Here is a 72,089-nt window from a genome sequence, read left to right as displayed (position 1 = left end):
CTTTCTCTGCTTCTCCTCACTGCTGGCGACATATCTCCCAACCCTGGACCCCCACAGCTCATACCTCCCATTACTACCCCCTCCTACCGCTCCCTATCTAATATGAACTACCGCAATCTTTCAAACTTAAAACCCGTGCCCCTGATGCCCACCCCCCTGCTCCCTCTCTCCGGAGCACTCTGGAATGCCCGCTCAATCTGCAATAAGCTTCATGTCATTCATTACCTTTTTCTCTCTCTCAATCTTGCCCCTCGGCCTCACAGGTACTCCGCAGCCACCCACACAGATGGACATACATTAGACCTGGTCTTCACCCGTCACTGCTCTCAGTCTGACTTCACCACCTCCCCTCTATCAAACCACCATCTGCTCACCTTCTCATCTCTGCCCTCCTCACCGGTCACCCATGTCCAGCAACATGCGCACCCCCGCAGAAACCTTGCACACCTAGACACCCACACACTCTCTGACTCTATCCTACCACTGGCATCCATATCCTTACTCCAAGACACAGACAGTGCCACTGCTTTCTACAATGCCACTCTTGCATCAGTTATTGACACGGTTGCCCCTCTCGTTCATGACAGAGTGTGACGTATCAATAGACAACTCTGGCACAATAACACCACTAAAAAGCTCCAGCAAGTGTCCAGGGCTGCAGAGCGGCGTTGGAAGAAAACACATTAATTAGCAAGACGACTTCACTGCATTCAAACAGGCAACACTCGCTTTTAAATCTGCTCTCACCTCTGCTAAACAGGCCTACTTCACAACCTTCGTATCTTCCTTATCCTACAACCCCAAACAGTTATTCAAAATTGTTAACTCCCTCCCCTTACCCCCCACTGCCCCCTCCAACCTCCCTCATCTCTGCTGAGGACTTTGCCACACACTTTAAAAATAAGATCGATCAAACAAGGCAAGTCTTTATTGTTCAACCACCACAACCCCTTTGTATACCAGACCAATACCCAAACCCCATAACCTTCCTATCCAACATCACTGAAGGGGGGCTTAATTGTCCCCACTCCAAATCGCACCTCACCACCTGTGCGCTCGACCCCATCCCATCCCACCTCTTTCCCAACCTCACCACCACTCATATCCCATCCCTAACCTACCTCTTCAACCTATCCCCTAACTTCTGGTACCTTCCCTTCTTCTTTCAAACATGCCACATTCACGCCTATCCTTAAAAAGCCAACCCTCGATCCAGCTGCTATGTCCAGCTATCGCCCAATATCGCTGCTCCCATTCGCTTCCAAACTCCTGGAGCAGCACATCCACGCTGAACTCTCCTCCCACCTCTCATCTAACTCGCTCTTTGACAATCTACAATCTGGTTTCAGCCCCCATCACTCAAATGAGACTGCCCTGACCAAAATTACTAATGATCTACTTAGAGCCAAAGCTAATGGACAATACTCTGTACTCCTCCTTCTAGGCCTGTCCTCTACTTTCGACACAGTTGACCACTGCCTCCTACTACTCAAAGTCTCATGGATTCCAGTACCATCTATATGCTGATGACACTCAGATCTACCTTTCTGGCCCGGACGTCACCTCTCTGCTGTCCAGAATCCCGGAGTGTCTATCAGCCATATCCTCCTCCTTCTCCTCTCGATTCCTCAAACTCAATGTGGACAAATCTAAACTCATTATCTTTCCTCCATCTCATAGATCTTCCTTACCTGACCTATCTATCGCAATTAACAACATCACGCTTTCCCCGTACCGGAAGTCCGCTGCCTCGGAGTAACCCTTGACATTACCCTGTCCTTAAAACCGCACATCCAAGCTCTTTTCACCTCCTGTCACCTCCAGCTCAAAAATATCTCCAGAATCCGTCCTTTCCTCAACCGTCAATCTACTGAAATGCTTGTGCATGCCCTCATTATCTCCCGCCTTGACTACTGCAACATCCTTTTCTGCGGCCTCCCTGCTTACACCCTTGCACCTCTCCAGTCCATCCTTAACTCTGCTGCCCCACTAATTCATATCTCTCTCCTCGCTACTCCTCTGCTTCCCCCCTCTGCAAATTTCTTCACTGGCTCCCATTCCCTCAGCGTATCCAGTTCAAATCACTAATACTGACCTACAAAGCCATCCACAACCTGTCTCCTCCATATATCTCTGAACTAACCTCCTGATATCTTGCCTCACGTAATCTCTGGTCCTCCGAAGACCTCCTTCTCTCCTCCACACTTATTCGCTCATCACCCAACCGCCTCCAAGACTTTTCCAGAATATCCCCTATCCTCTGGAATTCATTGCCCCAACACGTACGACTATCAACCACATTCGGATCCTTCAGACGGAACCTGAAAACCCATCTCTTCAGGAAAGCCTACAACCTGCACTGACCCCGCTGCCTCCTCACCACTACCGAAGCTACCGCCTCACCAACACCGGAGCTCCTGCAACCCTCAACCTACTGTCTTCATCCCCACCATCCTGTAGAATGTAAGCCCGCAAGGGCAGGGTCCTCTCCCCTCTGTATCAGTCTGTAATTGTTAGTTTACTGTAAGTGATATCTGTAATTTGTATGTAACCCCTTATCATGTACAGCACCATGGAATCAATGGTGCTATAGAAATAAATAATAATAATAATAATAATAATAATAAACCTGATAAGTGCTTCTTCTCAGCGCCGGAGTAAGAGCAACCAGACGCTGTGGTCTTCTGGCTCTGCTCCATTGTGATAACCCCGTGACAGGGTGCTCCAGAGACTATACATCCAGACTGCTATTATTGGGGCTGCAGAATACACATCCAGACTGCTGTTATAGGGGGCTACAGACTACACATCCAGCCTGCTGTTATAGGGGAGCTCCAGTCTCCACATCCAGACTGCTACTATTGGAGGCTGCAGACTACACATCCAGACTGTTTTTATAGGGGGGCTCCAGACTACACATCCAGACTGCTGTTATAGGGGGCTCCAGACTTCATATCCAGACTGCTTTTATAGGGGGCTCCAGACTACACATCCAGACTGCTGTTATAGGGGGCTCCAGAGACTATACATCCAGACTGCTATTATTGGGGCTGCAGAATACACATCCAGACTGCTGTTATAGGGGGCTACAGACTACACATCCAGCCTGCTGTTATAGGGGAGCTCCAGTCTCCACATCCAGACTGCTACTATTGGAGGCTGCAGACTACACATCCAGACTGTTTTTATAGGGGGGCTCCAGACTACACATCCAGACTGCTGTTATAGGGGGCTCCAGACTTCATATCCAGACTGCTTTTATAGGGGGCTCCAGACTACACATCCAGACTGCTGTTATAGGGGGCTCCGGACTACACATCCAGACTGCTGATATAGGGGGCTCCAGACTACACATCCAGACTGCTGTTATAGGGGGGCTCCAGACTGCACATCCAGACTGCTGTTATAGGGGGCTCCAGTCTCCACATCCAGACTGCTGTTATAGGGGGCTCCAGACTTCACATCCTGACTGCTGTTATAGGGGGCTCCAGACTACACATCCTGACTGCTGTTATAGGGGGCTCCAGTCTCCACATCCTGACTGCTGTTATAGGGGGCTCCGGACTACACATCCTGACTGCTGTTATAGGGGGCTCCAGACTACACATCCTGACTGCTGTTATAGGGGGCTCCGGACTACACATCCAGACTGCTGTTATAGGGAGCTCCAGAATACACATCCAGACTGCTGTTATAGGGGGCTCCAGTCTCCACATCCAGACTGCTGTTATAGGGGGCTCCAGTCTCCACATCCAGACTGCTGTTATAGGGGGCTCCAGACTACACATCCAGCCTGCTGTTATAGGGGGCTCCAGACTACACATCCAGACTGCTGTTATAGGGGGCTCCAGACTTCACATCCTGACTGCTGTTATAGGGGGCTCCAGACTACACATCCTGACTGCTGTTATAGGGGGCTCCAGACTACACATCCTGACTGCTGTTATAGGGGGCTCCAGTCTCCACATCCTGACTGCTGTTATAGGGGGCTCCGGACTACACATCCTGACTGCTGTTATAGGGGGCTCCAGACTACACATCCTGACTGCTGTTATAGGGGGCTCCGGACTACACATCCAGACTGCTGTTATAGGGGGTTCCAGACTACACATCCAGACTGCTATTATAGGGGGTTCCAGACTTCATATCCAGACTGCTGTTATAGGGGGCTCCAGACTACACATCCAGACTGCTGTTATAGGGGGTTCCAGACTACACATCCAGACTGCTGTTATAGGGGGTTCCAGACTTCATATCCAGACTGCTGTTATAGGGGGCTCCAGACAACACATCCAGACTGCTGTTATAGGGGACTCCAGACTACACATCCAGACTGCTGTTATAGGGGGCTCCAGACTACACATCCAGACTGCTGTTATAGGGGGCTCCAGACTACACATCCAGACTGCTCTTATAGGGGGCTCCAGACTTCACATCCTGACTGCTGTTATAGGGGGCTCCAGTCTCCACATCCAGACTGCTGTTATAGGGGGCTCCGGACTACACATCCTGACTGCTGTTATAGGGGGCTCCAGACTACACATCCAGACTGCTGTTATAGGGGAGCTCCAGACTACACAGCCAGACTGCTGTTATAGGGGGCTCCAGACTACACATCCTGACTGCTGTTATAGGGGGCTCCAGACTACACATCCAGACTGCTGTTATAGGGGGCTCCAGACTACACATCCAGACTGCTGTTATAGGGGGCTCCAGACTACACATCCAGACTGCTGTTATAGGGGGCTCCAGTCTCCACATCCAGACTGCTGTTATAGGGGGCTCCAGACTACACATCCAGACTGCTGTTATAGGGGGCTCCGGACTACACATCCAGACTGCTGTTATAGGGGGGTTCCAGACTACACATCCTGACTGCTGTTATAGGGGGCTCCAGTCTCCACATCCTGACTGCTGTTAGAGGGGGCTCCGGACTACACATCCTGACTGCTGTTATAGGGGGCTCCAGACAACACATCCAGACTGCTGTTATAGGGGGGCTCCAGACTACACATCCAGACTGCTGTTATAGGGGGCTTCAGTCTCCACATCCAGACTGCTGTTATAGGGGGGCTCCAGACTTCACATCCAGACTGCTGTTATAGGGGGTTCCAGACTTCACATCCAGACTGCTGTTATAGGGGGCTCCGGACTACACATCCAGACTGCTGTTATAGGGGGCTCCAGACTACACACCAGACTGCTGTTATAGGGGGGCTCCGGACTACACATCCAGACTGCTGTTATAGGGGGCTCCAGACTACACATCCTGACTGCTGTTATAGGGGGTTCCAGACTTCACATCCAGACTGCTGTTATAGGGGGCTCCGGACTACACATCCAGACTGCTGTTATAGGGGGCTCTGGACTACACATACAGACTGCTGTTATAGGGGGGCTCCAGACTACACATCCAGACTGCTGTTATAGGGGGCTCCAGACTACACATCCAGATTGCTGTTATAGGGGGGCTCCAGACTACACATCCAGACTGCTGTTATATGGGGCTCCAGACTACAAATCCTGACTGCTGTTATAGGGGGTTCCAGACTTCACATCCAGACTGCTGTTATAGGGGGGCTCCAGACTACACATCCAGACTGCTGTTATAGGGGGGCTCCAGACTACACATGCAGACTGCTGTTATAGGGGGCTCCGGATTACACATCCAGACTGATGTTATAAGGGGACTCCAGACTACACACCCAGACTGCGGTTATAGGGGGCTCCGGACTACACATCCAGACTGCTGTTATAGGGGGCTCCAGTCTCCACATCCAGACTGCTGTTATAAGGGGGCTCTAGACTACACATCCAGACTGCTGTTATAGGGGGGCTCCAGACTACACATCCAGACTGCTGTTATAGGGGGCTCCAGTCTCCACATCCAGACTGCTGTTATAGGGGGCTCCAGACTACACATCCAGACTGCTGTTATAGGGGGGCTCCAGACTACACATCCCGACTGCTGTTATACGGGGCTCCAGTCTCCACATCCAGACTGCTGTTATAGGGGGCTCCAGTCTCCACATCCAGACTGCTGTTATAGGGGGGTTCCAGACTCCACATCCAGACTGCTGTTATAGGGGGCTCCAGACTACACATCCAGACTGCTGTTATAGGGGGCTCCAGACTTCACATCCTGACTGCTGTTATAGGGGGCTCCTGACTACACTGTTATGAAGGCAATCCAGTAACACAGTGTGCCAGTAATCAGAGCACATACAGTGATTTGACAAAAACCCAAAAACAATAGAACGAGCTCTGAGACGTGGAATCTCTGTAGACCGCAATACCTGAACCTATCCTACACACAACTAAAGGCAGCTGTGGATTGCGCCTGACACTACCTATGCAACTCGGCACAGCCTGAGGAACTGACTAGCCTGAAGATAGATATACAAGCCTGACTTGCCTCAGAGAAATACCCCAAAGGAAAAGGCAGCCCCCCACATATAATGACTGTTAGCAAGATGAAAAGACAAAACGTAGGGATGAAATAGATTCAGCAAAGTGAGGCCCGATATTCTAGATAGAGCGAGGATAGCAAAGAGAACTTTGCAGTCTACAAAAAACCCTAAAGCAAAAAACCACGCAAAGGGGGCAAAAAGACCCACCGTGCCGAACTAACGGCACGGCGGTACACCCTTTGCGTCTCAGAGCTTCCAGCAAAAACGAATAGACAAGCTGGACAGAAAAAACAGCAACAAAAGCAAAGAAGCACTTATCTAAGCAGAGCAGCAGGCCACAGGAAAGATCCAGAAGCTCAGATCCAACACTGGAACATTGACAAGGAGCAAGGAAGACAGAATCAGGTGGAGTTAAATAACAAGGCAGCCAACGAGCTCACCAGAACACCTGAGGGAGGAAGCCCAGAAGCTGCAGTACCACTTGTGACCACAGGAGTGAATTCAGCCACAGAATTCACAACAGTAACCCCTACCCTTGAGGAGGGGTCACCGAACCCTCACCAGAGCCCCCAGGCCGACCAGGATGAGCCACATGAAAGGCACGAACAAGATCTGGAGCATGGACATCAGAGGCAAAAACCCAGGAATTATCTTCCTGAGCATAACCCTTCCATTTAACCAGATACTGGAGTTTCCGTCTAGAGACACGAGAATCCAAAATTTTCTCCACAATATACTCCAATTCCCCCCCCACCAAAACAGGGGCAGGAGGCTCAACAGATGGAACCATAGGTGCCACGTATCTCCGCAACAACGACCTATGGAATACATTATGTATGGAAAAGGAGTCCGGGAGGGTCAGACGAAAGGACACAGGATTGAGAATCTCAGAAATCCTATACGGACCAATAAAACGAGGTTTAAATTTAGGAGAGGAAACCTTCATAGGAATATGACGAGAAGATAACCAAACCAGATCCCCAACACGAAGTCGGGGACCCACACGGCATCTGCGATTAGCGAAAAGTTGAGCCTTCTCCTGGGACAAGGTCAAATTGTCCACTACCTGAGTCCAGATCTGCTGCAACCTGTCCACCACAGAATCCACACCAGGACAGTCCGAAGACTCAACCTGTCCTGAAGAGAAACGAGGATGGAACCCAGAATTGCAGAAAAATGGAGAGACCAAGGTAGCCGAGCTGGCCCGATTATTAAGGGCGAACTCAGCCAACGGCAAAGAGGACACCCAATCATCCTGGTCTGCAGAAACAAAACATCTCAGATATGTTTCCAAGGTCTGATTGGTTCGTTCGATCTGGCCATTAGTCTGAGGATGGAAAGCCGAGGAAAAAGACAGGTCAATGCCCATCCTACCACAAAAAGCTCGCCAGAACCTTGAAACAAACTGGGAACCTCTGTCAGAAACAATATTCTCAGGAATGCCATGCAAACGAACCACATGCTGGAAGAACAAAGGCACCAAATCAGAGGAGGAAGGCAATTTAACCAAGGGCACCAGATGGACCATTTTAGAAAAGCGATCACAGACCACCCAAATGACTGACATCTTTTGAGAAACGGGAAGGTCAGAAATGAAATCCATCGAAATATGTGTCCAAGGCCTCTTCGGGACCGGCAAGGGCAAAAGCAATCCACTGGCACGTGAACAGCAGGGCTTAGCCCTAGCACAAATCCCACAGGACTGCACAAAAGTACGTACATCCCGTGACAGAGATGGCCACCAGAAGGATCTAGCCACTAACTCTCTGGTACCAAAGATTCCTGGATGACCAGCCAACACCGAACAATGAAGTTCAGAGATAACTTTACTAGTCCACCTATCAGGGACGAACAGTTTCTCGGCCGGACAACGATCAGGTTTATTAGCCTGAAATTTTTGCAACACTCGCCGCAAATCAGGGGAGATGGCAAACACAATGACTCCTTCCTTGAGGATACTCGCCGGCTCAGTTAAACCCGGAGAGTCGGGCACAAAACTCCTAGACAGAGCATCCGCCTTCACATTTTTAGAGCCCGGAAGGTACGAAATTACAAAGTCAAAACGGGCAAAAAATAACGACCAACGGGCCTGTCTAGGATTCAAGCGCTTGGCAGACTCGAGATAAGTAAGGTTCTTATGATCAGTCAATACCACCACGCGATGCTTAGCTCCTTCAAGCCAATGACGCCACTCCTCGAATGCCCACTTCATGGCCAGCAACTCTCGGTTGCCCACATCATAATTACGCTCAGCAGCAGAAAACTTCCTGGAAAAGAACGCACATGGTTTCAACACTGAGCAACCAGAACCTCTCTGTGACAAAACCGCCCCTGCTCCAATCTCAGAAGCATCAACCTCGACCTGGAACGGAAGAGAAACATCTGGTTGACACAACACAGGGGCAGAACAAAAACGACGCTTCAATTCCTGAAAAGCTTCCACAGCAGCAGAAGACCAATTAACCAAATCAGCACCCTTCTTGGTCAAATCGGTCAATGGTTTGGCAATGCTAGAAAAATTACAGATGAAGCGACGATAAAAATTAGCAAAGCCCAGGAACTTTTGCAGACTTTTCAGAGATGTCGGGTGAGTCCAATCCTGGATGGCTTGGACCTTAACCGGATCCATCTCGATAGTAGAAGGGGAAAAGATGAACCCCAAAAATGAATCTTTCTGCACACCGAAGAGACACTTAGATCCCTTCACGAACAAAGAATTAGCACGCAGGACCTGGAAAACCATTCTGACCTGCTTCACATGAGACTCCCAATCATCTGAGAAGATCAAAATGTCATCCAAGTAAACAATCAGGAATTTATCCAGATACTCACGGAAGATGTCATGCATAAAAGACTGAAAAACAGATGGAGCATTGGCAAGTCCGAACGGCATCACTAGATACTCAAAATGACCCTCGGGCGTATTAAATGCCGTTTTCCATTCATCTCCTTGCCTGATTCTCACCAGATTATACGCACCACGAAGATCTATCTTAGTGAACCAACTAGCCCCCTTAATCCGAGCAAACAAGTCAGATAACAATGGCAAGGGATACTGAAACTTAACAGTGATCTTATTAAGAAGGCGGTAATCAATACACGGTCTCAGCGAACCATCCTTCTTGGCTACAAAAAAGAACCCTGCTCCCAGTGGTGATGACGATGGGCGAATATGTCCCTTCTCCAGGGATTCCTTCACATAACTGCGCATAGCGGTGTGTTCAGGCACGGATAAATTAAATAAACGACCTTTAGGGAATTTACTACCAGGAATCAAATTGATAGCACAATCACAATCCCTATGCGGAGGTAGGGCATCGGACTTGGGCTCTTCAAATACATCCTGATAATCAGACAAGAACTCTGGGACCTCAGAAGGAGTGGATGACGAAATAGACAAAAATGGAACATCACCATGTACCCCCTGACAACCCCAGCTGGATACCGACATAGAGTTCCAATCCAATACTGGATTATGGGTTTGTAGCCATGGCAACCCCAACACGACCACATCATGCAGATTATGTAGCACCAGAATGCGAATAACTTCCTGATGTGCAGGAGCCATGCACATGGTCAGCTGGGCCCAGTACTGAGGTTTATTCTTGGCCAAAGGTGTAGCATCAATTCCTCTCAACGGAATAGGACACCGCAAAGGCTCCAAGAAAAACCCACAACGTTTAGCATAATCCAAATCCATCAGATTCAGGGCAGCGCCTGAATCCACAAACGCCATGACAGAATACGATGACAAAGAGCATATCAAGGTAATGGACAGAAGGAATTTGGATTGTACAGTACCAATGACGGCAGACCTATCGAACCGCTTAGTGCGCTTAGGACAATCAGAAATAGCATGAGTAGAATCACCACAGTAGAAACACAGACCATTCAGACGTCTGTGTTCTTGCCGTTCAACTCTGGTCATAGTCCTATCACACTGCATAGGCTCAGGTTTAATCTCAGACAATACCGCCAGATGGTGCACAGATTTACGCTCGCGCAAGTGACGACCGATCTGAATGGCCAAAGACATAGACTCATTCAAACCAGCAGTCATAGGAAAACCCACCATGACATCCTTAAGAGCCTCAGAGAGACCCTTTCTGAACAAAGCTGCCAGCGCAGATTCATTCCACAGAGTGAGTACTGACCACTTCCTAAATTTCTGACAATATACTTCTATATCATCCTGACCCTGGCACAAAGCCAGCAAATTTTTCTCAGCCTGATCCACTGAATTAGGCTCATCGTACAGCAATCCGAGCGCCAGGAAAAACGCATCGACACCACTCAATGCAGGGTCTCCTGGCGCAAGAGAAAATGCCCAGTCCTGAGGGTCGCCGCGCAAAAAAGAAATAATAATCAAAACCTGTTGAACTGAATTACCAGAAGAATGAGGTTTCAAGGCCAGAAATAGCTTACAATTATTTTTGAAGCTCAGAAACTTAGTTCTATCACCAAAAAACAAATCAGGACTAGGAATTCTTGGTTCTAGCATAGATTTCTGATCAATTGTATCTTGAATCTTTTGTACATTTATAACGAGATTATCCATTGAAGAGCACAGAGCCTGAATATCCATGTCCACAGCTGTGTCCTGAAGCACTCTAATGTCTAGGGGAAAAAAAAGACTGAACACAGAGCTGAGAAAAAAAAATGATGTCAGAACTGCTTTTTTCCCTCTATTGAGAATCATTAGTTTTGGCTCCTTGTACTGTTATGAAGGCAATCCAGTAACACAGTGTGCCAGTAATCAGAGCACATACAGTGATTTGACAAAACCCCAAAAACAATAGAACGAGCTCTGAGACCTGGAATCTCTGTAGACCGCAATACCTGAACCTATCCTACACACAACTAAAGGCAGCTGTGGATTGCGCCTGACACTACCTATGCAACTCGGCACAGCCTGAGGAACTGACTAGCCTGAAGATAGATATACAAGCCTGACTTGCCTCAGAGAAATACCCCAAAGGAAAAGGCAGCCCCCCACATATAATGACTGTTAGCAAGATGAAAAGACAAAACGTAGGGATGAAATAGATTCAGCAAAGTGAGGCCCGATATTCTAGATAGAGCGAGGATAGCAAAGAGAACTTTGCAGTCTACAAAAAACCCTAAAGCAAAAAACCACGCAAAGGGGGCAAAAAGACCCACCGTGCCGAACTAACTGCACGGCGGTGCACCCTTTGCGTCTCAGAGCTTCCAGCAAAAACGAATAGACAAGCTGGACAGAAAAAACAGCAACAAAAGCAAAGAAGCACTTATCTAAGCAGAGCAGCAGGCCACAGGAAAGATCCAGAAGCTCAGATCCAACACTGGAACATTGACAAGGAGCAAGGAAGACAGAATCAGGTGGAGTTAAATAACAAGGCAGCCAACGAGCTCACCAGAACACCTGAGGGAGGAAGCCCAGAAGCTGCAGTACAACTTGTGACCACAGGAGTGAATTCAGCCACAGAATTCACAACACTACACATCCAGACTGCTGTTATAGGGGGGTTCCAGACTCCACATCCAGACTGCTGTTATAGGGGGCTCCAGACTTCACATCCTGACTGCTGTTATAGGGGGCTCCAGACTACACATCCAGCCTGCTGTTATAGGGGGGCTCCAGACTACACATCCAGACTGCAGTTATAGGGGCTCCAGTCTCCACATCCTGACTGCTGTTATAGGGGGCTCCGGACTACACATCCTGACTGCTGTTATAGGGGGTTCCAGACTTCACATCCAGACTGCTGTTATAGGGGGCTCCGGACTACACATCCAGACTGCTGTTATAGGGGGCTCCAGACTGCACATTCAGACTGCTGTTATAGGGGGCTCCAGTCTCCACATCCAGACTGCTGTTATAGGGGGCTTTGGACTACACATACAGACTGCTGTTATAGGGGGGCTCCAGACTACACATCCAACCTGCTGTTATAGGGGGCTCCAGACTACACATCCAGATTGTTGTTATAGGGGGCTCTGGACTACACATCCAGACTGCTGTTATAGGGGGCTCCAGACTTCACATCCTGACTGCTGTTATAGGGGGCTCCAGACTACACATCCAGCCTGCTGTTATAGGGGGGCTCCAGACTACACATCCAGACTGCAGTTATAGGGGCTCCAGTCTCCACATCCTGACTGCTGTTATAGGGGGCTCCGGACTACACATCCTGACTGCTGTTATAGGGGGTTCCAGACTTCACATCCAGACTGCTGTTATAGGGGGCTCCGGACTACACATCCAGACTGCTGTTATAGGGGGCTCCAGACTGCACATTCAGACTGCTGTTATAGGGGGCTCCAGTCTCCACATCCAGACTGCTGTTATAGGGGGCTTTGGACTACACATACAGACTGCTGTTATAGGGGGGCTCCAGACTACACATCCAACCTGCTGTTATAGGGGGCTCCAGACTACACATCCAGATTGTTGTTATAGGGGGCTCTGGACTACACATACAGACTGCTGTTATAGGGGGCTCCAGACTACACATCCAGACTGCTGTTATAGGGGGCTCCAGACTACACATCCAACCTGCTGTTATAGGGGGCTCCAGACTACACATCCAGATTGTTGTTATAGGGGGCTCTGGACTACACATCCAGACTGCTGTTATAGGGGGGCTCCAGACTACACATCCAGACTGCTGTTATATGGGGCTCCAGACTACAAATCCTGACTGCTGTTATAGGGGGTTCCAGACTTCACATCCAGACTGCTGTTATAGGGGGGCTCCAGACTACACATCCAGACTGCTGTTATAGGGGGCTCCAGACTACACATCCACACTGCTGTTATAGGGGGCTCCAGACCACACATCCAGACTGCTGTTATAGGGGGCTCCAGACTACAAATCCTGACTGCTGTTATAGGGGGCTCCAGACTACACATCCAGACTGCTGTTATAGGGGAGCTCCAGACTACACATCCAGACTGCTGTTATAGGGGGGCTCCAGACTACACATGCAGACTGCTGTTATAGGGGGCTCCGGACTACACATCCAGACTGATGTTATAAGGGGACTCCAGACTACACACCCAGACTGCGGTTATAGGGGGCTCCGGACTACACATCCAGACTGCTGTTATAGGGGGCTCCAGTCTCCACATCCAGACTGCTGTTATAAGGGGGCTCCAGACTACACATCCAGACTGCTGTTATAGGGGGGCTCCAGACTACACATCCAGACTGCTGTTATAGGGGGCTCCAGTCTCCACATCCAGACTGCTGTTATAGGGGGGCTCCAGACTACACATCCCGACTGCTGTTATACGGGGCTCCAGTCTCCACATCCAGACTGCTGTTTTAGGGGGCTCCAGTCTCCACATCCAGACTGCTGTTATAGGGGGCTCCAGTCTCCACGTCCAGACTGCTGTTATAGGGGGGTTCCAGACTCCACATCCAGACTGCTGTTATAGGGGGCTCCAGACTACACATCCAGACTGCTGTTATAGGGGGCTCCAGACTTCACATCCTGACTGCTGTTATAGGGGGCTCCAGACTTCACATCCTGACTGCTGTTATAGGGGGCTCCGGACTACACATCCTGACTGCTGTTATAGGGGGCTCCAGACTACACATCCAGACTGCTGTTATAGGGGCTCCAGACTTCACATCCTGACTGCTGTTATAGGGGGCTCCGGACTACACATCCTGACTGCTGTTATAGGGGGCTCCAGACTACACATCCAGACTGCTGTTATAGGGGGGCTCCAGACTACACATCCAGACTGCTGTTATAGGGGGCTTCAGTCTCCACATCCAGACTGCTGTTATAGGGGGGCTCCAGACTTCACATCCAGACTGCTGTTATAGGGGGTTCCAGACTACACATCCTGACTGCTGTTATAGGGGGCTCCGGACTACACATCCAGACTGCTGTTATAGGGGTTCCGGACTACACATCCAGACTGCTGTTATAGGGGGCTCCAGTCTCCACATCCTGACTGCTGTTATAGGGGGCTCCAGTCTCCACATCCTGACTGCTGTTAGAGGGGGCTCCGGACTACACATCCTGACTGCTGTTATAGGGGTTCCGGACTACACATCCAGACTGCTGTTATAGGGGTTCCGGACTACACATCCAGACTGCTGTTATAGGGGGCTCCAGTCTCCACATCCTGACTGCTGTTATAGGGGGCTCCAGTCTCCACATCCTGACTGCTGTTAGAGGGGGCTCCGGACTACACATCCAGACTGCTGTTATAGGGGGCTCCAGACTACACATCCTGACTGCTGTTATAGGGGGCTCCAGTCTCCACATCCTGACTGCTGTTAGAGGGGGCTCCGGACTACACATCCTGACTGCTGTTATAGGGGGCTCCAGACAACACATCCAGACTGCTGTTATAGGGGGGCTCCAGACTACACATCCAGACTGCTGTTATAGGGGGCTTCAGTCTCCACATCCAGACTGCTGTTATAGGGGGTTCCAGACTTCACATCCAGACTGCTGTTATAGGGGGCTCCGGACTACACATCCAGACTGCTGTTATAGGGGGGCTCCAGACTACACACCAGACTGCTGTTATAGGGGGGCTCCGGACTACACATCCAGACTGCTGTTATAGGGGGTTCCAGACTTCACATCCAGACTGCTGTTATAGGGGGCTCCAGTCTACACATCCTGACTGCTGTTATAGGGGGTTCCAGACTTCACATCCAGACTGCTGTTATAGGGGGCTCCAGACTGCACATCCTGACTGCTGTTATAGGGGGTTCCAGACTACACATCCTGACTGCTGTTATAGGGGGTTCCAGACTTCACATCCAGACTGCTGTTATAGGGGGCTCTGGACTACACATCCAGACTGCTGTTATAGGGGGCTCCAGACTACACATCCAGACTGCTGTTATAGGGGGGCCCAGACTACACATCCAGACTGCTGTTATATGGGGGCTCCGGACTACACATCCAGACTGCTGTTATAGCGGGGCTCCAGACTGCACATTCAGACTGCTGTTATAGGGGGCTCCAGTCTCCACATCCAGACTGCTGTTTTAGGGGGCTCTGGACTACACATACAGACTGCTGTTATAGGGGGGCTCCAGACTACACATCCAGACTGCTGTTATAGGGGGCTCCAGACTACACATCCAGATTGCTGTTATAGGGGGGCTCCAGACTACACATCCAGACTGCTGTTATATGGGGCTCCAGACTACACATCCAGACTGCTGTTATGGGGGGCTCCAGACTACACATCCAGACTGCTGTTATGGGGGGCTCCAGACTTCACATCCAGACTGCTGTTATAGGGGGGCTCCAGACTACACATCCAGACTGCTGTTATAGGGGGGCTCCAGACTACACATCCAGACTGCTGTTATAGGGGGGCTCCAGACTACACATGCAGACTGCTGTTATAGGGGGCTCCGGACTACACATGCAGACTGCTGTTATAGGGGGCTCCAGTCTCCACATCCAGACTGCTGTTATAGGGGAGCTCCAGACTACACATCCAGACTGCTGTTATAGGGGGCTCCAGTCTCCACATCCAGACTGCTGTTATAGGGGGCTTCAGTCTCCACATCCAGACTGCAGTTATAAGGGGGCTCCAGACTACACATCCAGACTGCTGTTATAGGGGGCTCCAGTCTCCACATCCAGACTGCTGTTATAGGGGGCTCTAGTCTCCACATCCAGACTGCTGTTATAGGGGGCTCCAGTCTCCACATCCAGACTGCTGTTATAGGGGGGCTCCAGACTACACATCCAGACTGCTGCTATAGGGGGGCTCCAGACAACACATGCAGACTGTTATAGGGGGCTCCAGACTACACATCTAGACTGCTGTTATAGGGGGGCTCCAGACTACACATCCAGACTGCTGTTATAGGGGGCTTCAGACTACACATCCAGACTGCTGTTATAGGGGGGCTCCAGTCTCCACATCCAGACTGCTGTTATAGGGGGCTCCAGACTACACATCCAGACTGCTGCTATAAGGGGGCTCCAGACAACACATGCAGACTGTTATAGGGGGCTCCAGACTACACATCCAGACTGCTGTTATAGGGGGCTCCAGACTACACATCCAGACTGCTGTTATAGGGGGCTCCAGACTACACATCCAGACTGCTGTTATAGGGGGCTCCAGTCTCCACATCCAGACTGCTGTTATAGGGGGCTCCAGTCTCCACATCCAGACTGCTGTTATAGGGGGGCTCCAGAATACACATTCATATTGCTGTTATAGGGGGGCTCCAGAATACGCATTCATATTGCTGTTACACGGGGCTCCAGACTGCGACAGGAAAATCATGTCCCTGTCCCAATGTGCTGCCAGCTGTGGGGTCCATCACACGCACATACAGGCCATAGACCTCCGCTTTCTCCAGGCCTCCAACTTCAGAAGCCATTGCGCATATCTCAGGGGACACGCAGTTCGTTTCAACAAGCAAAACTTTACTGGACTGTTCAAGTTCATCAGATTGTAACACGCTGTATCCGTCACAGCACTTCTCTCTTCTCGTTCCCTTAGTACAGTACATCTTCAGCATCACTCTACATTCCTCCCGGACTATCCCTATATTACTGTTCTTGTCAGCCCCAGGGATTTCCCATCCAATCCTGCTGTGCACCCTGGATCCGATACCTTCCTTTCACGTGGTTTCTACATCCATCGTCTCCCGTGTTCCAGGATTAGGCACTCTTCCTAGTACCTGTACCAGGCCTCCAGCTCTGGACTTTGCAGTGCCCTGAACAATAAATGCTTGCCCACTGCAACTTGAACTTGATCTTGGCTACTGTGCTTCCCTAGTTAACTGCTTCCCTTTTACTGGGGCTTGCCCCTTCTACTATGGGCTAGTCCCGAACCTTATCTATGTTTGTCTCAATGTCTATAACTGAAAGATATACCTTTACAAACATTATGCCCTGCATTTGCATACATTAAATATATTACATATGTATCGGTGGAGGTCCCAAAGGTGAGTCCCACATTGAACTACCAATTACTGGATAATTGATTATTTGTACAGACAGCAGAGTACCCCTTTCAACAATTATATTTTGCTAGGAAAAGCCCTCACTATATTATTGGAGAAAGTCCAACTCCTGGGACCATCACTCATTGTAACGCTAATTGCCAGCGTCCCTGCATGGTTCAGCTTCTCCGTCCATGCAGAGACGTCGGCATACTCATTGCCCCAGCCACATGGCGTGGTCTCTGGCTTGATCCCTGATTCCTGGTAATGTGCATGCTGCCTTACCTGGCAGCACTCATGCTCCCTGCTCGTAAAGGGGCAAAGTGTGCACTTAGTAAAATACCCACAGCCAATAGCTGGGAAGCATTTAGTAACAGAGCTCACCTTCAAAACAACAGCTGGGAGCATCTTGTTTAAAAGTCACCCTCCCCAATAGAGAGGAGTCAAGTAACACAGTAATCACTAGTGAGGTCTCCTAGTGAGTTGTGAGGTCCCCTGGTCCTCCTGTGTGAAAACCAACTTCCTAGTCCTGGGGCGCACAGTGCTGAAAGCCAACTTCCTAGTCCTGGGGCGGACAGTCCTGAAAGCCAACTTCCTGGTCCTGGGGCGGACAGTCCTGAAAGCCAACTTCCTGGTCCTGGGGCGGACAGTCTTGAAAGCCAACTTCCTGGTCCTAGGGCGGAGAGTCCTGAAAGCCAACTTCCTGGTCCTGGGGCGGACAGTCCTGAAAGCCAACTTCCTGGTCCTGGGGCGGACAGTCCTGAAAACCAACTCCCTGGTCCTGTTGTGGCCAGTCCTGAAAGCCAACTTCCTGGTCCTGGGGCGGACAGTCCTGAAAACCAACTTCCTAGTCCTGGGGTGTACAGTGCTGAAAACCAACTTCCTGGTCCTAGGGCGGAGAGTCCTGAAAACCAACTTCCTAGTCCTGGGGTGTACAGTGCTGAAAACCAACTTCCTGGTCCTAGGGCGGAGAGTCCTGAAAACCAACTTCCTAGTCCTGGGGTGTACAGTGCTGAAAGCCAACTTCCTGGTCCTGGGGCGGACAGTCCTGAAAACCAACTTCCTAGTCCTGGGGTGTACAGTGCTGAAAACCAACTTCCTGGTCCTAGGGCGGAGAGTCCTGAAAGCCAACTTCCTGGTCCTGGGGCGGACAGTCCTGAAAGCCAACTTCCTGGTCCTGGGGCAGACAGTCCTGAAAGCCAACTTCCTGGTCCTGGGGCGGACAGTCCTGAAAGCCAACTTCCTGGTCCTGGGGCGGACAGTCCTGAAAACCAACTCCCTGGTCCTGTTGTGGCCAGTCCTGAACCTCGTGATTCCTTATCCTAGGGTGGCCAGTGCCTGAACTTTGTCCCCTGGTCCATGTGTGGCCAGTCCCTGAATTAGTATCTGAGACCTGTATGTCTGAAGATGTGCCTATCCGATAACCCCATATATCTGGACTGCTACAGCCTACAACCAATCTCCGAATCAGTCCTGTCTGAGACTCTGTGTCAGGAACCTGAACCTAGTAGTCTGAACAGAGCCCGAGTCCGTCTTCATGTCAGTAACCATTATACAGAGGATCCAGAACTTAGTAGTCTGAAAGGAGCACTGGTCCTATCCGTGTCTGCGTTCCTGACCTTTGGGGTCATCAGCTGCAGTACCGGTGACTGCTTAGCTATGCCCTTTCTGGATAATCCCGTCCCCATGGCACAATGGAACTGCAAAAACACATTTACCACCTGCATCTGTAACACTGATCCAGAGAATGAAGCGGCTAAATTCCTGGTGAAACACATTATCTCTTTTTTCCAACACAAGGGTATTTTGTCCACCTTCTTTTAGGTACGTGCAACATGGTCTCATTGAGGAGGACTGCAATCCCCTGTACTTCAAGGAGGATACCGTACTAAAACAATACTATGGCCTCTATGTTCTGAGGACTGGTAGGGTCCGAGAGCTCAGAGCCCCCACATGGATCATAGGATAATTGCATATTATAGCAATAAACCATTACTTAAAGTGGACCTCTGACAAGAATAAAATTGTCCAGTTCATAGTCCTATTTTAATCCCTCTTCTCCCCTGGGTAGTCGTTTTTTTGTTTAATTAAAATCTCCCATTCAGTTTTAGAAAGGTGGGCCATCATATTTAGTGCTCATTTTTATGGTCCTTACCTAGGGGGTGTGGCTCACAGGCTCCTCGGGGGCATGTCTTTAGGCTCCACTGGATATTTACCACTTGCCCTTTTGGGAAAGGACAAAAAATTAGAAGTAAATAAAAAGGTTTATATCTCTGGAAATATATGGCAGATTTTAAAAAGGCAAAAAACAAAACGGAATGATCATCAGAACAGCGGAAATAAAGTAAGAGGAGAAAAGTCCTCTTCCAAGGGTTTGTACCAAGTTAAAGAGGTTGCTGGGGACTTTAATATTGATGGCCTTTCTTTACAATAGGTCATCAATGACTGATCGGTGCGGGTGCAAGGGCATCAAAATTAAAGAGCCGAACAACCCCTTGAATAAGTTATCCTCTATTAATAGGAAAAGCGATAACACTGATCACTTAGGGTCCCGCCACTCTGCCCCTCTGCATCTCGGGGATGAGGCTCTAGATCGGACATCGAACTCTTATCCAGAACCCCTTCCTCAGGATTTGGGTCAGCAACTTACCACCTATCAAACCTATAGGGGATAACTATGTACAAACTTTTTAATACGTTGTAGAACCAGAAATACATGGGCTACTTGCACATTGAACAAGTTTGTAGGAACCTGTTCACACCACCAAAAAACTTGAAGACACAAATGAGCACAGTGATGTCAAAAATACTCTGTTGTAAAAAAAAATCACAGTAATAAGCAAGTGCTTGTCAAAAGATGGAAAAAAACAGGGTATTTAGTTGATACGTTTTTTTGCAAAAAAATGTATACTAAGCTGCTCCACCAATCGTCAAGGTATACCCTTATAGAGCAATCCTATCTAATATATATAATCCCTATCTGATGTATTTAAAACCTGATCATCTGTATAGTACCTGTATAAGCAGGGTTCAGAGAAGGAATATCCATGTGGACATACAGGTACTATACAGATGATCAGGTTTTAAATACATCAGATAGGGATTATATACATTAGATAGGACTGCTCTATAAGGGTATACCTTGACGATTGGTGGAGCAGCTTAGTATACATTTTTTTGCAAAAAAACGTATCAACTAAATACCCTGATTTTTTCCATCTTTTGACAAGCACTTGCTTATTACTGTGATTTTTTTAAAACAGAGTATTTTTGACCTCACTGTGCTCTTTTGTGTTTTTAATACGCTGGTTGTACCCCTTTAATACAGAAATTCAAAAGTGGAATAAACATTTTGATATTTAGATTATTAATATAAATATATTTACCAATAATTCTGATATATGACTTGTATTTATATCTTATAAATGACCGTTTGCCTAATTCTCAGCTGGTAAACCATAGTAATAATGATGTCTAGACAAGTCATAGAGCGCAGGACCGATCACACATCATCCAGGATCTGCGGGAGGACGAGGACAGTAAATATAGAATTTGTGACATATAATTAGCGCCCTATATGAGGTTAACTGCCGCCTGCATATTGTGATGTTTAATCAAGCAGAAGTCTACAATTAATAATGAATCTCCCAGCTGTTCAGATGCAAATATGCAAATAGCTGATAAAAGCTCCTTGGTGTATGTGCCGAAGGAAGGATAATCCGAGCCGCGGCAGAGAAAAAGGATCAGATTTAATATCCTTCCAGAGGGTCTACCCGCTCTACTGATGTTCCTCGGTTTGTCAATTCTTTCATTCTACAGGATGAAGCTTTAAGTAAAAATTGTGGCATTCCTCTGTTAGTCCTAAGGGCAATGACAATGAGTTGTGAACTGGATGCCCCCATTCCCTTTAGAAAAAGGGCAGATCAAATTCTGGCAGAAGAAGATCTGTTTATAAAGGCATTCATACAGTACATTTCCAGGAGGAATAACAGAGGCACAGCCAAAGAGATGTGTTTTTAAAGCACTCTTAAAAATGTGGGAGCTAGGTATTAATCAGATTGACGTGAGTAGTGCATTGCAGAAAACTGGAGCAGCACGAGAGAAGTCTTGGAGACGGAAGTGCGAGGTTCGGATTATGGTGGATGTTAGTCTTAGATAAGTTGCCGAATGGATAGCACAGATAGGGTGATAGAGATGATAGAGGATATGTAGAATGGTGCCGAAGATCTGTAGAGAGCTTTGTGAGTGAAAAAGTAAGTTTATATTGTATTCTGTAATGAATGGGTAACCAGTGCAACGACTGGCACAAGGAGGAGGTATCAGTATAGAGGCTGGAACGAAATACAACTTTGGCTGCTGAATTGAGGACATATTGGAAAGGAGAAAGTTTGGTAAGCAGCAGACTGATCCGTAGAGAATTGAAGTAGCCCAGACGAGAATGAAAAAGAATAAATATGAAGTTTTGGTGACCACGTGACAACTCAGGTAGCTATTGAAAATAACTGCTGATGGTTTATGAAAAAAAGAAGAGGTCAGGACCATACATTTATAGCATGTAGTGAGTATTATAGGTATGGCAAAGTATACTGGGAATAAGGTATGCAAATTAGCTTTCATCCATTAGGAGTTATGCCTGTTCTCTAGCGCCATCTATGGGAAGTAGCTATCTTTTACGTCAAAGTGCAACCCCCACTGATGAGCCTTATAGCAAGGAACTCAGGATATTATTTAGCCATGGTGTATGGCGAGATAAAAAGTTGAGAACTGCCAAGGAGAATCAGGCCCTCAATTGCCTTATATCCCACCATCCAATACCCTAATGTGCACTGATGAGCAGGAGTTTATTCCTTTTCGAGAAGACTCAGTGTTTGGTTATTCGCCTTGTTAAAGGGTAGAACATTGACCCTTAGGGTACCTAGCTTCAATGCGTGAGATTAGTTTTCTTCCTTCTGGAGAAGACCTAATTTGCATGTCTATTATATAGGCATTTATAGTATATCCATACTGTGTAAGTTTGTGTGGGATCGGATCTTCTCTGACTTCATCAGAGGCTGTTTTTGGGAATAAGATGGCACATGGTGGTACTGTATCTTGGCTCAAGGGTTTGGCATTGCAGCTCACAGAACGTCTGTATGGAGTTTGTATGTTCTCCATGTGTTTAGTGCATTTCCTCCAGATCCTCCACTACAAAAACATTCTGTAGGAGAGCGGACATTCCTGGAAAACACAAAACAAGACTGGACTCATTGTAATTGTGCCCATAAATCAATGATAACTAGGGTCATCTCCTCTACCTTTGCCTGTAGGCTTCATATTTGGATTGGAATCTGCTGACATTCAAAAGTCTGGAGCTGTAATCAGAAATGACCACCCATGGAGGCATCTGGATGTAGGAGGACACAATTGTGGTCACCACTTCCAACCAGGAGAGACAGCAAACTGGGAAGATAAGAAGCATTTGCCTGTACAGCTTTACAGTGATAAGGTTGACATGTGCATGGCCTCCTATCTCAGTATTTAGGAGAAATACTTGTTAGCCTTCATCATGTCCACTCTTATCTAAGGAGGGTTGATGTTATTTGAAGGGGCAATGATGAGTAATCTTTGGCTTTCCAGCTGTCTTGGAAAATCCTGGATAGCTCATGTCTAGTAAAACATGAGACCTGTCCAATTGTTATGAAATGACTCTTCGGGGCTTGTCCCGAAAAGTAGAGAATAGCAACACGTGACCTTTCAGCTGTGGAGCTATGTGGTTTTGACCATATTACGGCATGCTAATGAATATCAAAGTGAGAGTCATCGAGAATTAGATTGATAGCTGTATGGAATTAATAGGAGTGGCCTTTAATTTGAGATCATTGATGGTGAGATAACAGGACCTCGTAAAAAAAGAGACCCCAGTGGTTACTGAAACAGTGTAATGTTTATCAATGAGGCTGTATCGAGTGCTGTGGGGTCAATGGCAATATCAGGCGTGGACATTTGGGTCATATAAGCAGAAGTTGTACAAAAAGGGAAGTGGACATTAACTGTTGGGTCAACCTGGAAAAATAATTGGGAACAATTGTGATATTTATAATGGGACCCCCTTAATTCTACGTATTCTCATTCACCGGTTTGACCACCCCCTAATACACGTGACCAAGCATGTGTGTATAGTAATAAACTGGGGGCAACTTATCTGAAATGAAAAAAAAAAGAGGATTGGACATGTAAAAACTCAACATGTCCTATCCACTGCAGTCAGGAATTTCTGGGACACTCCCCACAAGCTTATTATATATATATATATATATATATATATATATACATATATATTCTAGCTGAAGAGCCTGGCATTGTCTGGGCATAGTAAATATCTGTGGTTAGTTATAGCACCTCACTTCTGTTATTTTCCCATCACGCCTTTCATTTCCCCCCTCACATCTCTCAATTTCTCCCTCACACCTCTCATTTTCCCCATCACTCCTCTTATTTTCCCCCTCACTCCTCTCATTCCCCCCTAACACTTGTCATTTCGACCTCACATCTGTCATTTTCCAATCACTCCACTATTTTCCCTCACTCCTCTCATTTTGCACTCACACTTTTTCATTTTCACCTCACACCTCTCATTTTCCCCTCAGTATATAAATGTTTGTCATCTCCCTTATATATCGTATACACCTGTATGTCATCTCCTGTATATAGTATATACCTGTATGTCATCTCCCCTATATATAGTATATACCTGTATGTCATCTCCCCTGTAAATAGTATATACTTGCTGTATGTCATCTTCTCCTGTATATTGTATATACATATGTGTCATCTCCTACTGTATATAGTATATACCTGCATGTCATCTCTTCTGTATATAGTATATACCTGTATGTCATCTCCTGTATATAGTATATACCTGTATGTCATCTCCCCTTTATATAGTATATACCTGCTGGATGTCATCTCCTCCTCTATATACCTATGTGTCATCTCCTCTTTATATAGTATATACCTGAATGTCATCTCCTCTTGTATATAGTATATACATGTATCGTCTCCTCCTGTATATAGTATATACCTGTATGTTATCTCCTCCTATATATAGTTTATACCTGTATGTCATCTCCTCCTGTTTATAGTATATACATGTGTCATCTCTTCCTGTATATTGTATATAACTGTATGTCATCTCTTCCTGTATATAGTATATACCTGTATGTCATCTCCTCCTATATATAGTATATACCTGTGTGTCATCTCCTCCTGTATATAGTATATACCTGTGTGTCATCTGCTCCTGTATATAGTATATACCTGTATGTCATCTCCCCTGTATATAGTATATACCTGTATGTCATCTCCTCCTGTATAGAGTATGTACCTGTGTGTCATCTCCCCTGTATATAGTATATACCTGTATGTCATCCTCTCCTGTATATAGTATATACCTGTGTGTCATCTCCTCCTGTATATAGTATATACCTGTATGTCATCTCCCCTGTATATAGTATGTATCTGTATGTCATCTCCTCCTGTACAGTATATAGTATATATCTGTGTGTTATCTCCTCCTGTACATAGTACATATCTGTGTGTCATCTCCTCCTGTATATGGTATATATCTATGTGTCATCTCCTCCTGTATTAGACCGTGTTAACACGTTATTTAGTCAGTATTTTTACCTCATCATTTGTAAGATAAATTGGCAGCCTGATAAATCCCCAGCCAACAGGAAGCCCTCCCCCCTGGCAGTATATATTAGCTCACACATACACATAATAGACAGGTCATGTGACTGACAGCTGCCGTATTTCCTATATTGTACATTTGTTGCTCTTGTAGTTTGCCTGCTTATTAATCAGATATTTTTTGAAGGATAATACCAGACTTGTGTGTGTTTTAGGGCGAGTTTCATGTGTCAAGTTGTGTGTGTTGACCTGCGTGTGGCGACATACATGTAGCGACTTTTGTGAGATGAGTTTTGTGTGGCGACATGCGTGTAGCAACTTTTTGTGTGTTGAGTTGCATGTGATAGGTTAGTGTAGCAAGTTGTGTGCAGCAAGTTTTGCGCATGGCGAGTTTTATGTGTGGTGCCTTTTGAGTATGTGCAAGTTTTGTGTGAGGCAACTTTTGCATGTGTTGCAACTTTTGTGCATGTGGCAATTTTTCCGAGTGTGCAAGTTTTTGCGTGTGGCGAGTTTTCCATGAGGTGAGTTTTGCAAGTGTGGCGAGTTTTGCGTGCGCCTAGTTTTGCATGTGGCGAATTTTGCACGTGGCGAGTTTTGAGTGACGACTTTTGTATTTCGACTTTTATGTGGCGAGGTTGGTGTATGTGTGGTGAAATGTGTGTTGAGGGTGGTATATGTGTTCAAGCATGTGGTAGTGTGTGGCGCGTTTGGTGTGTGTGTTCATATCCCCGTGTGTGGTGAGTATCCCATGTCGGGGCCCCACCTTAGCAACTGTACGGTATATACTCTTTGGCGCCATCGCTCTCACTCTTTAAGTCCCCCTTGTTCACATCTGGCAGCTGTCAATTTGCCTCCAACACTTTTCCTTTCACTTTTTCCCCATTATGTAGATAGGGGCAAAATTGCTTGGTGAATTGGAAAGCGCGGGGTTAAATTTCACCTCACAACATAGCCTGTGATGCTTTTGGGGTCCAGACTGTGCAAAATTTTGTGGCTGTAGCTGCGATGGCGCAGATGCCAATCCCGGACATACACACACACACACACACATTCAGCGTTATATATTATATATATATATATATATATATATATATATATATATGTATATATATATATATATATATACATATATATATGTATATATATATATATATACATATATATATATATATATATATATATATATATATATATATATATAAAATACACTGCTCCAAAAAAAAGGGAAGACTCAAATCCCACATCCTAGATATCACTGGACGAAATATTCCAGTTGCAAATCTTTCTTCATTACATAGTGGAATTTGTTGAGAACAATAAAACATAAAAATGATCAATATGAATCAAATGAATATCCCATGGAGGTCTGGATTTGGAATTATTCTCAAAATCAAAGTGGAAAATCAAATTACTGGCTTATCCAACTTCAGTGGAAATGCCTCGAGACAAGGATATGATGCTCAGTAGTGTGTGTGGCCTCCACGTGCCTGTATGACCTCCATATTATACAACGCCTGGGCATGCTCCTGATGAGGTGGCGAATGGTCTCTTGAGGGATCTCCTCCCAGACCTGGACTAAAGCATCAGTCAACTCCTGAACAGTCTGGGGTGCTGTGGCATTGATGAATGGAACAAGACATGATGTCCCAGATGTGCTCATTTGGATTCAGGTCTGGGGAATGGACGGGCCAGTCCATAGCTTCAATGCCTTCAACTTGCAGGAACTGCTGACACACTCCAGCCACATGAGGTCTGGCATTGACCTGCATTAGGAGGAACTCAGGGCCAACCGCACCAGCATATGGTCTCATAATGGGTCTGAGTATCTCATCTCGGTACCTAATGGCAGTCAGGCTACCTCTGGCGAGCACATGGAGGGCTGTGCAGCCCTCCAAAGAAATGCCATCCCACACCATTACTGACCCACTGCCAAACCGGTCATGCTGAAGGATGTTGCAGGCAGCAGATCGTTCTCCACGGCGTCTCCCGACTCTCTCACCTCTGTCACATCTGCTCAGTGGGAACCTGCTCTCATCCGTGAAGAGCACAAGGCGCCAGTGGCGAATTTGCTAATCCTGGTGTTGTGTGGCAAATGCCAAACGCCTGCACAGTGTTGGGCTGTAAGCACCACACCCACTTGTGGATGTCGGGCCCTCGTACCACCCTCATGGAGTCTGTTTCTGACAGTTTGAGCAGACACATTCACATTTGTGGCCTGCTGGAGGTCATTTTGCAGGGCTCTGGCAGTGATCCTCATGTTCCTCCTTGCACATAGGAGGAGGTTGCAGTCGTGCTGTTGGGTTGTTGCCCTCTTATGGCCCTTTCCACATTACTTGCCTGTCTCCTGGTATCTGCTCAATGCTCTGGACACTGTGTTGATATACACAGCTACCCTTCTTGCCACAGCTCACATTGATGTGCTATCCTGGATGAGCTTTGGGTTGTAGACACCGCCTCATGCTACCGTACAGTGCCTCTAGGGGTAAGAGCAATCTAAAAATGCAAAAATGACCAAAACAACAGCCAAAAAGGATGAGTACAGAGAAATGGTCGGTGGTCACCCCCTGCAGAACCAGTGATTTATAGGGGTTGTCTTGCTAATTGCCTATCACAGTACATATTTTATCCCTGAACTGAGAATGAATGATCAGTCCAGAAGGAGAAAGAAGCGGTTTCCTCTGATAAAATACATTACATAGTTTCTTATTTTCATGTGTACTAGTGATTTATGAAATAAATATTCAAACTGAACATACGCTTTAAGCAACACACTTTTCTTTTCTAAAATCCCCCCAAATATTTCCCCTGTAAAACAAATTCATAGGGGAGTCATAACTGAAAAATGAAGACTATTGGCAAGTGTGACTTAGTAGGAATTCTTCGAACAGTCCCTTTTCTCCTATGGAAAATCTTTCAGATATTAGATTGTGTCACTATATGGCGGTATGACATAATGGTAAAAAAGGTGATTGTAATTATAGGGGTGCAAATTTTGCAGCTTCCTCAAAGCCATACGTGGAGAGCAGTACCATAAGTCATGACATAGTTGTGGGGACCTACTTGAGGTTTTGTGTTGTGTCCTGAGAACTTCATGTGTCCTACACTCGGTGCAGAGAATATAAACTAATTGCTTCATTGCCAATTGTCCGCAAAATTCTTAAAGTTTAAAAATGTATCTTAAAAGGGTTTCCAACCTATGTCTCTCCGGCTGTTGGAACACTACAACTCCCAGAATGCCTTTATAGCCTGGAAGTTGTAGTTTTGCCACAGGCTGGCGAGGACTTCCCTAGACATGGCCGTGTTCATCAGCGTTGCACAGATCCCTTGATCTTTCATGGTAACCTGCAGCTGCCCCCTCCCCCCACTGCTTCTCACACTGTACAGCAGGATGTGTGCGCAGCTACTGGAACAAATCTGTAAATGCAAATAAGCACGGTGTCACTCTCCGGTTCCCATCCTTCCCTTGATCTTCTGTCGACTTGTTCAACCTGTTTCCTTTTTTTTTTTTTTAACAATAATTTATGAAATTGTAAAAAAAAAATAGCGGTGAGTTATCAATGGCGGCCGTCATGGCGGAGTTTGTTTTCCTTCTAAAACAGGTTTTATCGCTGTGCAAATAGGTTAAAGAGGTTGTCCCACCCTGGTTTATAAGACCTATAAATTTTGGTCTCCTGCCTTTTTATATGACCTTGGGAATAAACTGGATCTCAAGCTGCATTTTTTTAAAGGTTTTCTAGACTCACCCTCCCATGGTCCAACACTATGTCTCAGTTGCTGCCATGGTGTATGTTGTTGTCTGAAGACCTGACCTCACATCAAGCGCTAAGGCCTCTGAGATCACTGATTGTCACATGGAGCAGCAGTGAAGAATCGGCACTGGACCAGGGGAGGGTGACTGAAGCTCATAAAAAAAGCTGCAGCTTGGATGACCCATTTGGCTTAAATGCATGAGGTGCAATGTACGTTTCCCCTGTAGGGGGTGCTATATGCTTCTAGGACAGTTGGGTGGATAGTCCTGTGGTGACATTAAGACTCCTCAGGGATGATACCCAGGTTCCAGGAGCGGACATATCATTAGTGCAACCTGTGCATACGCAGCTGACACATAGACAACAAAAACAAAGTTTGGTGGGGTCATGTCACGTAGGCGCAGCCACAGAAGGGACATGTTTTAAAGATTGCACACAGAAAGTGCCCCTGCTGAAGCACCCACTAGGATACCACTTCCATAGCTCCCATAGAGTATCATGCCTTGCAAAAATGCCCCCCTACACAGTATGATACCTCACAGTGAATCCCACCCCCACAGTTGGCTCCCACAGTACCTCTTAAGCACAGTATGATGACCCCACAAAAAGCCTCACACAGTACGACGATCCCACAGGTCCCCATTCAATATGGTGGCCCCCACACCATTTATGATTGCCCCACAACAACCCATAGAGAAAGATTGCCCCCACAGCACACTCACACTCATGATGACCCCTACAGCATCCTATACAATACCCCACGGCTCCCTCACACAGTGTGATGGCCCTCTACAGCTCCCTCACAGAGTATAATAGCCCCCTAAGCACCCTATACAGTATGATGGACCGCTATGGCTCCCTCACCCAATATTATAACCCCCATAGTACCCATATACAGTGTGATGACCCCACAGCTCCTTCACACAGTATGATGGATCCCTACAGCTCCCTCACAGAGTATAATAGCCCCCTCAGCATCCTATACAGTATGATGGACCCCACAGCTCCCTATAAAGTATCATGGACTGCTATAGCTCCCTCACACAGCATTATGTCCCCCATAGTTCCCATACACAGTGTAATTGGAGCACCTCCAAGGGCAGTGGGGTACTCGGTACCTGGTCCTTCAGTTCGCGGGGGATGTCATGGTGGCTGACCCGGTCCGTGGCCCTGGGACGTCCATGTAAAAGGGAAAGGTCTTTAAAGGGGAAATGTTCGTGACACCACCTGTGGTATTCGGTCAGGGTGACCGACGCTGCTTTAAGGGGTCCGCTGGGGTGATGTTATGGCAGCTAGATGATATACCTTCCCACAGGTGAAGTAGGTCCCCAGGGCTTCCCAGTGTGTAGATGGTGGATGGTGAGAGGCGCAGTGAAGAACGAAGACACAAGGTTGCAGTCTCTTTACCTTTACTGAAGGCTTCAGCATCCACAGTCCAGAGCACCAGATCACAGGGCAGGCAGAGTCCGGCCGGTTTGGAAGCAAGTCCAGAGTCCCCTTGTCCAAGTAGAAATCAGTAGCCTTCCTCTATTACCGTGGTGTTGTAGTCCCTTACTACTAAGCTTCTCATAAGGTCCTCACAGATGTTGTAGATGTTATGTCTCTCTCTCTGTCCCCCAGATGGATAGGACAAACCCGTATGGCTGGTGGCTTGAGGCGTTTTACAGGGACTCTATCATGCCCCAGCCTCTAAGGGGTGCCACCTTGCCTCCTGGGTGTAGGGGCGGACAGGTAACGTGAAATTAGCTGTCCTGCCGGTCTCTGGAGCAAAGCATAAAGGATCATTGCTCCCTCGGTGTTCTGGCTACCGGGATCCTGCACCTCAGAAGGAGGCAGCCTGTGTAGGCTTGTTTCCCTCCTGGTATCCACTACTTTGCTACAACTTCTTCACCCTCTCTACAATACATCTCTCCTTTAGTGTCTCTTTGTAGGAGCTGCAGCTCTCAGGGTATGCACAGCTCCTTGTCCTTCTTCCTCGATCTCTGACAGGGACCCACCTCTATCAGGGACCAACTAACTGAACGAAGCTCAGCCAGCAACTCACTAACTTCCTCCCCAGGTAACCAGTTTTTCCTAAATGTGAGTAGTGCCCTAATAAATAGGAGCAGGGCTCCCCTGGTGGCCTGGAGTGTGAAATATGTTGCATGTTTGTGATACCTGGATGCAGTTGTCCTTCTTTGCCTCCAAACGTAATATCACTCTCCCCTAGAGGAAAATGACATTATTGCAATGATCAGGACCCTGGGGCGCTGCGTAATGACCCCATAGGTCCCTCACGCAGTATGATTGACCCCCACAGCTCCCTCACAGCTCCCTCACACAGTATGATTGATCCAAGCAGCTCCCTCAAAAAGTATTATGGCCCCCACTGCTCCTTCACACAGTATGATGGACCCCCACTGCTCCCTCACATATTATAATGGCCCCCACAGTTCTCTCACACGGTTTTATTGACCCCCACAGCTCCCTTGCCCAGTATAGTGGATCCACATAGCTCCCTCACACAGTATGATAGCCCCCACAGCTCCCCACACAATTTGATGTCCCACATTATTGTACTTTAGAAACATTTTTAAGAGGAAATTTTGGGTTCTAAAATATACAAAAAGGTAAAAGACAAATAAAGCATTTTTGATTTTCAGCAAAATTCATAAACCTCTGTGAGTCATAGCACAACAAATAACACAAGACAAAAAAAAAAGTGACTTAGAAGAAATCCCCACGAATGACAAATTGGTGCCCAAAGCTTTAGAACTTTTCATGGCGCAATGAACTGAGGATCTCTTGTGGTCAGATCCATCATCTTTGTCGCTGTGTATCAGTCACGTGATATATATATATTCTGTGATTTTGTTGCGCCCTCTGTGGTCCGCGGTAGTTGGGGCCAGTCTGCGGCTCACTGGGCAGTAGTATTACATAACATCCCGATCTGCTGACTGTCTCCATCTTGCAGATAAAGGAAAGCTGGGACTCGCTGATACACACCTGCTGCTTTTGAAGAACTTGTTATCTGTCCTCAGACCCGGCCGGGCCCCGGGGCCTATTACTCAATAACAGTCTTCCTCCTGCTTCTGCCAGTGTTTTATGATCTACCGGTAATAGTCCTTTGTGCAGGGCGTAGATTAGGACCGTGGGCCTCAAGTGCTATCATTTGTGCAACTCTTACGCAAGGTCCCATGGACAAACGAAAAAGCAACCACTCAGCAATAACCGTGACCTGTTTCCACAAGAAACTGCGGACTAAAAAACTGCAAAAAGGGAAAGCTTTATAATATTAGCTCATTTTTTGCAGAGACTATAAACCAGTTCAGACCTAATACTTCTCACAGCTGAGGGTTTGCTACAATTGTATCCAGCCTAGAACTTGGTTTCAGAACTGCATCGAGTTTCCCCCAAAGACACCGATCTAGAGCGAACAATTTGTGTCAATTCCTCACAGGGCCTCATTCAGACGTCCATTTTTCACGTTCGAGTTCTCTCCGGATAGAACGAGTATCCGTTATAATCAATGACGCTGTTCACACCTTCGTGTTTTTTTTAGGGTCGCCTGCAAAAAAAATCATTTAAAAAAAATGTAGATTTTTTTTTTTGAAACGGATGAGACCCCCAATGCTAAAAATGTCCAAATGTACCAAAAAAATGGCTAAAAATCCAATCCAGCGCAATGTGCAAAAATACATTTAAAACAAAAAATTGAATGAGACTTAATCTTTTCATCCGATCCTACCAAGTAAGTGTTGAGAAAATGTGACCTGATTTTATTTTTGAGCACAGGGAAAGTTCAGCAGCCTTATAGTATAAAGTACCGTGAGCCCCATTTATTATTTGCATTTTTTTTTGTTTGGGGGGGGGGTTCTCGGTTTAAAGTTACTTTGCTTTCTTGCCTTTATGCATGCATGTTTATCCATTTTGCAAAAAAATCAAAAATGCTCATTATTTTTTTTTTTTTTTTACTTTTTTTTTTGCACTTTTCTTAAGAGTAAAAAGTTGCATGATCCGTTAAAATATTGCACTAAATTCTGCAAAAAATTTTGCCTTACAAAAAAAAAAAATACTACAACTTTTTTAAAAGTTTCCGAAATTGAATAGTCTGCAAACATCAGGATTGCGATAATGAATCGGGTCCTTTGTGCTTTAGATTCACTCTCGCTCAGGTCCGTGGGTTGACAATGCCAAGCAGAGATCTTGAAATTGAGTCGAATCATAAGGTCCGATACATTATTGCACTTGTGCCTTTTTTTTTTCCTCTATTTTTTTTGCGTTTTTTTTCCTGTTTTTCATTTGCTCCTTTTTCTTCTTTTAATTTGTGTCTTTTTCACGGTCTATTTTAATGAATAAGGACTAGTCATAGTATGAGACTCGTGAGGCTTATGGTAATTATGTTCATTTTAATATTTAATATTATCTCATCCCCTCTTTTAATCTTACCCTTTTTTTATGGAATTTTTTTGAATAAAATTGGATTTTTAATTTTCCCATGGCGCTGGATTACAATCTCTCCCCTATTTTTCTATGTTCATTGTTTTCCAGATGTCTATGGCAGATTCATTAATTTGCACAACTTTTCCTGTCCCCCAGAGTCATTTTAACTTTAACCTTTTTTCACAAAGTTTGTTAATGGGAACATGTAACTTTTTGCAGTAAAGATTAAAAAAAGTTCAAGATAAAAATAAAGAGCATTTTTTATTTTATGCAACATTCATGTGCCATTTTTTTGATAATATTTCCAGCATGTTATAATGAAAATTGATAAATATAAACCCCCCACCAGCTACTGTGCCAAGCACCTGGCGGCCATTATTATCAGTCCCTATATCGCGGCCCACCCCACTGACAGGTGAAGGCTTACAGCTAATTGTTTACTATGGGTTATCACTTATTTGCGCTTCGTTAGTTAGTAACCTGCATTAAAGACATAATATCCCAAAACAGTTAAAGGTAATGTGTCACAGAAGCTGTAATGTCCTCCCTGAGCAACTGCTGCAAATATCATCCTGGAGGAGAATTTACTGCAGCTACTTGAGCCATAGAGAGGTCGAGAGGGCAAGGCCGGGGATTCTTCAGATAACCTGTCTGACCAGGAGATATGACCTCTGGGTAAACATGAAACGTTCAGAGGTTTCACTAACAGCAGGTCTAGGAGCCGGAGATTTATGCACCCGGCCATTAGAAACAGCTGTTTTCCTCTTTATCTGAAATATGGGCCTGTCAAACGCTAAATTGGGTCACAACAAGAAAATTCATGTCCATAAAGGTGAGGGTATACAGACACGGAGGCTCCAGGATACAGGTATCTTTCTTTTTTTGGGCCTCTATGGGACCGTAATGGCCACGGTACTTTTCCTTGTTAGAGCACTAGCTGCTTATTGATTCCCTAACCTTTATGTCTCCACCTCTAAAATGGAAGTGACCCCACATATGTCTGCTAAGGGATACTGCTTTCGCAGTGCACACCGCCAGCGGGCTTAAGAGGATATACAGGGCATGCAATGCTCCCTGGGAATAAAGACATGTAAATCAGCTCTCATATAGAAGGAAGAAAATCTCTCTCTAGTGCCACCCACCAGTAGATTTTAGAAATGAGTGAATCAATTGGAAGCTCCAGAATCTCAATTTTTTGGCATTTCGTTCTCAAAAATCAAGAGGGTTGGGAAGGGCCTTCACTCATATCTCCCACCATGGTCCAGTTTTCTTCTTTGGTCATACGGTCTTCAGTAAGTCATCTTCTGCATCTTTCAGTGTCCAAAATCTTTGGGGTCTACTGCACTAAATAGTCCATGATGTCTTGACATTCATTGCTCAACACACCCAGTACAAAGACAAGACATCAAAGGAGTTGGAAGATGCTCAAAATGTCCCAATACAGATTGCATCGGTGACCAGACAGAAGAAGATGATGGAACATGAATAAGGCTGACCTGCGGGACAGGTGAGGGCCTGGTGCTCCGGGGTCATAATAATGTCCATTCATTTTGCATCTACTCAAGTTTCCTGGCCAAATTTGAGTTAATCTGCCAAATAAGAATCTCGCTAGATTCTCTCTTCATTAGCAGCTACCCAGTAAATCAATGTCAGACCTTGCAACAAGACCAAAGAAACAAAGGAAGAGACATCCATCTGCTCCCTATGGCAGCTGACTAAAGCATTACCCCTTGCACCCACTTGAAAGACCTCTCACCCAACCATTCAGTAAGGACCCTCCTCTCCAATTCTGAGGGCCAGTAATTCTAAAACAGTTTGTTACAGGGTTCGAGAAATGGTCAGCCTTGACTTAGAGGGTAGCTGCTTCCTAATTTGCATGCTACTGTAGAATCATGCCCGTACATGCATGTAATAATAATAATATAATCATAATTTTTATTTATATAGCGCCAACATATTCCGCAGCGCTTTACAAATTATAGAGGGGACTTGTACAGACAATAGACATTACAGCATAACAGAAATACAGTTCAAAACAGATACCAGGAGGAATGAGGGCCCTGCTGCTCGCAAACTTACAAACTATGAGGAAAAGGGGAGACACGAGAGGTGGATGGTAACAATTGCTATAGTTATTCGGACCGGCCATAGTGTAAGGCTCGAGTGTTCATGTAAAGCTGCATGAACCAGTTAACTGCCTAAGTATGTAGCAGTACAGACACAGAGGGCTATTAACTGCATAAAGTGAATGAGAACATGATGCGAGGAACCTGGTTTTTTTATATATATAAATAGGCCACACAGGGATCGTTAGGTTAATGCATTGAGGCGGTAGGCCAGTCTGAACAAGTGAGTTTTTAGGGTACGCTTAAAACTGTGGGGATTGGGGATTAATCGTATTAACCTAGGTAGTGCATTCCAAAGGATCGGCGCAGCACGTGTAAAGTCTACCATGTACCATGATTATCTGTGCCATGTAATTTTGGCTTTAGCACTATAGCCATTGGTCACGTTCACTGCGTAGGAGAACCTCCTAGGTTTTTCACCCCTGTTTTGGATAGTAACATCACAGTATAAAGCAGCCACCATGATGATGGCATCACTTTGGTTGAGATCCACTTTCTCTACGACCCAATATTGATAGTATGGCATGATGCGTGGTTTGGTAGGCACATCCTTTTTATCATCACATATGTACAGATACAGCACTGGGTGTATACCGTGAAAATGCCCAGTCTTCCCATGCAGAACTTTAGTTATGGTTGACCACCATTACCCTACTATCAAGTCCGACTCGCTCATGACATACTTATTATTTATACTATATTTCAAAATGACTTTTTTAGCCATTTGTGTGAATGTGCCAGCTTACTGCAATCCTACTATGACAAAGCCAAGTGGCAGCAGATGTACGCCATCACTCATTAACAGGAACCAGCACCTCTGTAAAGGTCACAGACCACACTGATGAGCGGCTTAATGGAGGAGCATTTCCCAGAACTGTCATCACTGGGTCTGTAGGGTAATTAGAGCAAAACTGATCTGAGAGTAAACTGTGGACCGAGCCACCAAACATGCAAGCAAGACTTGAGCTAGATAGCACTGCTGATCTTTAGCTGGTGACCTTCTACCACTGTGGGTCCATTGTGAGTTCCCTTTGTGAGTCCGGTCACGGTTGTACACTTTGTGACTGCGATTATTACACTAATGGGTCCGACCATCACTCTATCATAATTGAACTCAGAAGATATATCTCCAGAAAACCTCAATCCTGGAAATTGAATCCTTATGCCAATGACTCTTCTCACTTCAGTCTTGTATGCACTGATGAGGTACAAAAGATGGAACCAGGCCTGTGTGTACATGGCAATCTAAACTAACTAAATAAAGGAGCAAATAGATTCTCAGGACTTGGGTCTAGTGGTTAAGTCAGTAATCCATTTCTTCTGCGAACATCGTACTACCTGACTTTCTGATTATAAAAATCATCAAGTATTGTTAGGCCTACTAATCAGAAGAGGTTCCAGGGTTGTTGCAAGTAGCCGGAGGTTCACATTGCTACTAACATAGCTAATGGACCAGGGTCCGCAAATTTTTGTGTTCAACTAGACATTTTAGATTCCCATCTACAGACCGGCCCGTTTCCACCTTTTGGTCCTCATCAACACTCACGAGACTGAAGTGAGTAGAGTGATATGCCTAGAAATTGCAATTTGAACGATTGAGGCTATCTGGGGATTTATCCATTAAGTTAATTTATGACATGTTAGTGGCCGGACCCAGCAGTGTAAAAACTGCAGTCGGGTGGGTGTAAACATAAAGAGGCTTGGAGGAGGCCCATCGTGGTCAAGGTCTACCACTGAAAAGTAGAATCATTGTCTCATGGTTGGGGGCTTGGTCCAAAATTTACTGTCGGATGAGTTGGGCATTATTTTCACCAATGGGCAGACCTAGAGATGAGCGGCTTAATTTCAGGGCCTCCGGTCCAGTGTCCAGGTCAGTGGTACATGGCAGCTAGTCTGAAGGCAACAAATTTCTTACGTTCCAGCGTCTCGGAAGGGGCTAGTGCGATATCATCTGTCAATGCACTGCCAGGTACTACTGATCTGGCTGCTGATCAGGAGTTCCTCAAACTGACCAGCCCATCTCTAGTCAGATTCTCAATGAGTCAAGATCAAAGTGGCGACAGAGCATTTACTTTAGTATAGCGCCACTCCTGACTCGGCTAGGAATTGAATCACAATCCCATTTACTTGACTTCCCAGAATTCTTGGCCTTAAAACCCAACCAATCAGACAATTATGGCATTCATGTCTTTATCTACAAAGTTGGATCTGGCCCCTTCACCATCCAGTAGGCCATGTGAGGGTACATAGGACTTCTCTCTCCTTTGACACCTCAATGCTGGCATGTCCCTCCTACTCTACTGAAAGGATGAGGAAGAAGGCAAAGAAGTCCCAAGTTTGGAGATATGGAGGGAAAAACCAGCCCCAATAAGTGCCCTGATATTTTTTATACACTCCTAGATGAACATCTCATTCCCTACCCTCGGGACACGTAAGAAAACCCAACCCAACTAGCAAAACCTGATGCAATATTGCAAAATAAGCAATAGCCCAAGGGAAGCATGTTTCCTCGAGGATGTGAAGATGGCAAATGTCCAACATTCTTTGATTATGATCAGTAATTTGTGTGATTGGAGATGACAAAAAGACAGATAGAACCTGGAAGAGCCGGTCACATTCATTTCATTGTCAGATTTTCTGTATTTACAAGCGGTCAGTCTGGTAATTACCTAACAACTATCTACAATGATTCTGATGGAACAGATGTTCTACAAAAAAATGGAGTCAATAGAAAAAAAAAATAGTCCAGGGCTGTGTTTTTTAAGCTCAATCTTGGAAATGGCAGGAAAAACATCCAAAAGTGTGAATGAGAACTTATCACAACCTCTTTACTAGCATGGCAACTTGGCAATGTCATCTTTAAGGGGTTCTTCTCAGTGATGGTCCAACGTTGGGGTAAATTTTCAATTTTTCATCAGTGAACGCCCAACCTTGGAGACACATAGCTCAATGATGGGGCCCAGTGGCTCATATTTATGGGTGACTGTTCCCGGTACTGCAGCAGATTCTTCATTGTGCTGATTGGCAAAGGTTTGATGATGAATTACGGTATTTGGTGGAGGGGTCATGCAGATTGGACCCTCATCGATCAAGAATTATTAACTTATACTGCTCAAATACTGCGTAAGTCTTGTGGCATAGGTAAATGCCACTCACGTATCTTCCATTACTTTACTTTGGCCTGGAAACTCGTGGTTTGATGTCAAAGTTACGATTCAATATGGTGGTGTAGCTTGGGTAGATGATTGGCATCCTTTTTGGCCTCTTCTTCTGATTAGTACTGCTATCACAGGTAGGTCAGGTTGTAGATATGCCTTAAGTGTTGCATAAAACTTGTACCTTCTTACAAAAATCTATAGAAAAAGATGATTTTGTTGCCCTCACTCCCCGCGACAACATAAAACTACTCTTAAATCCAGAGACTGTCCCAACTCTTATGCTCTACTTGTCTTGAGTAGGCAGTTAATTTTCTTTAACATTCTGCCATCACAATAGGTGCTGGATCTTTCTTTCCTAAGAGGTTTCTGCCAGCACTATATGTGCTGTAACTTCCTTTCCAAGCAGCATTCTACCAATACTATTGGTTACTGATACTTTCTTTCCTCAGCAGCATTTTGCCAGAACTTTAAGTATTGTAACGTATGGTGGCATAGTTCAAAACTAGAAGCATCATTTAAATTAATTATTGACTCCTCACAAAGGAACATAGGATACAGGGCGGCTTCGGTCTCCCGCCACGATCTCACACGCATCTGTTTAAAGTTTTCACCCCAAGTTGCAGGAAAGTCGGCAGCACTTGTGTATTTTATTTTCTGTCGTGTTTGACTTAGATTATGAAAAGCCTTTTCACATTTCGTAACGAGGCCGTAATCACTTTCGTCCCTGGAAACAGCTGAATATAGCTCAGTAAATAATCATTTTGGAACTAATTATTGTTGCTCCACCGTTCTTCTGCGTGGACACAAATTAACCTTTTGAAGAACAGGCCCATCTTTATTTTTATTTATTTTTATTGTTATTTTTTTTTTTTTATTAATTTTTTTTTTTGCCTTTTTTATTTTGAGTATTATGACTTTTTTTTTTTTAACAAAATTTGTTTTTATTAGTACTTTAGATGTTATACTACCAGCACACAGGTATTGGTTAGGGCATTCCCAAAAGAAGGCAATATGACCAGTCAGCCCAGGGCTTCGTCAACGGTTCACCCACCAACCATAGAGGAATTTATCATTTGCCAATTATAGGGTATTTCATAAGTATCATAGATCTGGATAACCATTTTTTTGTGCCAGAATCAGGTACAACTTGGCATATTTAATGCCCCTCCTTCTTCCACTTTAAGCCCCACCCCCTTTTTGAAAATCTGCATCTGGTTTCCAGCACCACTGTGTTATAATTTTAAAAAAACTAGATAGAAAAGAAGGATATGGGATAATACATTTGTAAATTTGCCCCATCTGTCGCTTGCTTACTATCTGTAAGTTACTAAAAGGGGGACATACGGAACAATGTGTGACTGCAAAATCAGACTACACAGGATTCTTTTGTAGTCTGTTACTATAGAAACGCATCTACATAGAAGCTATGTACATGATTTTAGCATGCCCAATCCTCTAGTTTTCATTCTTCTTCTTATAGAGAACACATGCATGCTTGGTTCTGTGTATATAGGGGGTTATAGAGAATAGCTGTCAACCGAAAGGCCATTTGGGAAAGATAGGGAATTTTTCCTTAAAGGGATTTTCCATTTTTTAGGGAAAAAAATGGACGAGGATGAGAAGGGAATGATAAAAAAATAGATGAAATATGCAGTAGTAGCTAAACCACCCACCAGTACTTGCTGTATATCAGTGATAATGTGACGTTTACACACAACCAATGACTGGTTTTATATCGCACACCGCTGAGGCCAGTGATTGACTGCAGCGCTCACTTGTGAAGATACGCATCATTACTGCAGCCAAGTGAACACAGAACAGCAGTAAACATTGAGTTTGTAATGCTATTTTATACCATTTCTCCCCTTATCCAATGCCCCTTTTTTGCCATTGGGACGCCCCTTTAAGGCGATTTGCGAATGTGCTTTCTCTTTTATCTTTGAGGCATTGATTGCAAAAGTATACATACCCTTTAAATAAGCTCAACCCAGCGCATATGACATCAATGTGTCCATTTATTGCATTACTTTCTGCTTTAGGTGAAGGATAAAAAGAAAAAAATTGTCTGCGTAAAAAACGCAAAAGTCATAAAGCTCAGAGCCTGTCCGTCGGGAGAATTCTGCATTTGGCCCTTGCAACCTTCCAGTTTTATCACAAGTCAGAAGGGTATTCAGTTTCCTTTGATGTGGTCTACAAACTGCAGGGAGATGTCAGAGGGTTAGGAAAAAGTGCAGACTGGGTGGAAGAGCAGAGAGTCTGCGGTTCCCGAAGGCTACGAGGCCTTTTCGTAGTCACCTGTGTAAGTTGCTGTCAGTTCGCAGCTGAAGGCGATTTCTACACTTGATCTGACTTTAGTTAACGCACCGCCCGGTAGCACAATGAGACGCATTCCTTCATGGGTCGCTGTTTGCGTAAAGCAGCCTTTCTCATGAGCCACCCATTATACACTGGAGAATGACACCCTGCGTAGACATCTCATCTGCCCCAGGACCAGGGTCAAGTTCCCTGTAGAGCAAAGAGGAGCAAAGCAATTGTCAATTGTAGAAAAACGTGCAACATCCACCATGTTCCAGACAGTCCTCTGAGAAGACACTTACCTCTTGCGTACTACCTGGCACCCGACCTAATGCCACTACCGCTATGGTAGGCTGTGAGGAGCTATTTCTGAGGGCCCTGTCTTAAGACACTTTGAGAGGAGCACTCTACTTGGCAATACAGAACAGACCAAAAGTTTGGAGACACCTTCTCATTTAAAGATTTTTCTGTATTTTCATGACTATGAAAATTGTACATTCACACTGAAGGCATCAAAACTATGAATTAACACATGTGCAATTATATACTTAACAAAAAAGTGTGAAACAACTGAAATTGTGTCTTATATTCTAGGTTCTTCAAAGTAGCCACCTTTTGCTTTGATGACTGCTTTGCACACTCTTGGCATTCTCTTGATGAGCTTCAAGAGGTAGTCACCGGGAATGGTTTTTTAACAATCTTGAAGGAGTTCCCAGAGATGCTTAGCACTTGTTGGCCCTTTTGCCTTCACTCTGCGGTCCAGCTCACCCCAAACCATCTCGATTGGGTTCAGGTCTGGTGACTGTGGAGGCCAGGTCATCTGGCGTCGCACCCCATCACTCTCCTTCTTGGTCAAATAGCCCTTACACAGCCTGGAGGTGTGTTTGGGGTCATTGTCCTGTTGAAAAATAAATGATGGTCCAGCTAAACGCAAACCGGATGGAATAGCATGCCGCTGCAAGATGCTGTGGTAGCCATGCTGGTTCAGTATGCCTTCAATTTTGAATAAATCCCCAACAGTGTCACCAGCAAAGCCCCCCACACCATCACACCTCCTCCTCCATGCTTCACGGTGGGAACCAGGCATGTAGAGTCCATCCGTTCACCTTCTCTGTGTCGCACAAAGACACGGTGGTTGGAACCAAAGATCTCAAATTTGGTCTCATCAGAACAAAGCACAGATTTCCACTGGTCTAATGTCCATTCCTTGTGTTCTTTAGCCCAAACAAGTCTCTTCTGCTTGTTTCCTGTCCTTAGCAGTGGTTTCCTAGCAGCTATTTTACCATGAAGGCCTGCTGCAGAAAGTCTCCTCTTAACAGTTGTTGTAGAGATGTGTGCTGCTAGAACTCTGTGTGGCATTCACCTGGTCTCTAATCTGAGCTGCTCTTAACCTGCGATTTCTGAGGCTGGTGACTTGGATAAACTTATCCTCAGAAGCAGAGGTGACTCTTGGTCTTCCTTTCCTGGGGCGGTCCTCATGTGAGCCAGTTTCTTTGTAGCACTTGATGGTTTTTGCCACTGCACTTGGGGACACTTTCAAAGTTTTCCCAATTTTTCGGACTGACTGACCTTCATTTCTTAAAGTAATGATGGCCACTCGTTTTTCTTTACTTCACTGCTTTTTTCTTGCCATAATACAAATTCTAACAGTTTATTCAGTAGGACTATCAGCTGTGTATCCACCAGACTTCTGCACAACACAACTGATGGTCCCAACCCCATTTATAAGGCAAGAAATCCCACTTATTAAACCTGACAGGGCACACGTGTGAAGTGAAAACCATTCCCGGTGACTACCTCTTGAAGCTCATCAAGAGAATGCCAAGAGTGTCGAAAGCAGTCATCAAAGCAAAAGGTGGCTACTTTGAAGAACCTAGAATGTAAGACATAATTTCAGTTGTTTCACACTTTTTTTTTGTTAATTATACAATTCCACATGTGTTAATTCATAGTTTTGATGCCTTCAGTGTGAATGTACAGTTTTCATAGTCATGAAAATACAGATAAATCTTTAAATGAGAAGGTGTGTCCAAACTTTTGGTCTGTACTATATTAAAATATACTTTCCATATGGCCCTATTTGACGGTGTTATCTATTTTTAGGGGCACTATGTGGCAGATTTCTCAGGGTCATGTGGTGGAACCATTTTTAATCTCACTATTTTTAGTGGAACGGTTTCTGTGCCATTTTTAATGTCCCAATCTGTGCGATCTTACTTCTTGTGGTCCACCTGGCACCAGTCACGGTGCCACTATTTGCATGACACCTTCAGGGGTGTACTGTGTGGCACTCTTTAAGTGGGCACTGTATAATGTTACTACTATTCATGCGATTCTTTATAAATGGCTCGTCTTGGAGATTTTGGAATCCTATAATTTCAATTTTGGATATTACAGAATAAAAATGACTTATTCCTGACGGAACATGTATCTTGTCTTTACACTCTCTAACCTCTCCATACAGAATTCATCCCCATATACATCGACCCTGACAATTCCTCTCGCCCAGTTTAGTCTACAGTAATGGGGTCCCTTCCTCCCCCTTCATTCACTTTGCAGAAGACTTGCAGCCTTTGATAGTGTAGCATCTTCCTCGCAGGAGCGCTGCTCTGCAGGACAAAACTGTGCTGCAGCTGTAGCTCTCCGCTGGCGCTACAAGTCTTCCATGATGAGATCTGCCTTTTTGGAATCAACGCTTATCACATTATTATGACATTTGCCATCACTTCAACTACTGGGAATAACAATGAGATGGCGCCTCCTGTCGTCAATGTTCCATGTAATAAGGAATATCCTGCAATTCATACCCAAGCTTTAATCATCAGATCGGCCTCATATTCTGATTTTACGACACACACGCTTTGCTTTCATGTTGCACAATCCCAGACCTGATGGACAATAATAGGTCTAGCACCGGAGTCCCAGACATAATGAATTTCTTCCCGTCTGCCACTTCTGAAGTCTGACTTCAACTTTACTAGTTTGTGCATGGGATTAGATTACGGTTTGATTAATCCGAGGTTTTATTGCTTTATACAACTCTCCATTTTTCGGCCTTGTTTTATATGCACGGTATAAAGGCTTTGAAAAAAATCCTTCCGCTAAGCATGCAGCGACATGTTCGGGGCTTTATGAGGCTGCGACGTCGTATCAGACATCAAATAAAAGGTTCAAGGTTCTGAGGATGTGACATAATGTATCAGGAAGCCGACTTCTCAGCAGGGACCGGGGCGGTGAGCGCGACTTTATGGCTTCATTACCCTTTTTTAATGTATCGGAGCTTACAAATGAGACCACCTGGGTCTGCCCCAATACCTGGATTACAATGCCAAGCATGCTATTGTAATCATGATTGATATTAGAGGATTCAAATTATTTTTAAGAGGGTGTAGAATGGTTTAAAAAAAAGTACAGAAGTGATACATAGCTTCACCGATCCCCCGCTGCTCCTGTTCGAATGCTTAACTGGTCTCCGCTGGGCTCTTCTTCCTAGTTCTAACTTGACACAAAGGATCATCCAATCATTAACCACAGGGGTAACTTGTCTCAGCAAGAGATTGGTCACAGAGATGACTTGTTTCAGCCAATCATTAACCACAGGGTTGAGTTGTCTCAGCCAGTGATTGGTCACAGAGATGTCTTGTTTCAGCCAATCATTAACCACAGGGGTAACTTGTCTCAGCCAGTGATTAGTTACAGAGATGTCTTGTTTCAGCCAATCATTAACCACAGGGGTAACTTGTCTCAGCCAGTGATTGGTCACAGAGATGTCTCGTTTCAGCCAATCATTAACCACAGGGGTAACTTGTCTCAGCCAGTGATTGGTCACAGAGATGTCTTGTTTCAGCCAATCATTAGCCACAGAGGTGATTTGTCTCAGCTATTGATTGGTCACAGAGGTGATTTGTCTCAGCTATTGATTGGTCACAGAGGTGACTTGTCTCAGCCAGCGATTGGTCACAGAGATGTCTTGTTTCAGCCAATCATTAGCCACAGAGGTGATTTGTCTCAGCCAGTGATTGGTCATAGAGGTGATTTGTCTCAGCCAGTGATTGGTCACAGAGGTGATTTATCTCAGCCAGTGATTGGTCACAGAGGTGATTTGTCTCAGCCAGTGATTGGTCATAGAGGTGACTTGTCTCAGCCAGTGATTGGTCACAGAGGTGATATGTCTCAGCCAGTGATTGGTCACAGAGGTGATTTGTCTCAGCCAGTGATTGGTCACAGAGGTGATTTGTCTCAGCCAGTGATTGGTCATAGAGGTGACTTGTCTCAGCCAGCGATTGGTCATAGAGGTGACTTGTCTCAGTCAGTGATTGGTCATAGAGGTGACTTGTCTAAGCCAGTGATTGGCCATAGAGGTGACTTGTCTAAGCCAGTGATTGGCCATAGAGGTGACTTGTCTCAGCCAGTGATTGGTCATAGAGGTGACTTGTCTCAGCAAGTGATTGATCATAGAGGTGACTTGTCTCTGCCAGTGATTGGTCATAGAGGTGACTTGTCTCTGCCAGTGATTGGTCATAGAGGTGACTTGTCTCAGCAAGGGATTGGTCATAGAGGTGACTTGTCTCAGCCAGCGATTGGTCATAGAGGTGACTTGTCTCTGCCAGTGATTGGTCATAGAGGTGACTTGTCTCAGCCAGTGATTGGTCATAGAGGTGACGTGTCTCAGCCAGTGATTGTTCATAGAGGTGACTTGTCTCAGCCAGTGATTGGTCATAGAGGTGACTTGTCTCTGCCAGTGATTGGTCATAGAGGTGACTTGTCTCAGCCAGTGATTGATCATAGAGGTGACTTGTCTCAGCCAGTGATTGGTCATAGAGGTGACTTGTCTCAGCCAGTGATTGATCATAGAGGTGACTTGTCTCAGCACCAGTGATTGGAAATAGAGGTGACTTGTCTCAGCCAGTGATTGGTCATAGAGGTGAAATGTCCCAGTCAGTGATTGGTCATCGAGGTGACTTGTCTCAGCACAAGTGATTGGAAATAGAGGTGACTTGTCTCATCCCGCAATTGGTCACAAAGTTGATTTGTCTTTGCCAATCATTAGACACAGAGGTGACTTGTTTCAGTCAATGATTGGCCATAGAGGTGACGTATCTCAGCCAGGGGTTGGCCATAGAGGAGACTTGTCTCAGCCAGTGATTGGTCACAGAGGTGACTTGTCTCAGCCTGCAATTGGTCACAAAGGTTATTTGTCTCTGCCAATCATTAGCCACAGAGGTGACTTGTCTCAGGGTCATAGAGTTGACATGTCTTAACACCAATGATTGGCCATAGAAGTGACGTTCCTCAGCACCAGTGCTTGGCAATCAAGGTGACTTGTCTCAGCCAGTGACTGGTCGCAGAGGTGACTTCCCTCAGTCAATCATTAGCCACAGAGCTGATTTGTCTCAGCCCATGATTGACCATGGAAGTGAATTGTCTCAGCCAGTGAATGGTCGCAGAGGTGACTTGCCTCATCCAATCATTAGCCACAGAGGTGACTTGTCTCAGCCAGTGAGAGGTGAATTGTCTCAGCACCAGTGATTGGCCATACAGGTGACTTGTCATAGCCCTGTGATTGGCTGAGTAGACATTTCCAGTGTGTCAAGATGGAACTGGGAATTAGAGTCCAGCACGGACTGCCTAAGCATTAAAATGGGAGCTTATAGGTAACTAATGGATGGGAGTCCAGCTGCTGCCAGACACCACGACCTTGGAACCCGTGAACCAGGCTGTCAATAAAGCTGAAGTGTGCCTACTTTAGCTCCTCCTCCTCTCTAATAAATGCCTAAGGGACTGCTGTCTGCTATAACATGTATAGTGTTCTACTATTTCCGAGAGACTCATAGACAAGGAATGTAATAGAGGTTGACCAAGCGCACCTCCACTCTATTCACAAGTGCTCTGCAGAGCTCTTCTCTTAGGATTGCATGGGGTTCCCGTGGTCTGACCCCCAGCGTTCAGCAAGTTATGCCATATCATATGGATAGAGGATAACTTGTTATGTTGGGAATAACCCTTTTAATATCCAATTTTGATCTTCAGGTCATCTCAATTTCTTAATAGGTTTCAAAACTTGTTTCATAGAGTTAAGTGATAAAAGTCTGTGGTGCCTGTATTTACCACTAGAAGGAGCTTTGTGGTTACTGAACACTGTGTACTTTACTCCTCCTAGTGGTAGCTGTAGGTAGCGTCTATAAATGGATTTGAGACCCTGTTTTAGTAAAGTGACCTCCAAAATCCAAATGTATATTGAGATATTTATCAGTGCATGGGTTGAAACATTTCTGAATTCAGAAAAACTAATGGAGAAAAGTGGTTGCTTGACCTATGAGGCGCCATTTATCTTAGGGGAACAAAAGGTAAGTAGATTACTTCAAATTCAGTCATAGACCTTATCAAAGAATTTAATTGTCATTGACAAAATTATCAAAATATTCTTAAATTACTGACGAAGATCTGAGGTTGTGGGTTGTAATAATCCCCTAGGCAGGTTAGCGATGCAACTATTTTATATTCCTTCCATCCATGGTTTTACAGCAACTCTGGGTGGATGGCCAAAATACAATATCCCCAGTCCACAAGATCCCCTCCCCGGAGCCGCTAGTCCCACTGCCTCGTACCAGGGGATACTCACTGTCTACCAACGTTTGGCTGGCCCACAGATTTTGTATCTCCTGCAAGTATAGTCTGTAGTCACAGTCCAGGCTCCTCTAGACGACAGGTAAGGCTACTTTCACACTGGCGTTTTTTGCAATACGTTGCAATGCGTCGTTTAGGGGAAAAAACGCATCCTGCAAAGTTGTTTGCAGGATGCGTTTTTGCCCCATAGATTAACATTAGCGATGCATTGCGACGCAGCATTGACACACGTCGCAACCGTCATGAGACGGTTGCGCCGTGTTGTGGCGGACCACCGGGAGCAAAAAACGTTACATGTAACGTTTTTTGCTGCCGATGGACCGCTTTTTCTGACCGCGCATGCGGATGCAGCGGATGCAGCGGGGCAGCGGATGCGCAGGAAAAATGCATCCGCTGCCTCCGTTGTGCCTCTGTTTCACTGCTAGTGTCGGAACCTCGGCCAGACACACTGCGACGGGCCGAGTCCGACGCTAGTGTGAAAGTAGCCTAACACAACTGAAGCCCATGTATCCAGCAGCAACAGTACTTGAGAAAGTTCCTGAAATCCAGACAACAAATTCCTCAACCGTAGCACGTGTGTCCAACCCAGCGGGAAACCATTCTCCAAACTCCATCCATACATGTCCTCCAGAACCTCATCCTAGATCCTCTCCCTTCGATGTCACTCTCCCCAAAAGCCCTGACTGAACAGGTGGCTTTTTTCTCCATCCATGGGATCAGCATCAGCAGAAGTGTCCATACCCTCTCCATTAAACATTTGCTTTTAGCTCAAAATATAAAGAATATTCCAGAAGCCCATCACCTGGGACTGCATGGGAGACCCCCTGTGGTGAGTCGTGACTGCTTCCCTAGGTCTACAATCCCCATCCACACAATGGGCCTAGTGGCTTGGAGAACAATGGCTTTAGGCTGCAGGGAAAAAGTCTGCATCCCTTAGAGCCATGGACTCCGCTCTACGTAGATTGGTCCAATAGTATTTAGTAAGCGGCCAGCTCCTCACAAACACTCAGAGAACCTTCAGACTTTCCTGGTCTCATCCTATGTCGCAGAAATGTTGTATTATAGCAGTTATATAAGTGAGACATATTGTTCCATAACTGCCTGGACTGCCACATCTGCAGAAAAACCTCTCTGTGTTAATAAGTCATTACAGCTTCCCTCTATATACGAGCACACGGTTACACTAAGTATATCGCCATTACATGCTGATCCTACAGCGTGATTGATGAGTTGGCACCATCAATACATAATGAATAACTGCATTCATCCAGGCAAATACCAGGGCAGGACAACCCCACATACCTGAGTATCTGAAGACAAGAGTCTTATGAAATGAAAAAATGATGGAGACACCCAAAAAAAAAAAAAAAACTGGAAAAAAATAATAGCAGGAGATTATTGGCTTCAGTTAAAATTCCTGCATTTTAATGAGTTTTTAATCATGGCAAGACATGCCTGGGTCCATTGTTATGTAGGTGAAAAGATCTGTTAGTCATTCAGTTATGAAATACATAGATTCAGATAAATGTAGACTGCAAAGTGTGTTTCATGGGCTTACCGCAATAGAGAGGAGTCAGGAGACCGTACTCCTACAGTAGTTAGAAGAACTTCATCATCATATTAGGCAGTGCAGGTTTCGGGGTTAATCTATACAGTTGAGAGCTCCTGGAGCTTTCCTGCTTTGATGATCTAAGATGTTCAGTGTTGGCCACTCCACTCTTCCTCTCTCTGGGTCTCCATGCAAGATCTCGCATCATGGGGTAAGGATGATTATTAGAAAGTTCAGTAATCAGCCCAGAACGACACGAGAGGACTTGGTTAATGAACTGAAGAGAGCTGGGACCAAAGTCTCAAACATTACCGTTAGTAACACACTGCAGCGTCATAGACTAAAATCCTGCAAGGCTCATAAAGTCCTCATGATTATGCCAGCAAAAGTCCCGGCCCGTTTGAAGTTCGCCAATGACAATTTGGGTGATCCAGAAGAAGCATGGGAGAAGGTCATGTGGTCACATAAGATCAAAATAGAACATTTTTGTATCAACTCCACTCACTGTGTTTGAAGGACGAAGGATTACAACCCCAAGAACACCGTTTTAATAGTTACATTGTTTAACATAGGGAACAGTATTATAGTAGTTATATAGTTATATTCTTGTACATTGGAGGCAGTATTATACTAGTTATATTCTTGTACATAGGAGCAGTATTATAGTAGTTATATTCGTGTACATAGGGAGCAGTATTATAGTAGTTATATTCTTGTACATAGGAGCAGTATTATAGTAGTTATATCCTTGTACATAGGAGCAGTATTATAGTAGTTATATTCTTGTACATAGGAGCAGTATTATAGTAGTTATATTCTTGTACATAGGAGCAGTATTATAGTAGTTATATTCTTGTACATAGGAGCAGTATTATACTAGTTATATTCTTGTACATAGGAGCAGTATTATAGTAGTTATATCCTTGTACATAGGAGCAGTATTATAGTAGTTATATTCTTGTACATAGGAGCAGTATTATAGTAGTTATATTCTTGTACATAGGAGCAGTATTATAGTAGTTATATTCTTGTACATAGGAGTAGTATTATAGTAGTTATATCCTTGTACATAGGAGCAGTATTATAGTAGTTATATTCTTGTACATAGGAGCAGTATTATAGTAGTTATATTCTTGTACATAGGAGCAGTATTATACTAGTTATATTCTTGTACATAGGAGCAGTATTATAGTAGTTATATTCTTGTACATAGGAGCAGTATTATAGTAGTTATATTCTTGTACATAGGAGCAGTATTATACTAGTTATATTCTTGTACATAGGAGCAGTATTATAGTAGTTATATTCTTGTACATAGGAGCAGTATTATAGTAGTTATATTCTTGTACATAGGAGCAGTATTATACTAGTTATATTCTTGTAAATAGGAGCAGTATTATAGTAGTTATATTCTTGTACATATGGAGCAGTATTATAGTAGTTATATTCTTGTACATAGGGGCAGTATTATAGTAGTTATATTCTTGTACATAGGGGCAGTATTATAGTAGTTATATACTTGTACGTAGGAGCAGTATTATAGTAGTTATATTCTTGTACATAGGGGCAGTATTATAGTAGTTATATTCTTGTACATAGGGGCAGTATTATAGTAGTTATATTCTTGTACATAGGGGCAGTATTATAGTAGTTATATTCTTATACATAGGGTCAGTATTATAGTAGTTATATTCTTGTACGTAGGAGCAGTATTATAGTAGTTATATTCTTGTACATAGGGGCAGTATTATAGTAGTTATATTCTTGTACATAGGGGCAGTATTATAGTAGTTATATTCTTGTACATAGGGGCAGTATTATAGTAGTTATATTCTTGTACATAGGGGCAGTATTATAGTAGTTATATTCTTGTACATAGGGGCAGTATTATACTAGTTATATTCTTGTACATAGGAGCAGTATTATAGTAGTTATATTCTTGTACATAGGAGCAGTATTATAGTAGTTATATTCTTGTACATAGGAGCAGTATTATACTAGTTATATTCTTGTACATAGGGGCAGTATTATAGTAGTTATATTCTTGTACATAGGGGCAGTATTATAGTAGTTATATACTTGTACGTAGGAGCAGTATTATAGTAGTTATATTCTTGTACATAGGGGCAGTATTATAGTAGTTATATTCTTGTACATAGGGGCAGTATTATAGTAGTTATATTCTTGTACGTAGGAGCAGTATTATAGTAGTTATATTCTTGTACAGAGGAGCAGTATTATAGTAGTTATATTCTTGTACATAGGGAGCAGTATTATAGTAGTTATATTCTTGTACATATGGGCAGTATTATAGTAGTTATATTCTTGTACATAGGGGCAGTATTATAGTAGTTACATTCTTGTACGTAGGAGCAGTATTATAGTAGTTATATTCTTGTACATAGGGGCAGTATTATAGTAGTTATATTCTTGTACATAGGGGCAGTATTATAGTAGTTGTATTCTTGTACATAGGAGGCAGTATTATAGTAGTTATATTCTTGTACATAGGGGCAGTATTTTAGTAGTTATATTCTTGTACATAGGGGCAGTATTATAGTAGTTATATTCTTGTACATAGGGGGCAGTATTATAGTAATTATTTTCTTGTACATAGGGGCAGTATTATAGTAGTTATATTCTCTTACATAGGGGCAGCATTATAATAGTTATATTCTTGTACATAGGGGCAGTATTATAGTAGCTATATTCCTGTACATAGGAGCAGTATTATAGTAGTTATATTTTTGTACACAGGAGCAGTATTATAGTAGTTATATTCTGGTACATTGGAGGCAGTATTATAGTAGTTATATTCTTGTACATAGGAGCAGTATTATAGTAGTTATATTCTTGTACATTGGAGGCAGTATTATAGTAGTTATATTCTTGTACATAGGGGGCAGTATTATAGTAGTTATATTCTTGTACATTCGAGGCAGTATTATAGTAGTTATATTCTTTTACATAGGAGTAGTATTATAGTAGTTATATTCTTGGACATAGGGGCAGTGTTATAGTAGTTATATTCTTGTACATAGGAGCAGTATTATAGTAGTTATATTCTTGTACATGGGAGCAGTATTATAGTAGTTATATTCTTGTACTTAGGGGCAGTATTATAGTAGTTATATTCTTGTACATAGGGGCAGTATTATAGTAGTTATATTCTTGTACATAGGGGGCAGTATTATAGTAGATATATTAATGTACATAGGAGCAGTATTATAGTAGTTATATTCTTGTACATAGGAGCAGTATTATACTAGTTATTTTCTTGTACATAGGGAGCAGTATTATAGTAATTATATTCTTGTATATAGGAGCAGTATTATAGTAGCTATATTCTTGTACATAGGAGCAGTATTATAGTAGTTATATTCTTGTACATAGGAGCAGTATTATAGTAGCTATATTCTTGTACATAGGAGCAGTATTATACTAGTTATTTTCTTGTACATAGGGAGCAGTATTATAGTAGTTATATTCTTGTATATAAGAGCAGTATTATAGTAGTTATATTCTTGTACATAGGAGCAGTATTATAGTAGTTATATTCTTGTACATAGGATCAGTATTATAGTAGTTATTCTTGTACACAGGAGTATTATAGTAGATTTATTCTTGTACATAGGAGCAGTATTATAGCAGTTATATTCTTGTACATAGGGACAGTATTATCTATATATATAATTGTCTAAGGGTTTTTCGGTCTGTCTGTCTGTCTTTCTGTCTGTCTGTCTGTCTGTCCTGGAAATCCCTGGCGGCCTCGACCAATCAGAGACGGGCACAGCATGGCGACGATGATGTCATAAAGGTTGCCTCGACCAATCAGCGACGGGCACAGTCTGCCGCGAATTCGCCTCGACCAATCAGCGACGGGCACAGTATCGACGTAGATGTCATAATGGTTGCCATGGCGACGATGATGTCATAAAGGTTGCCTCAACCAATCAGCGACCGGCACAGTCTGCCGCGAATTCTGGAATCATCATTGTCCATATACTACGGGGACATGCATATTCTAGAATACCCAATGCGTTAGAATCGGGCCACAATCTGGTAGTAGTTATATTCTTGTACATAGGGACAGTATTATAGTAGATATATTCTTGTACATAGGAGCAGTATTATAGCAGTTATATTCCTGTACATAGGAGCAGTATTATAGTAGTTATATTCTTGTACATAGGGGCAGTATTATAGTAGTTATATTCTTGTACATAGGGGTAGTATTATAGTAGTTATATTCTTGTACATAGGGGTAGTATTATAGTAGTTATATTCTTGTACATAGGGGTAGTATTATAGTAGTTATATTCTTGTACATAGGGGCAGTATTATAGTAGTTATATTCTTGTACATAGGAGCAGTATTATAGTAGTTATTCTTGTACACAGGAGTATTATAGTAGATATATTCTTGTACATAGGAGCAGTATTATAGTAGTTATATTCTTGTACATAGGGGCAGTATTATAGTAGTTATATTCTTGTACATAGGAGCAGTATTATAGTAGTTATATTCTTGTACATAGGGAGCAGTATTATAGTAATTATATTCTTGTATATAGGAGCAGTATTATAGTAGTTATATTCTTGTACATATGAGCAGTATTATAGTAGTTATATTCTTGTACATAGGAGCAGTATTATAGTAGTTATTCTTGTACACAGGAGTATTATAGTAGATATATTCTTGTACATAGGAGCAGTATTATAGCAGTTATATTCTTGTACATAGGGACAGTATTATAGTAGTTATTCTTGTACACAGGAGTATTATAGTAGATATATTCTTGTACATAGGAGCAGTATTATAGTAGCTATATTCTAGTACGTAGGAGCAGTATTATAGTAGTTATATTCTTGTACATAGGAGCAGTATTATAGCAGTTATATTCCTGTACATAGGAGCAGTATTATAGTAGTTATATTCTTGTACATAGGGGCAGTATTATAGTAGTTATATTCTTGTACATAGGGGTAGTATTATAGTAGTTATATTCTTGTACATAGGGGTAGTATTATAGTAGTTATATTCTTGTACATAGGGGCAGTATTATAGTAGTTATATTCCTGTACATAGGAGCAGTATTATAGTATTTATATTCTTGTACATAGGAGCAGTATTATAGTAGTTATATTCTTGTACATAGGGGCAGTATTATAGTAGTAATATTCTTGTACACAGGAGCAGTATTATAGTAGTTATATTCTTGTACATAGGGGCAGTATTATAGTAGTTATATTCTTGTACATAGGAGCAGTATTATAGTAGTTATTCTTGTACACAGGAGTATTATAGTAGATATATTCTTGTACATAGGAGCAGTATTATAGTAGTTATATTCTTGTACATAGGGGCAGTATTATAGTAGTTATATTCTTGTACATAGGAGCAGTATTATAGTAGTTATATTCTTGTACATAGGGAGCAGTATTATAGTAATTATATTCTTGTATATAGGAGCAGTATTATAGTAGTTATATTCTTGTACATATGAGCAGTATTATAGTAGTTATATTCTTGTACATAGGAGCAGTATTATAGTAGTTATTCTTGTACACAGGAGTATTATAGTAGATATATTCTTGTACATAGGAGCAGTATTATAGCAGTTATATTCTTGTACATAGGGACAGTATTATAGTAGTTATTCTTGTACACAGGAGTATTATAGTAGATATATTCTTGTACATAGGAGCAGTATTATAGTAGCTATATTCTAGTACGTAGGAGCAGTATTATAGTAGTTATATTCTTGTACATAGGAGCAGTATTATAGCAGTTATATTCTTGTACATAGGAGCAGTATTATAGTAGTTATATTCTTGTATATAGGGGCAGTATTATAGTAGTTATATTCTTGTACATAGGAGCAGTATTATAGTAGTTATATTCTTGTACATAGGGGCAGTATTATAGTAGTTATATTCTTGTACATAGGGGCAGTATTATAGTAGTTATATTCCTGTACATAGAAGCAGTATTATAGTAGTTATATTCTTGTACATAGGAGCAGTATTATAGTAGTTATATTCTTGTACATAGGGGCAGTATTATAGTAGTTATATTCTTGTACATAGGGGTAGTATTATAGTAGTTATATTCTTGTACATAGGGGTAGTATTATAGTAGTTATATTCTTGTACATAGGGGCAGTATTATAGTTGTTATATTCCTGTACATAGGAGCAGTATTATAGTATTTATATTCTTGTACATAGGAGCAGTATTATAGTAGTTATATTCTTGTACATATGGGCAGTATTATAGTAGTTATATTCTTGTACACAGGAGCAGTATTATAGTAGTTATATTCTTGTACATAGGAGCAGTATTATAGCAGTTATATTCTTGTACATAGGAGCAGTATTATAGTAGTTATATTCTTGTACATAGGGGCATTATTATAGTAGTTATATTCTTGTACATAGGGGCAGTATTATAGTAGTTATATTCTTGTACATAGGTGCAGTATTATAGTAGTTATATTCTTGTACATAGGGGCAGTATTATAGTAGTTATATTCCTGTACATAGGAGCAGTATTATACTAGTTATATTCTTGAACATAGGAGCAGTATTATAGTAGTTATATTCTTGTACATAGGGGCAGTATTATAGTAGTTATATTCTTGTACATAGGAACAGTATTATAGTAGTTATATTCTTGTACATAGGAGCAGTATAATAGTAGTTATATTCTTGTACATAGGAGCAGTATTATAGTAGTTATTCTTGTACACAGGAGTATTATAGTAGATATATTCTTGTACATAGGAGCAGTATTATAGCAGTTATATTCCTGTACATAGGGACAGTATTATAGTAGTTATTCTTGTACACAGGAGTATTATAGTAGATATATTCTTGTACATAGGAGCAGTATTATAGTAGCTATATTCTTGTACATAGGAGCAGTATTATAGTAGTTTTATTTTTTTTACATAGGAGCAGTATTATAGTAGTTATATTCTTGTACATAGGAGCAGTATTATAGCAGTTATATTCTTGTACATAGGAGCAGTATTATAGTAGTTATATTCTTGTACATAGGAGCAGTATTATAGTAGTTATATTCTTGTACATAGGGGCAGTATTATAGTAGTTATATTCTTGTACATAGGGGCAGTATTATAGTAGTTATATTCCTGTACATAGGAGCAGTATTATAGTAGTTATATTCTTGTACATAGGAGCAGTATTATAGTAGTTATATTCTTGTACATAGGGGCAGTATTATAGTAGTTATATTCTTGTACATAGGGGTAGTATTATAGTAGTTATATTCTTGTACATAGGGGTAGTATTATAGTAGTTATATTCTTGTACATAGGGGCAGTATTATAGTAGTTATATTCCTGTACATAGGAGCAGTATTATAGTATTTATATTCTTGTACATAGGAGCAGTATAATAGTAGTTATATTCTTGTACATAGGGGCAGTATTATAGTAGTTATATTCTTGTACACAGGAGCAGTATTATAGTAGTGATATTCTTGTACATAGGGGCAGTATTATAGTAGTTATATTCTTGTACATAGGAGCAGTATTATAGTAGTTATTCTTGTACACAGGAGTATTATAGTAGATATATTCTTGTACATAGGAGCAGTATTATAGTAGTTATATTCTTGTACATAGGGACAGTATTATAGTAGTTATATTCTTGTACATAGGAGCAGTATAATAGTAGTTATATTCTTGTACATAGGGGCAGTATTATAGTAGTTATATTCTTGTACACAGGAGCAGTATTATAGTAGTGATATTCTTGTACATAGGGGCAGTATTATAGTAGTTATATTCTTGTACATAGGAGCAGTATTATAGTAGTTATTCTTGTACACAGGAGTATTATAGTAGATATATTCTTGTACATAGGAGCAGTATTATAGTAGTTATATTCTTGTACATAGGGACAGTATTATAGTAGTTATATTCTTGTATATAGGGGCAGTATTATAGTAGTTATATTCTTGTACATAGGAGCAGTATTATAGTAGTTATATTCTTGTACATAGGGGCAGTATTATAGTAGTTATATTCTTGTACATAGGGGCAGTATTATAGTAGTTATATTCCTGTACATAGAAGCAGTATTATAGTAGTTATATTCTTGTACATAGGAGCAGTATTATAGTAGTTATATTCTTGTACATAGGGGCAGTATTATAGTAGTTATATTCTTGTACATAGGGGTAGTATTATAGTAGTTATATTCTTGTACATAGGGGTAGTATTATAGTAGTTATATTCTTGTACATAGGGGCAGTATTATAGTTGTTATATTCCTGTACATAGGAGCAGTATTATAGTATTTATATTCTTGTACATAGGAGCAGTATTATAGTAGTTATATTCTTGTACATATGGGCAGTATTATAGTAGTTATATTCTTGTACACAGGAGCAGTATTATAGTAGTTATATTCTTGTACATAGGAGCAGTATTATAGCAGTTATATTCTTGTACATAGGAGCAGTATTATAGTAGTTATATTCTTGTACATAGGGGCATTATTATAGTAGTTATATTCTTGTACATAGGGGCAGTATTATAGTAGTTATATTCTTGTACATAGGTGCAGTATTATAGTAGTTATATTCTTGTACATAGGGGCAGTATTATAGTAGTTATATTCCTGTACATAGGAGCAGTATTATACTAGTTATATTCTTGAACATAGGAGCAGTATTATAGTAGTTATATTCTTGTACATAGGGGCAGTATTATAGTAGTTATATTCTTGTACATAGGAACAGTATTATAGTAGTTATATTCTTGTACATAGGAGCAGTATAATAGTAGTTATATTCTTGTACATAGGAGCAGTATTATAGTAGTTATTCTTGTACACAGGAGTATTATAGTAGATATATTCTTGTACATAGGAGCAGTATTATAGCAGTTATATTCCTGTACATAGGGACAGTATTATAGTAGTTATTCTTGTACACAGGAGTATTATAGTAGATATATTCTTGTACATAGGAGCAGTATTATAGTAGCTATATTCTTGTACATAGGAGCAGTATTATAGTAGTTTTATTTTTTTTACATAGGAGCAGTATTATAGTAGTTATATTCTTGTACATAGGAGCAGTATTATAGCAGTTATATTCTTGTACATAGGAGCAGTATTATAGTAGTTATATTCTTGTACATAGGAGCAGTATTATAGTAGTTATATTCTTGTACATAGGGGCAGTATTATAGTAGTTATATTCTTGTACATAGGGGCAGTATTATAGTAGTTATATTCCTGTACATAGGAGCAGTATTATAGTAGTTATATTCTTGTACATAGGAGCAGTATTATAGTAGTTATATTCTTGTACATAGGGGCAGTATTATAGTAGTTATATTCTTGTACATAGGGGTAGTATTATAGTAGTTATATTCTTGTACATAGGGGTAGTATTATAGTAGTTATATTCTTGTACATAGGGGCAGTATTATAGTAGTTATATTCCTGTACATAGGAGCAGTATTATAGTATTTATATTCTTGTACATAGGAGCAGTATAATAGTAGTTATATTCTTGTACATAGGGGCAGTATTATAGTAGTTATATTCTTGTACACAGGAGCAGTATTATAGTAGTGATATTCTTGTACATAGGGGCAGTATTATAGTAGTTATATTCTTGTACATAGGAGCAGTATTATAGTAGTTATTCTTGTACACAGGAGTATTATAGTAGATATATTCTTGTACATAGGAGCAGTATTATAGTAGTTATATTCTTGTACATAGGGACAGTATTATAGTAGTTATATTCTTGTACATAGGAGCAGTATTATAGTAGTTACATTCTTGTACATAGGGAGCAGTATTATAGTAGTTATATTCTTGTGCATAGGGGGCAGTATTATAGTAGTTATATTCTTGTACACAGGAGCAGTATTATAGCAGTTATATTCTTGTACATATAGTGCATTATTTAGTAGCTATTTTCCTGTACTTAGGGGCAATACTTTAGTGGTTACTCTGTTAAAATAGATGACACTTTTATGCTTTCTTTAATTGTGCATGTAATTTGAATCCTTACATATACTGAATAAAATAATTGTAGGCTTTTCAGGAGTCATACCTTAGAATAGGTAAAATCTGAGGTTTTGTTATTGCTGAGTTGGAAGGAATCCGTATAAGAGAACATCTTGTAAAACAAAATGTGCCACTCAGTCAATAAAAGATTAGTTACAGATTACTCATAATTTCTCCATAATTAGCCCGGTTGTGTAGTTATCAGCCACAGTTGTCTTTCTGAGCAGTAATATATCAGTGTTATGATCAGCTCGGTGATATCACATTATTAGAGGATTTATTAGTTCTGGGTCATTAAAGCTGTTTTGTTTGTGTGTGAATCCTGCAATATGCTATATCATCAATACAGAGATAAAAGAAACAGAATTTTGGGGCTGCACCATCTTCATGTACAGAAAGTACAACACCAGAACAACTTATCACAAGAGATAGGGAGAGAAAGCCATAAAGCTCTCAATAAACATTACAGATAGTGTGTGGCAGCGCAGCAGTGAAGAACAGTTACCATCCATATACCATTAAACATTGAGGTCACTTTGACATTACCATGGCTGTGTTTGCATTAAAGAGTTTAAAATGAGATGTTTACAGCCCTAGGAGACCTTAGAGTGTTACACATACGTCTATTCAGGGAATTACAGTACATTTTTGCACCCAAAAAATTGATTATACTACTTGATCTAAAAGTTCTTCTCACCTATTTTGTGGATGAAGCTTTTATGGTGGACCAACCCCTTTAAAAATATTCTTTATTGATTTGGGTGACTTTGTACAGAACTGATACAATAATATCCAAGAAAAGAACAAATAATATGGCACAATTTTGCCAATAGTTCCCACTTTCCCCCAACATTAGGGAAGATTCAGGTACTCCAAAGAGTAAGAAGAATTGGACACATGTAGTAGTCTTCAGCTGAACGTTTTGGTTTGTTAATGGTAGGTCCTAGCCTACTGTGGAGGTCTTCTGGTAGGCAAGGTTGACCCATTGTTTGAGACATAATAGATAATTTAAAATTTAAAAAGGCAGATTTTTATGGACTCAGAAAGTGGGTAGAAAACGTGCCGCATGGTGGCTCAGTGGTGAGCACAGCAGCCTTGCAGCGCTGGGGTCCTGGGTTCAAATCCCACCAAGGACAACATCAGCAAGGAGTTTGTATGTTCTCCCCGTGTTTGCGTGGGTTTCCTCCGGGCACTCCGGTTTCCTCCCACATTCCAAAGACAAACTGATAGGGATTCTAGATTGTGAGCCCCATCGGGGACAGTGATGATAATGTGTGCAAAACTGTAAAGCGCTGGAGAATATGTTAGCGCAATATAAAAATAAAGATTATTATTAAATGAAATTCTCACCGCATAGTCGGTAAGAATCCCGAAAGGAAGGAAGAATTGGAAGCATTTAAAGAGACCAGGATGAATGAACGCTTGTTAAGAAGAAAAAAAAAATGTACTGTATATAAAATGTAAAGAGGGCACCGATCTAAAGAATAATATAATGCTGTCTGCAGGAAATACAGGGCAAGAGTTAGAAGAGCTAAAGCCAGTGATGAAGTGAGGCTTGCAAGGGTGACCGAAAACAATAAAAAAGGATTTTGGTGGTTTGTCAAAAGCCAAAGAAAAGTCAAAGATGCTATAGGATTTTTACAGGATGAAAAGGGTGAAGTGGTCAAAAATGATGATTAGAATTCCTATTTTGCATCTGTGTTCGCTAAGAAAGCAAATGTAACATTAAATGATCTTCACGGTGCCATCGAAGGAGTAAAAGAATCCATACTATCTGTAAACAGAGAGATGGTGAAGGAACACTTAGCTAATTTACATTATTTTAAATCTCCTGGTCCAGCTGAATTACATCCTACGGTACTGAAAGAGTTAGCAGAAAAAAATTGATGAACCACTTGCCAGAATCTTTGAAAAATCCTGGAGAACAGAAGAAGTCCCAGAAGATTGGAGATGGGCAACTGTTGTCCCTGTCTTCAAAAAAGGAAAGAAGATGGAGCCAGGAAATTACAGGCCAGTGAGCATTACTTCTATACCAGGAAAGATATTTGAGCAAATTATTAAACAGCATGAATGTAAGTACTTGGACAAGAATAAAGTTATTAACCAGTACCAGCATGGGTTTGTAGCAGCCAAGTCATGCTAGACTAATCTAATTTACTTCAGTGAAGGAATCACTGACTGGATGGATCCGGGAAATGTGGTAGATAGAGTATATCTCGACTTTAGCAAAGCATTTTATAAAGAATCTCATACTATCCTTATTGAAGAAATGACCAAGTATAGCAATAAGGCTATGGTTAGTGTAGGGGTTCCACTCACTCAGCTGCGACGGCTGACACACAGGAGACGTGTTCCTTTAAAGTTCACTGGGTTTATTGCTTCATAAACCATGTGGCAAAACAACAGAAAACAAGATAGCCTTTGGTTCAGGCAAAGAAAACAAGTGTCCAGTTCTTCCGGCTCAGTCCTGAAGCCGTAACACACTCAGGAGGGTTTCACCTCCACACATATCTACCTGTGTTAAGCATTAGGCCTTCTTTTATATGTCTAACCACACCCAGAACCCATCACATGACAAGACATGTGGTTGTGACATCACCACAGGTCCTGAAACACATATCGGTAGCTATGGTTACATCACAGCAGCAAGCCATCTATAAGACACATATCTCCCATCGATTAGACATCCTTTAGCCACGCTACATACCTCCCCCCTCTGCCTAAAGCCGTGGGGCTTGGCACTTTCTCCCACTAGACAAGGGATTCTTGACAGGGCATCAGCATTACCGTGCAGCTTTCCGGCCCTATGTTCCACATGGAAACAGAAGTCCTGCAGGGCTAAGAACCAACGGGTGACCCTAGCATTTCTACCCTTCGTTTCCCTCATCCACCTAAGTGGGGCATGGTCGGATATCAGTCTAAATTTACGTCCCAGCAAATAGTACCGTAATGTGTCGACTGCCCATTTTATGGCCAAGCACTCCTTTTCAACGACTGAGTAGTTCTTTTCAGACGAGGACAGCTTCCTACTCAGATAGAGAACAGGATGCTCCTCTCCATGTAGTTCTTGGGAAAGGACTGCTCCCACCCCAACATCTGAGGCATCTGTTTGAAGAATAAACTCTTTCTTGAAGTTTGGGGCCATCAGAACGGGTTGCTTACATAAAGCCTCTTTCATTTCTTGGAAGGCTGAATCTGTTTCTTCGGACCACTTAACCATTACTGATTTTGTCCCTTTTAGCAGGTCAGTCAGAGGCGCCGCCATTGTGGCGAAGTTTGGGATGAACCTCCTGTAATATCCCACGATTCCCAGGAAGGCTTTAACTTGCTTCTTGGAACCTGGTTTTGGCCATGTTTGAATTGCCTCCACTTTACTGATTTGGGGTTTTATTTCTCCACGACCCACTATGTATCCAAGGTACTTAGCTTCTTCTTTACCCAATGCACACTTCTTCGGGTTTATTGTAAATCCGGCGCCTCTTATAGCATCAAACACCGCTTGGACTTTCTCCAGATGACTCTCCCAGTCCGGGCTAAAGATGACGATATCATCTAGGTACGCAGCAGCGTATGCCTTGTGGGGTGCAAGGACTCTATCCATAGCCCTTTGGAAGGTGGCCGGAGCTCCCTGTAGGCCAAATGGCATCCGGACATACTGGAAGCATCCATCTGGTGTAGAAAACGCCGTCTTCTCCTTGGCTTCCTGTGCCATGGGGATCTGCCAATACCCCTTCGTCAAATCCAAGGTGGTTATGTACCTGGCGGGCCCAAGCCTTTCGATGAGCTCATCAACGCGGGGCATAGGATATGCGTCGAACTTGGAGACCTCATTCAACTTCCTATAGTCGTTGCAAAATCTCCACTCCCCATCAGGTTTTGGGACCAGGACAATTGGGCTCGACCAACCGCTCTTGGATTCCTCAATGACTCCAAGCTTCAACATACGCTCCACTTCCTTGGAGACTATTTCTCGACGGGCCTCAGGAATTCTATAGGGCTTCACGTTCACGCGCACATGGGGCTCTGTCAGGACCTCATGCTCTATGACCTTCGTGTACCCAGGCAACTCGGAAAACAGGTCCCTGTTTTTCTGGAGTAACTCCCGGCATTGCTGTTTCTGGGACTCCGATAGCGTCTCCGCTATAGTAACCGCTCCAACCTCATCTTCTGGGTTGCTTAACAATGATGGAGTTACTGTCGGCTCTCTATCTTGCCACGGCTTGATAAGGTTGACATGGTATACTTGGAATGGTTTCCGTCTTCCTGGTTGGTGAATTTTATAGTTTACTTCACCAAGTTTCTCGACAACCTCATATGGCCCTTGCCATTTGGCCAAGAACTTGCTTTCCACTGTCAGGACTAACACAAGAACTCGGTCTCCCGGATTGAATTGCCTCACTCTTGCAGACCGGTTGTAGACCCTGGCCTGAGCTTCCTGTGCTTGGAGAAGGTGTTCTTTCATGATAGGCATCACCTTTGCAATCCTCTGCTGCATCAGGGCTACATGCTCAATGACGCTTCTGTGGGGCGTGACTTCGGCTTCCCAGGTTTCCTTGGCTATATCCAGGAGTCCTCGTGGATGTCGGCCATACAGAAGCTCAAACGGTGAGAAACCTGTGGAGGCCTGTGGAACTTCACGAATGGAAAACATCAAATAGGGTAAGAGACAATCCCAGTCTCTACCGTCTTTCTCTATAGCTTTTCTCAGCATGCTCTTCAGTGTCTTGTTAAATCTCTCAACAAGGCCATCTGACTGGGGATGGTACACCGAGGTCCTCAACTGGGAGATTTTCAGGGCTTTGCATAGTTCCCTCATCACCTTGCTCATGAAAGGTGTACCCTGGTCAGTCAGGATCTCCTTCGGCAGACCTGTCCGGGAAAAGACATGGACCAACTCGCGAGCTATACTCTTTGAAGAAGAATTTCTCAAGGGAATTGCCTCAGGATAGCGTGACATAGTCCAGGATGACTAATATATACTGATGGCCCCGGGCTGATTTAACTAAGGGACCGACCAAGTCCATGGCAATTCTCTCGAATGGCACCTCAATAATGGGCAGTGACACAAGGGGGTTTCGGAAATGAGGAGTGGGAGCAGTTAGCTGACATGTAGGGCAGGACCTGCAATAGTTCACTATTTCCCGGTGGCACCCAGGCCAATAGAACCTCTGCACAACCCGTTCCTGCGTTTTTTCCACCCCTAGGTGTCCACCCAAGATGTGTGAATGGGCCATGTCCAACACCTTCCGTCTATATGGACCCACCCGGCACTACCAACTGCTCTACCAACTCCTCCCTTATTTTCGTGACCCGGTACAACAACTCCCTGCTCATTAGAAAATGGGGAAATCTTGTGTCTGCCCCCGGCTCCTGTACCACCCCGTCAATAACTGTGACATTATTAAAGGCTTCCCTCAGAGTGGGGTCCCTATGTTGGGCAGTCCCAAAATTTTCACCGGATACCTCTAACTCCAGAATGTCAGATGCAGGGGACACTTCCTCCTCATCTCCAGCCAGGACACAAAAAGGAAACCTGTCTGACTCTGGGTGTGGCACCACCCTTCCAGGGTTCACTGGTTCCCTACTCTTGCTAGGGAGCTCAGAACCTTTCCCCCACAAATCCCAAAACAAACAGAAATCCCGGCCAATAATTATAGGGTGCAACAAGTCCTGAACGACGCCGACTATGTGGGACTCCGTGCCACATGTCGTTTCAATGTTCACACTGGCCACAGGGTAGTCCTTTGCATCACCATGTATGCACCGCACTCCGACCTTCTTTCCCGGGAGCAGGTGGAGAGGAAAAGTGGCCCTCACCAGGGTTACTAGGCTCCCCGAGTCTAACAGTGCCGTTACTGCTCGACCGTTCACCTTTACGGGACACGCTTGAGGTCCCTCGTTGGGCGGAGAGTTCACACTGCAGGCTGGATACGCATAGTATGAACAACGGCGTCCCATGCTGCAGTCCATCTGCTCAGTGGCCTGGGAACAACGGGCAGCTATATGTCCTGGCCCGTGGCACCTCCAACAAATAATATCACCCGTAGGGACCTTGGGCACCACCTCCCCCGCCCTTGGTGACCTTGGACGCGCCACCCCTTTTTGGGGCTCAGCTCCCTTCTGGGACCCCCAGTATGGCATGGGCTGCCTCCTGAAGGAGCCTTCCAACCCTTGGTATCTCTCAACCAGTCCGATCAGCTCGTCGGCATTCTGGGGATCACCCTGGGCAACCCAAGTCTGTATAGGCCTCGGGAGGGAATGGACAAACCGATCCATCATCACCCGTTCTACCATTTGAGCAGGCGTAGATGACTCTGGCTGCAGCCATTTCTGGACCAGGTGCAACAGATCAAACATTTGGGAACGAGGTGGTTTGTCCCGGTGATAGGCCCAGCAGTGAATTCGCTGTGCCCTGACAGTCAGTGTCACCCCCAAACGTGCGAGAATCTCGGCTTTCAACTTGTGATACTCCTTGGCATCCTGCAAGGTCAAGTCATAGTACGCCTTCTGGGGTTCTCCCGTCAGGTATGGCGCCAATACCTCTGCCCACTGCTCTGGCGGAAGTCTTTCCCTCTCAGCGACCCTCTCAAACACTGTCAGGAAGGCCTCAACATCATCCCCAGGGGTCATTTTCTGCAATGCGCGTCTTACCGTCTTCCGGACGTGGGCGTCATCAGCCAAACCTGGGGTTGGGGCGCTCGCCTTGCCCTGGATGGCGGTTGCCAGAAGCTGCATCTGCTGCTGATGCTCCTGTTGGCTCTGCTGCATCTGCTGCCGTTGCTCCTGCTGGTTTTTCTGCATCTGCTGCCGTTGCTCCTGCTGGCTCTGTTGTATCTGCTGCATCAACAGCCTGTTGGTCTCTTGCTGCCTTTGCTCCTGCTGGACCAAGTGTTTCAGCAAGTCCTCCATTTTCTCCGGCAATGCTTGCTGGCTTGCAACAGCCTTGACCCAGGACATTCAAAAATATACTCACGTCTCCGCTGGGAACGCTGCCCGCATTCTCCACCAATTGTAGGGGTTCCACTCACTCAGCTGCGACGGCTGACACACAGGAGACGTGTTCCTTTAAAGTTCACTGGGTTTATTGCTTCATAAACCATGTGGCAAAACAACAGAAAACAAGATAGCCTTTGGTTCAGGCAAAGAAAACAAGTGTCCAGTTCTTCCGGCTCAGTCCTGAAGCCGTAACACACTCAGGAGGGTTTCACCTCCACACATATCTACCTGTGTTAAGCATTAGGCCTTCTTTTATATGTCTAACCACACCCAGAACCCATCACATGACAAGACATGTGGTTGTGACATCACCACAGGTCCTGAAACACATATCGGTAGCTATGGTTACATCACAGCAGCAAGCCATCTATAAGACACATATCTCCCATCGATTAGACATCCTTTAGCCACGCTACATTAGGTATATTCATAACTGGCTCAGTGATTGTACTCAAAGAGTGGTGATAAATGGTTGCACATGCAATTGAAAGAGTGTTTCAAGTGGGGTATCACAAGGCTCTGTCCTGGCCCCAGCTAGGATGGATAGCTAACACTAGAGAAGACAGAGAAAGGATTCAGAAGAATTTAGATAAGCTTGAACAATGGGACCAGCTAATAGTATGGTATTTAACAGGGAGAAATGCAAGATTCTACATCTGGGCAAGAAAAAACTAAAATTATTCCTGCACAATGGGAGGAATAGAACTAAGCAGCAGCACGTGTGAAAAAGACTTGGGTATACTAATAGATCACAGACCGCACATGAGTCAACAGTGTGATGCAGCAGCAAAAAAGGCAAACACAATTCTAGGATGTATTAAGAGAAGCATAGAGCCTAGATCATGTGAAGTAATTATCCCCCTCTACTTTTCCTTGGTCAGGCCTCATCTGGAATACTGTGTCCAGTTCTGGGCACCACATTTTAAAAAAAGACATAGAAAAGCTGGAGCAAGTTTAGAGAAGAGCAACCAGCATGGTGAGCGGACTGCAAACTATGTCTTACGAGGAACGATTAAATGATCTGGGAATATCTAGCTTGCAAAAAAGAAAGCTAAGAAGAGACTTAATAGCTGTCTACCCAATCTGAAGAGCTGTCACAGTGTAGAGGGATCATAATTATTCTCATTTGCACATGGAAACAGGAGAAGGAATGGGATGAAACTGAAAGGGAGAAGATACAGATTAGATATTAGAATAAACATTTTGAAAATAAGGGTGATCAATGAGTGGAATAGGCTACCATAAGAAGTGGTGAGTTCTCCTTCAATGGAAGTACTCAAGCAGAGGCTGGACAGACATCTGTCTGGGATGATTAAGTGAATCCTGCATTGAGCAGGAGGTTGGACACGATGACCCTGGAGGTCCCTTCCAACTCTAACATTCTATGATTCTAGGACTAGTAGTTATTATGATTTTTCATTTTCCATTATGCTCTAAAAACACTTTTGACCCTTAGGTTACCCAAATTGGGTTCTACTGTCAAAAGAGCATATGAAGACAATATGCACAGATGAATTGCAGTCACCTGCCAAGCTTGACTCCGGTAAGATACGATGGCTCTGGTCATGCTCATTTGATAAAGGTCAGATGAAATCTAACGTCAAAGAAGAAGATACAGAGAAAATGTACTCTTATGCAGGAGATGTGATGTAGTCTGTCAGCTGCATAGGTCCCATCACACAGAAGCCCATGATGAAGATCCTTCTGCTCATAGGAAATCCCAGTTTTTCCTGTAAATCCATTTTAACGATCTCAAGACTGCAGCGACCCATAGAAACTATTCTCCCACAAAGTGACGCCACACATGGATATTTCAAATATAACTCTTTTATTTTTCTTTATAAAATAACTTGCTAATATCAACTTCAATTTTTTTCTTTTGGCTTAATAATTAAGGTCGCAGCTTAAAACCGGCAAAAATTTGCCAACCAATCGGGTGTAGGGAGATTGACTGCTTTCTGGACTCCCGGTGCAGGTATCATCACCACCATAATCTCCACCCATTCCGCGGCTGCGACTGAAAAAGAAAACCAAACACAAGGGAGGGAGGGAAACAGGTCCGGGTCCGAGTGAGGGAATCCGGAAAGAGCAGGGAAGCGCGCCCACCCCCTTTTTGAATGAGGCCCCGCCCCACAAAGGCCCGGCCCATAGGAGAACAGCGACGTCACCCTGTGGGAGACCGGGTAAGAGCCATGTCAAGGCCCTGCAGTCAGGGGACAGCGGGAATACCGCAGTGTCCCACAGACTGCAGCGACCCATAGAAACTATTCTCCCACAAAGTGACGCCACATATGGATATTTCAAATATAACTCTTTTATTTTTCTTTATAAAATAACTTGCTAATATCAACTTCAATTTTTCTCTTTTGGCTTAATAATTAAGGTCGCAGCTTAAAACAGCAAAAATTTGCCAACCAATCGGGTGTAGGGAGATTGACTGCCTTCCGGACTCCCGGTGCAGGTATCATCACCACCATAATCTCCACCCATTCCGCCACGGAGTAGCCCGTGACACGAGCTACGACCCACCCAAAGAATGGAGCGCCTGAACCACGCCCTCCCGAAGCCCATCCAGGAAGATGTCCAAACCCGCGTCATTGAGATGGACCCCATCCGGTAGGAGAATACCAGAATTATCCCCTTCTAATCGGTGGTGCCTCACCACCACACCATTCTTAAACCTGATGAAGCGAGATATCCGCTGGTTTAGCGTGCGTCTAGATCTTTCCATGGCGCTCAGCTCCCTGGTACCTCGCCAAACCAATCTAGGGATCAATTCGGACCACACTAAACGCATCACTGGAAAGAAACCTGGGAGTTTGTCCAAATCAGCTCTCATCAGGGTCAACAGTTCGGCGAGAGGAAAAGAAGCCATGTCGTTTACTCCGGCATGAATCACCGCCACTGTCGGGGAGGATGCTACTCTTGCGATACGCACAACTTCCGGAAGGACTTGTGACCACGTAAGACCTCTAGTTCCTTCCTGTAAGACCAAGCGAACGACCTCCTGGGCATAACTCCGCACGCCGTGCTGCCCAATATATGTAAGAATGGCCCACCAGCCATATGCTGGGCCGCATACCATCTGAAACCAGAAACAAAATGTTGTTAAGCAAGGTGAAACTCAAACTAGGACAGACACAAAAAAAAAAAAAAAAAAAGAAGAAAACACCCGTAACCCTCATAACAGCGCACTCTTGGCGAAAAACTATTGCAGCACTAATTCCGGCCTGATATACCTGGTGAAACAGCGGGATCTCCATCTACCCACCCTCTGAATATCTGATTCAAAAAGACCCGCCCTGGAGGCTTCCGTTGCTGCGCCAATCCTAAACAAATGAGTCCCAAAATCTGCCACGGGCAAACCTAAAAACGACAATGCCTATCTAAGGACCGCTAGAAACTGGCACGCAAAAAGGGGAGAGCCATTCTCGTGGATGAAGAATTGAGGCCCGTTGCCCCTAACCTGCATGTAACTTTTGATCAATGCTAATGGGCAAATCCGCCCCCTTGATGGCAAAAAGGGGGAACCAAATGCCCCTGCCTTCCTGGTCGGTTTTGGATCTGCGCACCCTCACCCTCAGCCCGTCGTCGCAGATCACTATGTCGTCCAACTGCAGGCCGCCTGCCCTGCAGCAGGACGAGGGGAGTATCTCGCAAACCTGCATAGCCACAAAGAAGGTCAGGCTGAAAGCCGCTGAAATCAACGTGGCCTCGTAAGCGGAGTTGCAAACGGTACCCGAAACCCTGACCAGATTGGACAGGAGAGGGAAGGAAATGGGCCTCCTTTGGTCGCTACGCACGCTGGCCCGACGCCAGCCTTTCAGTACCTGTCCAATCAAAAAATGTTTGGCAGAATCGGGCCAACCGCGTAGTTTAAAATGAAAAGCCACACCCGATATGCGGTTGCGAGCCACTGCTCCCGAAACCCCGGAGGCCTGCAAACGCGCTAGGAAAGCCAACGTGACCTGAAGTCTCAAGCAATCCGAACTACCTACCAGTTTTTCAGCTGCCAAAATACACCACTCATCCCATGCCTTACCGTATGCTCTCCAGGTGGAAGGAGCGATGGAAGACCTTAACAGAGGAATCAACCCTCCAGGACATCCCAAACCGAATGAGGGCATTCCAGGATTTGCTGCTGTTCCCTCGGCTGCCGACCATACCGCACCTGTGAATCAAAACGAAGTTTGACATTTATAAAGCAGTCATTTATACTGTTATGGGCGTTCACCTTTAACCATGTGTTGGTCTCCAAGCATTTTAAACCCGTGAACGCGATGACCTTTATGACCGGTAACGAGGAGGATGACAGGAAATTAAGGGCATGTATAGCCTTGTCCGTTTCAAGCTGCAAGCGAATACGATTGTTGCATAAAAACCGGCCCCAAAGCTCCATGGCTGCCGCCAGGGGGAACAACTCCATTAAAACCGAGTCCTGGGTCCAGGCTCTGGCCACCCACGATTCAGGCCATGTGTCCGCGCACGTCTGATCTCTAAAACTGACGCAGAAACCCACCGTGTCCACTGTGCCAAGCCTGAGGCCCAGGCTGTCGCTATCGCATTCATCTTCCTGAAAACATGTTTTGCCATTGTAGGAAAAGAGAAAACGCTGCCATATAATCAGATCGCTGCGCAACTGCGCAGTGATCCTGATCCTGTGGTGAGGTTGCCTTACACCTTTCGTGGCCAAGATCAACCTGCGAGAGAAGATTCTGCCCATTGGCATAATCTTACAGGCGAAATTCAGGGATCCAAGGAGAGATTGCATTTGGACTAGGGTCACCTTACCAACCGCTAAACACCCCGCAATTAGGTCTAACAGCTTAGCGATCTTGTCTTGGGGCAACCTAAATTCCATGGCAACCGAGTCAATTTCGATCCCTAGGAAAGTGATTACGGAGGCAGGACCGATTGTTTTTTCCGGGGACAGGGGAACTCCAAAACAGGACATGACATCCTTAAATTGGACCAAGGCATGATAGCACACTTCCGAATTAGCCGGACCCACGAGTAAAAAGTCATCGAAGTAGTGCGTAATCGATGGCAAACGCGTCACCTTGCGGGCTACCCATTCCAGAAATGTACTAAACATGTCGAAATAATGGCAAGAAATTGAGCATCCCATAGGAAGGCATGTATCAAAGTAGTATTTGTCCTCGAACATGGCTCCTAACAAGTGGTAGCAGTCCGGATGAACCGGGAGCAGCCGGAATGCGGACTCGATATCTGATTTGGCCATGAGGGCGCCTGGTCCGGCTTTTCTGACCATTTCGACAGCTCTGTCAAAAGGTATGTACGTTACCGCAGTGTCGTCATCGGGGATGCCGTCGTTCACCTATCTGCCTTTTGGGTAGGACAGATGGTCGATAAGCCGGTATTTACCCGTTTCTTTCTTAGGGACAATGCCCAAAGGGGAAACCCGTAAGTTAGAAAGGGGGGGGCCTCAAAAGGGCCCCGAAAGCGACCTGCTTGAATCTCCTTCAATTTGTCTTGTAGAATAGCTGGGAAATCCCTGGCCGATTTTAAATTAGTGGACGACTGGGGTTTATTTGAAAAAACAAAAGGGATGAAAAAACCGAGAGAAAAACCAAAACTTAGCTGTGCTGCAGCCGGTTTATTGGGGTATCTGGCCAACCACGGTTCCATGCTTTTTACGCTCACCAGTGTCAGATGGTCCACCCCCTGCGGGTGTCTTGTTGCTGTTCGTTTTTTGAGGGAGTCTGGAGCATTTTGATGCAGAGTGGGGTCCCCCACACGCAGAGCATTCGTGCTTGTACTTGCACAATCCTTAAAATTTGCAGTGGCCCTCGTTGAAAAGCCAACAAGTGCCTGGTCTACGTATGACCGCCGACCCTGCATTGTTGGCCGGGCCGGCGGGCGACCCGGGAAAGGGATGCAGGGTCTTCTGGGCCATCATCAATCGCAACCATGAGTCGGTAGCTTTTACCCCCCACCCCAATTGTGGATTGACGGCTAGCCTGCGGCGGAAATCTTCGTCATATTTCCACCATGCCGAGCCGCCATGGGACTTATATGAACTGTATATGCTGTCCATATAAATGAAAAGCTCAGAACATCGTTCTGGGTGTTTCTCT

Source organism: Ranitomeya imitator, chromosome 6, assembly GCF_032444005.1.
Source record: "Ranitomeya imitator isolate aRanImi1 chromosome 6, aRanImi1.pri, whole genome shotgun sequence".
NCBI lineage: Eukaryota > Metazoa > Chordata > Amphibia > Anura > Dendrobatidae > Ranitomeya > Ranitomeya imitator.
The sequence above is the reverse complement of the archived record's forward strand: the minus strand, read 5'-3'. Positions refer to the sequence as shown.